Genomic DNA, 71,349 nt, shown 5'->3' on the forward strand with positions numbered 1-71,349 from the left:
GCCCCAAGCTGATGGAGCACGACCCTAGGCACCCCTAGGTCATCCTCCCACCCTATATATAGCTAGTTACCCCTTCAGGGTTTCTCGGGTTTTGTTAGATTAAAGTTTAGCCATTGCTACTTGCTTGCAGCGCGCGTGTCGGCTAGACCGTCCGTCTGCTTGTTCTTCAGAACCCCAACTTATCATTTGTATTAAATTCCTATTTGCAATATCAGATTGCTTTTATCTTGTTCTTGCTTGTTTCTTCGATTTGCTTGCAGGAATAGGGTTGATCTGCACCGGCAAGATCAACAACCCACGGAGAGGTGTATCGATCGCTAAGGCGCAACACAACGTCTCGTACGGTTGTAGTCAGATCGTCAACGTTTCTCCCAAATCGTAGTTATCACAACTCACCGAAAGATCGGGCCAACAACAGCCTTGAGTGTCGAGAGGAACTCAGGGTTCATCACCTTCGCTCCTCAAAGTTGTGCCTGTCGCCACCTCCTCCTCCTCCTCCTTCCACTTCATCCCACACTATGCGTGAATGGTGTGAGGACACTAGCCATCACGCTCGCCTGGGATAGCCTCTAGGCCACAGCCCACATCCTCGCACTCCTCGGCTTCTCCCTCTCCTGCACCTACACCTGTTGGGATGGCGATGGCTGCCCCTCCTTCTCTCCAATCGGGGGCGACCGGATTAATCGCCGCGCGCATGGGGGCGGCCAAATCTGCCACAGCGCGCGGGGCATGCCACTCGACGACTACAGTAGTAGTGGCAGCAGCGACCTCCTCTCTTTGTGTGATCAGGAGCTGCTCGATGCCTCGGCTCGAATTATTTTTTATTCATGGAACCTCAAAGGTGTTGGTTCCAAAACTGGAACCTTTGATTCCTCCTTGTTAGTGGAACCTACTAGGTGTCCGTTATGAAATCTTGCATCTATGTGTGGTTCTCAACCGGTACCTACTAAGGTTTTTGTAGTAGTGGTAGGATTAGAATGTTTCAATTGACATCAGCAAAATATACGTTATGAAATAAATAATTTAGTCGTCAAAACATTCAAAAAAAAACTTTGAAACACAATAAAAATATAATTCTAAAATTTTGCCCTAACACGTGAAATATAAATTTTAATAGTTAAAGCACATATATTTCTTTCATCAAAGTATAACCATCTTATTATAAAGGTTTAATTGTAAAGAATATAGTGGTTATTCATACCACAAATCAGGTAAGAAATCTTATTTAATTTCCCTTCATAAATATATGGATGAAAATGAAATTCCCAATGGGACTTTTCAGTTCGAAGACTTTTGATGTATGTTATCATTAGCTATCATTGTCAAAACTAAAGTCATAACGTACAATGCTTCAAGATACAGATAGTGTCAAGTTCTTTTGTTTGCTAGACAAAACAATAAGTAACTTTGAAATATGGCAAATTTTATTTTAGGACAACGTGAGTTTGCAATTTTAGCTGTAGACACCACAAGAGTAAAACTTTCAGTTGAAGACACTATGTAAATATGGTAATTAGCCATTAGACATCGCCCCCAATATTTTTATGTATTTGGCCTGACAAAACAAGAGAAGGCCTACATTTATACATGGAGAGACCGAAATGCCTACATGGTATTTGGCTATATGGAGTTGGATTGGTTGGAACATGGCCTGAGCCATCAGTCTTGAAGACCCACGGTGGCCAAGCACATCTGTCATCATACCGTGATGGTGGTGATAACATCAAGGTGACCACTTTCTCCATGGTGGCCACAAGGCGAAGGTGGTGTTGACCGTGATGGCCACGATGAGGCGTAGGTGGCCACAACCGCATGATGATGATATATTCTTCTTCGTTTTTTGCCTCACGTGGTATAGTGGGAGCCCGGAGTTCCTAGGTCAGCGATCTTCCTCTTGTGAAATGCCTGTTTTGCAAGGACGATTCCATGGTAGTGGGATCGGACAATATGTAAGCAATTTCCCCCAAGTTTCTAGGGCTTTCACTACATTTCAGCTTTAGGAATTTCAATTTGATTAAATGTGTGTTGTTGTTGTGTTTTGCAAACTGGTGCACAATGTAATTTTTTGATGTGGCACGAGGACTATGTTGTATAGATGGTGAAGAAAGGGTGGCTTCATGCTACAGTAGATTGCAATGCTTCATGCTACGTCTTGATGCTTGGAGTAGACTGGATCAATGGCAGCATGGTCGCACACTAAGTGCTTGATCAGCATTCCGCGACAGCTCGGACATAATGTGGTGAGGTAAAGCTTTAGAGTATTGATGTAGAAGTGAAGGGTGGATGATGGTGAACAGAGGCTAGGGTGCTATTTATAGGATGGCTGGCAAAGGGCAAATTGGCCTTGGCCATGGCCATGGCTGTCGGCATCTAGGAATGGAATTTCTGAATACCCGAAGCATAAACCGTCTAAGTCCCATGATTAGTAGATAGTACATGAGTCCACAACCTGATCATCACATCCATACATAATATGCATACAAATAGATAACATGGTTCACATAACATAGCGAGTGCATAAGTCATACAATATAAATAGGGTCGACCAGCCAAAAGAAAGAGTTTAAACGTAGCATAATAAGAATAGCAAAATATCATTTTGGTATACCCATCTACCAAACCAACCCAGAAACCGATAGGGAATCAACCTAGAAAGAACCATCCTCGAAACCTCCTACACGGTGCAAAGTACTCGTCCCTAAGCATTTCACTTCCAACATCAATGTCTAAAAAAAAACAATAAGAGGTGGGTCAATACATATGTATTGGCAAGTACTACCCAAACCATGTGAAGTATATGTCTATTGCAAGCTGAGATCAAAGGAGGTTATCTTTGTAGACTAAATTTTAGCATAAGCAATTTTTTATTCGCAATAGTAATAATTATATATTGCAACTAAATTTGTAAAGCAACAAGTAAACAATAATAGTAACATAAGCATCATAATAATATCATACTTGTGCACTCCATGGTAGCAAGTAACCATTTCATTCTCAGCTAACACCGGGCAAAATCAGCACTGAATTTACACCATACCAATTTCACATATCATTTCAAAAATCACCAACACTATACTTGTATCATTTCACCAAATCGCTCATGACCATGAGAACAGTTAATCAATTAGTTTAGAATCTGCAGAGTTTGTATAATGTATCCATATGACACAAAATAGTAATCATGCAAGCATGCCACGCGATACCGAAAGGTACCTGATTTAACACTTGAGATGTAGTTGTTACATTCCTCAAAGTCTAGCCTTGCATCAACAATGGTGAGTGAAAATTCACACTAAGGCATATGACCTAGCGTTGTTAGGTAGCGGCTCACACCTTAAACCTAACGCCATAGTGGCAACCCAATGGTTCTGCGTGCCGTATTGGACAAACTTAGACGCCCATGCCGTATCCTGACACATGGGGTAACTCCTTTGAGTTAAACTCAACACAATAGAATCATCATCAACACACATCATAACTCATATTACTTCAGCCTACCAAAATACAAGCCTAGTCAATAAGCAACTTAGTAAGCTAAGGTTACCCCAATAAATAACACATGTGGTTGCATGATACATCTTAGTTGGTGACACATAGTTTAGTCCTTAATCGACCCAGACGAACACTCCCCCTATGTCACGCCCTAAAAATCCCAAATTTATAAATTGTTGTTTAAATAGAATTATAAGAAATGATTTTAAAAGCCTAGAAGAAAAGATCTAATTTTAAGTAATAAATTCCAATATAAAAGTGGACTAGATAAAATTTTATTAAATACTTCTCTTGATTCTATAGTTCCTAGATTTTTCTGGGATTTATTTGAGCCAAGAAAGTATTTTTAATAAATGGAATTGCATTTCATGAATAATTTAAAAGGAAAAAGGTTTAAAAATCCTTCTTTTGGATTTGGGCCGAAAGCTAGCCCAAGTCTCTCTCTCCCCGGCCTGTGCGCGCCCGGCCCAAGCCGGCCCACCAAGCCAGTCCGCCCCTCTCTCCCTCCTCTCTCCCGCTGACAGGTGGGGCCCACCTATCAGGGTCGTCTTCCACCTCCCGCCGCCAGCCGCGCCCTAGCCGCGCGCAAGCTGCCGCCGCCCCTTCCAAATTCGGTCGCATCTTTCCCGATCCGATCAAATTGATAGAGGGAAAATGATCCCTTCGATCTCCTCTATCTTTTCCCCTATAGAAACTTTAGCTAATTTCGTTTGGAAATCGTCGGATTCGAGTTCGATTCAGATTCGATTTCTTCCCTCCAACCTTAAACCTTCCATCGCCTCCGCCAGACGCCGTGGGCCTAGCCGCAGCCCCTAGCCCCTATAAAAGGACCCCCGAGACCTCCGCTGTTCGTGCCACCTTCGCCTTAGCCCTCCACCGCCGGTAGAGCTCTAGCCGCGTTAGCCCGTGCGCCGCCGTCGCCGCAGCAAGTCCAGCCGTGTGCCCTCGCCGCTCTGGTTGTCGTCATCGCTTGGGGAGGTTGCTGTCGGGTTCGCCAAGTCGTCTCTGTCCTCGTCTTGTCCTCCGTTTCCGCCGAAGATCGCCGGAGCATCGCAGTCGCCGTCGACCCGAACGTCTTCGCCGCCTCGACCTCGCCGTCGTCGCCGTCTGTTGCCGTCTGTCGTCGTCAGAGCCCTCGGTGAGTTCGCCGCGTCGCCCTCTACCCGTAGGTGCTGTCCGTTTGCGCCGCTGCGCCGTCGTTCGCCAGCGAGCACGTGGTGCCGAGCCGCCGTCGGCAATGACGTCATCGTCGACGTCAGCGCCACGTCAGCCGTAGACCCGCAATAGATTAGATCGATCTCGGCCGTTCGTTTTGTTTAGATTAGATCTCAGCCGTTCGTTCCGTAGACCGTTTTCGTGCACCCGGTCCACCGTAAATCCGAGCCCGCTGACACAATAAATCATTTTTTCCTTTTCAAAAATAATTCTTTATAGCGTCATAATCCAATTAAAATCTATATAAATGATTTAATCCGGTTTAATCTTAAAAATTCATAACTAATTCATCTTAGCTCGGATTTAGTTGGTTCAAGTCTCTAAATTTTTCTAAAATTGAGATCTACATGTTAAAAATATCCACATGTGCTGTTTATGATTGTTTATGTACTGTTTTGGTGATTTTGGTCTTTTATGTTTAGATTCCGATGTTCCCGGAGAGTCCGATTTTGCAGGAGAAGACTTTGAAGAATTCCAAGGCCAGCAAGGCAAGTCACACATATCCCAAACAACCCTTTGAGCATGTTGATCCAGTTTAAAGCTATTGTTTCTATTCAACTATTGCATTTATTTTTGAATGTCACCGGGTGGGAACGACATATTGCCTTTGTTATAGCCCTTTGTTATTGATTTCCTATACTTTGTCACCTGGTTAATAATTGGATTAGCTAGAACATTATATGGTTTTAGCTAAAGTAATTAGGATGCTTAGCCATGCTTAGAGACGCTAGCTCATATGAATGGGATAATTAATGATTCACTATTACTTAATGATGGTTTAATGGTAGCTCATGATGGTTAATCATGATAAGATGCCAACTAAAACATGGTAATAGTGGGTTGTGAGCACATGGTTTTGATGGTCGTGCTCATGACAATTAAGGACCGGTTCACGATTTTCGGTTGTGAAACATTAACCGTGCCAACCACAAGCCAGCGTGGGCAACGGCTTTACCTTTTGTATAGTGTGGTTCATCGCGAGGCACCAGACTGAGAAGTGGCGAAGATAAGCCCACGGGGGTCGCTAGGGAGTCCATGCCTTGTTTTATAAGTGGGTGATTATGATACAGGAATGGTGCACTGATTTGAATTGTGCTATGCGGAGGGTATTGTCACAATCTCTATTCGGGTACTTGTTAAGTATCGCGACGCATGGTTGACATGATGTTAAGGTTGTGTCTTGTGGGTACAGTGGTACACCTCTGGCCATAGTAAAACTATTCGAATAGTCGTGCCTGCGGTTATGGGCGGGTCTAACAATGTCTTTTGTGATTAGTCTCACACCTCTTACCATAATAAATGATGCTATAATTGGTAATAACTTGTTTAGCTCCTGGTTTGGAATGGTATATTCCTGGTTTGGAAATAGAACTGGGCAGCCGGGAATGGTTGTTCAGAATGGTTGGGCCTATGCAACGGGTATGTTGTATAGCGTTGGATTAGTATTATTTAATTAAATACTTTACTATTTTTCTAAATTCTGAAGTATTTATTGAATGCCATTTATGCAAATGAGACTATATTATGCCATCCTTTGTTATCCCCTGCACTTGCATATTTGCTGCGTGGCTTGTTGAGTTTGTCATATACTCACCTTGCAATCATTCATCAGAGGAGGAGTTCTACAGTGATGCTGAAGGTGTGGAGGATTAGGCGTAGCCCTGGTCAAGCTGCTTGTGGGATGGAGTTGTCTGCGCTCTTTATTTTATTTTCCGCTGCTTAGATCTTTATTGTTTGAGAGGAACTATCTACCTCTGTAATGACTTTATATTCACCTATTAATTGGAATAATAATTGTACTCTATTATCAATTTGTTATTGTGTGCCTCGGCTGATTCCTGGACGAGGGTTTACACGCATGTAAGCGTTTGGAGTTTTGCATAGAAATTCCGGGCGTGACACCCTATCAATGTGCAACTATCACCTTATGCACATCACTTGCCACCCAATTCTAAAACCATCATTTTTAGTTTTTATTTTCACAAATAATAGAGGCAATACCCCTGTCCAATATTATCAAATGACTAATTTGAAAGAGTGAATATTGTGTCATTGATATCCATCAAAATTTCTAGGCATGGCTAAGCAATAGCTATATTAGTATCTCGAATATACTAAAATTGGTACTTGGACACTACTACAAGGCATCCTAGGTATATCAACAGGAATATGAACAATAATTCAAGGTGGATAATGTAACAAGTAGGAGTTGTTCTATCGGTACCCAATTTTTTCAACATCGCATACAAGTTATAGACAATATTGCATTACGAAAATATAGACATACAACATGATCGGAGGAGGAATTGAATAGGACTTGCCTTACTCAGTGAACTCATCACAAGTATCAGGTTCGTGCTCACACTCCTCCACGGCTGTAACTTTGTCGTTTATTCAAATTTAAATGAAACTCGAATGAACACCAAATATTAAAAATGCTCAAACATGCATGGTACTAGTACAGTAGATATAGGATGATTTTAGATAAATTTAGGTGAAAAAATCATTAGAATCTGATTTCATACGCCTTAGTTATAAAGCTTTCAAAGTTTAAAAATGCTGAAATTGCAAAGGTTACTATTCACTATTTGAAAATTCAGATTTAGCTGTAGATCTGCCCTATATTTGTCAAAAAATTTTTACTTAACCACACGAAGGAGAATATTATGAGGATCAATGGTAATTTGGTTCACTCAAATCAGGGTGAAAATGAATTCTCTATGATTTTTCAAAGCTTCAGCAAATTACATATATAATTCACAGAAATTGTTTTCTCAAATTTTTTAGTTATTTATTAAACATCTACTTCAATGCATTACAACTTCTTCAATTTGGTCTTTTTTTTTTATAAATGCTTTGAAGTGGTAAGTAGTGGCATATGTCTATTTTTTGTCAAATTGTAATGGCATTATAAATGCTTTGAATTATAAATGCTTTGAATGGTGTGCAGGCCTGGACTGGCAAGTGCCAACCTACCTGCTGCGACGCCAGGGCTTCTCTGTTCTGTACTCTCGCCGTCCCTAAAAAAATCTCAATTTAAGTTAGAACTAGAAAATGAGCGTGCCCGTTGGCATGGATCTTGTTTCTGTTGGCTCATGTTGACTTCATGATGATGTAGTTAACCAAAATCTCTTGTTATTGTCACACACCTTCACTCAAGGAACAACAATGATCGATTAATTGCACTTCCTCACGTTACTTCAACTTTCTCCATCGACCATGAGAGGGCACTAGACCATTCGGTCGATAAGTTTTCACATGACCATACCAGCCTATGAGGGCACTCGCAGTGCGCCATCAGAAATGGTGCGCCTGAGCTTGGGGCTGGGCTAGAGAACACCAAAAGCCACTTATCTACAATGTAAGTGACCTTACAAGTAGCTTATAGTGGGACCCACCATACCACTTTTTCCTTTTCACTTTCCCTCCCCCTCTCTCTCCCCTCTCTTCCTCTCCCCTCTCTCTCCCGAGCGGCGGGGCAACGGCGGGGCGACGGCGCCGAGCGGCCCAAGCGGCGGCGAGCCAAGCGACGATGGCGCCAGGCACCGGGCGGCGTGGCAGCGAGGCGGTGGCAGGGCGGAGCGGTGGTGGGACGGCCAGATCTGGCCGGACTTGGCCTCGGGCAGTGACGGTGACGGGCGGCACGAGGACGACAAGCTCGACGGTGGCGGGGACGATGGTGCCATCTCTCCACCAACCAGTGGGGCACGGCGCGGCAGGAGATTCTCGGCGCGCGAAAGGGGGCAGCCGTGGCCGGCGTCGTTCTCAAGCTCCTCGCCGTCGGCCTCAAGCTTCGGATGTGCCGAGCTTTCTTCCCTCCCTCTCTCCCTTCCCTGGTGACCTGACAAAGCTGCCAAATTTTGCTGAAGAACGTGTGTCTCACTTTGGTCACTTGGTCCTGGGTTGGTCACAGGAAATGCTGATGTGGCTGAGAATCTCCTACATGTAAGCTCGAGGCTGAATGACACGTAAGCCCACTGTGAATGGCCTGAGATGCGTTCACCACTTCACCAGACAAAGCGCCGCATGTGAATAATCCAAAATGTGGGCATACATATGCACGCTGATTCACAAAACAAACGTTGATGAATCTGGTGCCACACAAACAAAACTTCAGAGGATATTGCATCTACTAATAGACTAGCTTCGAGGCTTGGATATGCAGAAGATACTTGCCACGTCCAGAAATTTAGCCAATTTCCAAATTATTTTTTATGTAATAAATCCATGTCCAAGAATGAAGCCAGTGTACACAAAATGACAAATTAATATACAGATCCAAACGCAAATAAAGCATAAGTACTTATAGAAGAGGTGCTTAGTCGGTTAGTCCTCACACAGTAAAGAAAACAGCAGTAGAAAGGGACGATAATAGCGATTTTTAATTAAAAATCATTCCCTAAAAGGAATAATAAAATTTATTAAAATTCAAAAAGAAATTAGAAAACATTAAAATACATACAAGAAAAATTCGAATGTTACCCGGATTATTTTTCTTAAATTCCCCATGTTATAAAATGTCTCCCTAATTTTTACATGAATTTTAAGAACACCAGAAATAATTTTAATGCAACAAAAAATAATTTAAGATTTAATTAAAATAGAAAACCTAAAATAAATCCCCTCTCACCCGTTAGGCAAATCCAGCCCAAAGCCTCTCTCCCCTCCCTCTCTTTTTGGAAAAAGTACATCAAAGGTCCCTCAACTTTTCATCGAGTCACAAAATCGTCCCCAAACCGCAAAACCGGATACAACGCATCCCCTAACTTACAAAACCAGTGCAAACTAGGTCTCTCGGCGGTTTTTACCCTAGTTTTATCCGACGTGACAGCTGAGTCAGCGTGAGACCCACGTGGACCCCACATGTCAGATGCCACATCAGCAGGTTCTCTTCTCCCTCCTCTCCCTTCCTCCTCTCTCTCTCCTCTTCTCTTCTGGCAAGTCGGCAGGCGGCTAGGGCAGAGGCCGCTAGGGCGAGGCAGGAAAGGAGGAGGCGTGGGCTGCGATGCTAGAGAAGGCGAGGGCAGCGGCAGTGGCGAAAGCAAGAGCACAGTGCCACAGTACTGCGAGAATGCTAAGCCACACCTGACATGCAGAGACTAACACAACAACTGCCGAATCAAGCGCTCCCAACTATTGGGCGGCACCTTGCCACTTTTCGCTGCCGGCGATGCCGGACTTCAAGAACGGCGTGCCGCCTTGCGCGCCAAGCCCGGACATATGCCCGCTGCCGGCCAGCGACGTCGAGTACCTGAACTCGTAGCCGCCGTTGCCGCCAAGCCTCACGATGGGCTCCCCTTCATAGCTCCTTGACAGCATGTGGACGGTGGAGAACTGCTCTTGCCAGAAGCACGCCACCTTGCCACCGACGGAGGCAAGCGCCGCCGAGTGCCCGACGTTGATGAAGCTCTGCGTGCCATTCGGCACCGCGTTGCCAATGAACTCCGCCATCAAGTGTGGCCCGTTCGTCCCCGTCGATGCGGAAGCCGCCACCGCCACAGCCGCTACATGAACCAAGAACGACACAGCAACGACAAATGTAACCGATGTAGCTGAGTCAAGTGCATTCATACAAGGCGGCGGCATGATCGATGGAAGCTAAGCTAAGGTAAGCTAAGCCGTCGCTGCCCTCGCCTTCTCCAGCATCGCAGCCGCCACCATCGCCTCCACCTCTCCCGCCTCGCCCTGGCGGCCTCCTCCTCAGCCGTCGGCCGGCTTGCCAGAAGAGAAGAGAAGAGTGAGAGAGAGGAGGGAGAGGAGGGGGAAGAGAACCTGCAGATGTGGCACCTGACATGTGGGGCCCACGTGGGTCTCAAGCTGACCCAGCCGCCACGTCAGATAAAACAGGCATCAAAACCACCGAGGAACCTAGTTTGCACTGGTTTTGTAAGTTGGGGGATGCTTTGTGTCTAGTTTTATGGTTAGGGGACAATTTTGTAACTCGATAACAAGTTGAGGGACCTTTGATGTACTTGTTCCTCTCTTTTCCCTCCTTCTCCCTGGGCCGTCCCACCTCCTTCTCTCCCTCCCCCGGGCTGCCTCGGCCCGAGCCATCCTGCCCCTCCCGCCTGAGCCGCTTCCCTCGCGCGGCCCAGCGCCAGCCGCACCACCCACACACGCGCGACGCACGTGCGCTGACCGCGCGCCTCACGTGGGTCCCGCCTGTCAGACTCGTCTCCTTCCTCCTGCCGGCCTCCTCTCCTCACTCCCGTGAAAACCTGCCTGAGTCCTCCCCAAAATCCGCTCGATTCAAACAGATAATTCCAAAATTAATTGGAACGGCTGTGCCTCCATCACCCGGAACGGCTGTGCCTTTCCCGACCACCTTCCATGGCCGCCGGCCACCATTCTCGGTGCTGGCCCCACCTCTCCCGTGGCCGGCTCCCCTCCGGAGCCTATAAAATGGAACCCCCTCCTTCCCCTCTCTTGTTTTTGCCTCCTCCCGAGCTTCCCTGCGGCCACGCCACCTCTCCACGCGCTCGTCTTCTCTCTCCGCCGCCGAGCGCGCTCCAGCCGCCTCGGTCGTCACCAAGCCTCTCCGCTTTCTCTGCTGTGTTAGAAACAGCCAAGAGAATCCCAGCAGCCGGTTCCCGTCCGTCGAAGCCTGCCGGAAGCTCCCCATCGTCATCGCCCGCGCCGCCTCTTCCTCGGTCTCGCTAGCGCCGACTCCGGCCGCCCCTACCGCCTTGTCAGTGCGCCGGCTAGCTGCGCCACCACCTCCCCCGACATCACAACGCTTTCCTCTCCCCTGGCCTGCCCTCGGTTTCGCCCAGAGACCGCCACGTGCCTGGTCCATCCTCCTCACCTGAGCTTCTTCGATCGGCCCTTCCTCCTTGCCCGTGTGCCGATCGACCACACCATCACCACCCCTATCATCGCAGTGGCAAGGCCATCCCCAACCTCGCCTCCACATGGGACGAATCTTGCTAGCCATTGTCGTCGTCAACGTTCGTCCTCGCCCACGTCCCATCGGCCGGCCGTTTCTTCTCACCGGCTCGTCCCCCCGCTGTGCCGCCATCATCGTCAGCATCGCCGCAACACATTCCACCTTGGCCTCGCCTACGGCTAACATTGTCCTCCTCCAAGTCATTCCCGGTTGTCGTCCTTATCGTCGTGGCATCCCTCCGTCAAGCAAATCCCGTTCGTCGTCCTCGTTCCGTCAAGGGTGCTGCAGCCCCGTTGTCGTCTTCGTCCTTGGCTCCGCGTTGTGCCGGTCTCGTCTCACCTTCGTCCTAGGGTCGCCGCCCAGAGTCGTCTCCTCATCGTCGTCAGTCTACCCTGAGCCGCATCCGCTGTGCCCGTTCGTCGTCCTCGTTCTACGCCTCTTCCAATTGTGGTGAGGATCCCTCCTTCACTCACCCGTCCTCATCCCCTCGGTGTCACCCCCGTGCCCGTCATGCAGTTGTCGGTCCCGGTACTGGGGTACCAGTATCAGCAATCGTTTGCACAAGCTTCGCGTGCATGTGTGGTGACCGTGTCCGTGTGCCCGCTCGATAGCTGCGTGGTGTTCACGTGTGCAGCCCGCATAGTGTCTAGTGGGGTCCGTTTATCGGCTACTCGCTTCGGTTGACACGTGGTCCGCTTCCGTCGGCCAATGGACCGTCTCTGTGTAATCAGTCCACCATGGTCCTTTAGGTTGATATGTGGGGTCCATAGGTCAACAGTGCAACCTTTCCTTTCTTTTCTGGACTAGAGTTACACATGTTTTATAGTCACAAAACTTAATTACAATAGCCCGTAAATCTCCATATAATAGCATTAAACTTTGGATGATCATATCTTGGTCATACGAACTCCAAATCGATACCTGGGTACCATTATCGGCAATCATTCGCACAGCCTTCGCATGCACGTGTGATGACCGTGTTTGTGTGCCCGCTCGGTAGCCACGTGTTGTCCACGTGTGCAGCCCGTGTGGTGTCTAGTGGGTTCTGTTTATCGACCACTCGCTTCGGTTGACACACAGGGTCCGCTTCCGTTGGCCCGTGGACCGTCTCTGTGTACTCAGTCCACCGTGTTCCTTTAGATTGACATGTGGGGTCCACAGGTCAATAGCGCAACCTTCCTTTCTTTTCCGGGCTGGAGTTACACATGTTTTATAGTTACAAAACTTAATTAAGCTCCATATAACAGCATTAAACTTCGGATGATCATATCTTGGTCATACGAACTCCGAATCAATCCGTTCAAGTCTCTTAATTTTTGCTATAATCTAAAGAACCCTGTGCTTTTATTTTTATGTATTATTATTGCTTCTTTATAGGGTTTAGCTTTGCTTGGGTGCTTCACGTAGCTCCTGTCATTCTAGAGGTTCCGAAGCGCGGTTCGTGTTCGGAAGACCGTTCCCTCTAAGCAAGGCAAGTCGTATCATCTTTGAGCATATTGATTCCCAGTTTATAAAATTATTTTGATTTAAATTATTGCATTTTTCTTTATTAAATTCTTACAAATAATTGTTTTACTTATCCATGCCTATTATTCCTTGTTATGACCTTATTACTCGTTATTGTTAAGATTATCACTTTGACAATCCTAGGTAAATAAAACCCTACTAGTGAGAACTCTATAGATCGGCACTCACTAGTACTTGCTAGACTTTTGTTTAGCCCTGCTTAATTAGAAACCCTTAGATGTTTTACAGCATTAGACTTTGGGAGTTGTTTCACAAACATCATTGGATACATTGGACTGAGGTTTAATGACAAGCTCTGGACACACTCTTCCCCTTTCAAAACTCCCAAAATGGTTTAGGCTGGGCTCGAGGTGCGTGGCTTGGTTTTGATAGCCGTACCTTGGGTGCTATAAGGATTAAGCTCGAGCCTCTGTTGCAAAGCACTATCATACTAACCACATGTCTAAAATGGGTAAGGCTTAACTCGGTGCTCAGTCTAGTCATGAACAAAAGGACACGAATAGAGATGGCTAAAGTCGGGTGATGGATATCTCTGAGACAAATGAAGGTTATCGGGCGAGTATTTCGATAATCAAGGTGTCGTGGCATAGGACGGGCATCTCGGTGGCCACTCCTGAGGGATGTTCTGATGTTGTGGGGCTCAACCCTAACCTACCTGTCCCGGGATACCGGCCGTAGGCGGAGTTGCGTCGGTACTTTTGTTCACAACTAGGATGGGTGAAGGGTTATGCCACGTTTTTATGATGGGTTCCAATTGCAATAGAATGCAGAGTAAAGGTGTTTCTTCTGTGTAAAAGATGTACACATCTAATCAGAGTATAATCTATTCAAATAGTTGCGCCCTCGGCTATGGCCAAGGCTAGCAATGTACCCAAGTTAGTGGTTTCCCTCTTAAAACTTGGTTAATCAACTAAAAACCTGGAATGGTTGGCCTAGGTTGACTTGGGACGAGCTGGGGCCTGGCTATAAGGCTGCCAGTTCGGTCTAACTCATCGTAGGCCCTTGGGTTAAGGCAGGTTCGTGTGGGTTCACGGCCTTAATTAATAATCTTAATTACTCTTATGGTTAGATTTACAAATTTACCTTGGGCAACTAAGTGATTTAAAATATTGTTTTACTGCAAAACTCAACCATATAATAAAGATGTGTCTTTTGTATCATGGTTGTTGAAGTGTAGCGTTCGGGAAAAGTATTTTCGGGGCACGACACCTAGCAGGCTTTAGCTCCACTCCACAAGCAGAACTCAACTGGGTATAATCCTTGATCCTCTAACACCATCTTCAGAACAGAAACACTAAACTTTTGAAAGAGAGGAATTATAGCAAGGCTGAGTATAACCAGCGTACTCAGCAAACCACAAACCACACCAATAATGCATTCATGCAAGGGGAGACAAAAGGAGGTTTGTGACTATTTGCATAAAGGCGGTTGTAAACAGTTGTAGTTTAAAACAGTAAATTTCCACTGAATAAAGCTACACCACGTTGAACAGGCCCAACCAACCACCTGAACTATATCAGTTTTTTTTATGAGGAAACAGTAGGAGAGGCTTCTACTGTAAATTAGATTAAAGAATGTTAATTACAAGAGACTGTACAGGGGAAAGGGGAAGGAATCAAAATTACAAATTGCCAATCTATGTTTGCCAGGTTTGACGGTCTTGATCCTTTACTCTAAACAAAAGAAGAGTAAAATCATCCCCAAAAAGTAGTTTACAAAGATTGAAAGAAGGTGTGATATTGTTGAAAATCAGGTCATTCCTTCTTTTCCATGTGTTCCATAACGCGATAGCAAAAACTTCAATGAAGAACGGATGTCTAAAATTTTGCTTTGCTGTTACCACCATGTTCATGAATTCCAGTTTGTAGCCCACTGTATTCCGACGTAATTTCAGCATTGAACTGCCAAAGGACAATTAAAGAATAAGTGCAGCACATCTTCTGTATGAAAAGAGTTGCATATTACCCAATTAGTTCCTTATTTAGAGTGGAGATTCTTTCTTTGCAGAAGGTCTCGTGTTTGAACGGTCCATCAAGAGTATCCAATGGAAGACCTTGAGTTTCATTGTGCATTTGCTCTTCCAAGAGGGAAATGAGCGAAAAAGAGGGAATAAACCTTTTTTGTTTCGTAGCATACACTGTTCCAATCCATTGATCATGGAGATTTGTTATAGTTGTGTTTTAAGGAATGTAATGAGGATCTTGCCACTCAAGTGCTGCTTGTGGTGATAGGGGCAGATGGAATAATTCATTCAGATTGTGTGTATTGAGAAAGCCAAATCAAGCAGAAACACAATTTAGAAAAATCTAAACTTCGGATCAAATAATAATAAATATTGACATAAGAGTCCATGTAGAAATACAATTTATGGAAAATACAAAATTTGTATTAAAAACTAAAAAATAATTGATACTGAGACAAGAATCAGTGTATAAGTACAAATTTATATCTGAAGTTTAGTTTAAAAATATATAGTATTAAGGAAAAGAGTCCACATAGAAATACAATTTGGAAATATCTAAAATTGGAATTATAAAATAAATTCACTCTAATAAATAAAGTGGAGAAATAAGTTCATCTAATTCATATTTGAAACAAGTAATATTAAGGAAAAGAGTTCATGTATGAGGACAACTTAGAAATATTTTAAATCTAGGAAAATAATAAATAATATTGGGAGTAGAGTCTATATTTTTATTTATATTAATTGGAGGATTTACTAGGAGTGACACATTAATTCTAGAAGGTAAAAATACATAGAAGTTTTCATTTTAATTGAAAATTCTTTGAATTCACATGTTAATAAGAGAAGCAAAAATGGCTTGATTGTCTAAGTTGTATAAAATTACAACTAACTAACAGATGAGATTGGATCCTCCAACCCTAAACTAACGTGACAATGAAATGAAAAAGTGTTCATTTACTTATCTGAAACGGTTTATAAAATATTATGAACATAAGATACAATATATCATCTTTAGTAGGTACAAGGATATCACTACAGATAGTGAAAAGATGGCACTAATAATTTAAAACTTTATAAGATGGAGGGAAGAAGAATGACCTTTTCTATAGCATTTAACGATAATCATCCAGCTACCATGGTTTATAAGTATATTGTATTACTAAGGCAGTACTAGACAGTACTAGAGGATCCATCACGTTGCTTGATGGACATAAGACTTACCATAGATATCAGACATATAAAATCATATTGGTCAAGTTATGCAGCAGTTTAAAATCATATTGTTGTTTTTAGTATTATTTTAATAATAAAACATGAAAGTATATATGCTATTATAAATATATATATACAGCAATGCTAGCTGCGTAATCTACACCAACTACCATACTAGTTCCATAACAAAAGAGAAGAAAATGCTCAGCTGCAGTTGCTTTCAAATAAAAGGACACCATGGTATGAAAGGTGTCCAATTAGTAAAAGTGACATATACAACGCAGTTACAGTATGTTCCTATCACATTACCGAAGTGCACAGACAGTCGAAACAGTTACTTCATCTAAAAGTTATATCATCAAGACTCCAACCCAAATTCCCTTCCCCGAACCTGAAGACTGCGCCAATATCTACGTGACTACACAGCTAGTGGTAGCTGGTTTATCTAAATCAGCTACCACTTCATCTATAAAAGATACCATCCACCTATACTTCAAATACAATTTTCTCTTAAACTACTCATCCAATCTACGATCCGATTACACTGTTGTGTTCGTAATAATTAAATCTTTACAACAAGATCTCACATGATTATATTTTAATGAAAAATCACAAATTACTTTTATGATATGTCTAAATTATTTTTAGATTTCACTAAGTTACTTCTTAGACATACAAAAGTAAATTCAGTAAAGCTTAAAAGTAATTTACATATATTATAGAAGTAACTTATAACAAAAAGAAAAAGAAAGTAACTTTAATTAATACTTTTTTTCATTGAACAAATTATCATATATATAATTATCATATATATATAAGTTACTTTTAGATTTGATTAAAATACTTCCTATACATTTATAATGCTCTGAGGTGATTACTTTTATTATTGTTTTTAGTTAATTCTATAATTTGTGCTGATTAATTTAATTTTTAGATAGAGTCATGTTTTTATCTCTACAACGGATTTACTTCAAATGGCATGCCGAAGTTACCTTCTTTTTGTTCTAAGTTACTTCTATAATATATGTAAATTACTTTTAGGTTTTACTGAATTTACTTTTATATGTCTAAGAAGTAACTTAGTGAAATATAAAAGTAATTTAGACATATCATAAAAGTAATTTGTGATTTTTCATCAAAATATAATCATGTGAGATCTTGTTGTAAAGATTTAATTATTACGAACACAACGGTGTAATCGGATCATAGATCGGATGAGTAGTTTAAGAGAAAATTTCATAAGAAGAAAAAAAAAACACACAACCTAATAGAAAAACTACTTGCATGCATGTCTATACCGCTACTGGTACTTCTCAGGTAATTGTCTGCATCGCTCGTTAAGTCTAAATCGAGATGCCTCTCGAAATAGATTTTGCGCGCCAATATGTAGAGCACAATAAATTTTACATGGCATCCAAATATCAGGTACCGAAAGATCTTCTAAAGAGAAGGAGCAATTATTAATTTTCAAAGATTAAGTAGCCGTATGAGGTCATATAACATGTACAATTAAGAGATATTCCGAAATCAACATGTTGTGTTATTGTCTAGAACTACTCTCATCCATTTTAGAAGTCCGCATACTGTCATCTGTTTATATTATTAAGTTCAACAGGAAAATAAATTCTGTATACTTTCATGAATCATAGTAGAAAACAAAATACATTGGATCTTTAATCTCCTTTCCCTATCTGTATTTTTGTTTTAGTTATTTCTTTCTTCCATTCACAGATTAAAAAAATCTAAATTTTAGAAAAAAAATGAAAGAATGAAGAGGTTCAATAGTTTACGTTTTGGCGACTGATTCCTCCTTTTGATAATAACTTCCATGTACTAAAGCACTTCACAATTTTGTAAACCCCATCATCAGCTTCTTTACAGACGATTTTCACAACTTGAGGTGTTCAGATATTGCAGCTGATTTCACCAATGCATTATGTTTCTATCATACATTTAGCTTTCTGAAAAAGGGGAAATCAATTTCACTTTCAACCAATCATGTACAATAACTTTGACTGTGCACTAGTGCAGCAATTGTAAAAACGTATACCTTGGAATTTCGAAGAGTGAGCTTATTTAGAACTGGACATTGTTTGAGAATACAAGCTAGAGGCCACAAATCAGTGGCAACACACCACTCATTGGGTATCAAAGTCTTCAACTTGCTAAACAAAGGGCACCATCTTAAACCACTTCTGAAAATTCGCTAGCTAAAGTGCAGGCGAGAAGATCAACTATTTTTTTATGTGAATACAACAATTTGAATGTCAAGATAGTAGCAATGCATTAAAAAAGAGAGATTGTTAAAATGTCAAAATGATGAATATAGTTAAGGGAACAGAAATAAGGCGCAGCAAATAACATAAAGGAGATAAGATGTTAACGTAGGCTTACCATTTCAGGTCCAGCTACCAACTTCAAACTCTTAGCTTTTGATAATCCTCCCAGGAGCACACATTGGCACTATCATTGCCAGTCTCACCTAGCATACCATGACAACCATGACAGTTTTCATCCTCACAATAACCAGAGTAAGTATTACTACAACGATCATCACAATTCTGGTGAGGTGTAACAATTGCTGCAACTAATGATGGCATGCTTTCCAGAAAAGGTGTCCTGCCCTAGAAACCTTCAAGATGGAGTCCAACGAGGCTTGGTGCATAAATGTGAGTGTGGTGATACTCACTGAACTGGCAGAAGTAGAAGCAAAGATATTCTATTGATTGGAACACGATCTTCTTTACAGAATCAAAGCAGCAATGATCAGAGAAAGATAGCCATTTCAATGCAGGGCAGCTCGAGAAGTTAAGGAAACACTCCTTTAATTCTAGACTAGATAAATCTAGCTTCCTCAAGTGCCGTGAGACAAGAGGCATGCCATCTGTAAAATCAAAGGTGTTTTTGATTATTATTCTGGGATGAACAATTGGCATCGGAGATTATTGGTTTTGTTATTTGGAATTTATTCACGAAGTGGTTTTGGAGATGATTGGATTTACAGGTGAATCGCAGGTTTGTTAGTTTATGTGACCGGTCAGATCGGGCAGTGTGTGCCGGTCAGACCGGCGGTGATCGTGCCGTCGGACCGGCCAGCCCGTGGTCTGACCGGCCGACACTATATCGGTTTTGGTTTCGGGTTGTTTGTTTGGATATCTGAGTTTATTTCATGATTATGGCTTCTAGATGGATACTATACGTGTGTAATATTGTTGTTTGCTACTAATGAGTCAAGTTGGAGATAGCTTGGTCTTGGAATATGGTTTCTTTGTTTTTTTCATGTGTAGGTGACTTGATGCCTCGGGAGAGTATTTGCGGTGATGGACCGGGAGTCGGCTTGGGGATAAGACGACGTCCGTGGTGGTCAGAGATCATGCGGGATACTTATGCTAGAGTTGATGCATGTGGTTGATGGAGATTCCATATGGCATATGATGGAGGTATTGTGTGCGTATGGGATATGGAGTCGAATTTGGAAGGAGTCCAAATTTGGTACGATTGGTTATGTAGAGTTTCTTTCTTGTACTAGAGGGTTTCCTAAGGTGTTTAGAACTCCTAGTATGAGTTTGGTTCGTGGCTTTAGGCTGCCTACCTCATGTATAAATAGTGGGGGAGCGTGAGGCTTTCCGGTATCGCTTTAGAGAGCAATTGAGTTGAGTTTTGAGTTAGGGTTTCGAGTTTAGTCGAAATTTTTGTAAGGAGTGCTGTTGGTGCACTTTGTAAACACAGAGAGAATCAATAAAGTCATCATCTACTTTGAGAGTTCTTCAATTTGTGTTTCACCGGGTTTCGGCGGTCAGACCGGCGATCTACCGGCGGTCAGACCAGCGGCAAGCGGCGGTCAGACCGGCGGCGGCAGCAGGCGCGGCAGGCGACTTCGACGGTTCGACCGATCGATCTACTTCGGTCAGACCGACGCTCATCAGGCGGTCAGACCGGCTCAACACCTTCGGTCAGACCACGATCCATCGACTTCGAGGGTAACTTTTATTTCCGCTAAAAGTTTTTAGTTTTTGGGTGTACTAACCATTCACCCCCCTCTGGTTGGCTTAGTTCTTGTGATTCGATCCTACAAGTGGTATCATAGCCTTGTTTTCTTCTTTGGATTTTTATCGATATGGAATTTTTGCCATGGCTACTCCCGCTAGGTTTTCAACTAAGCCTCATGTTTTCGATGGAACGGATTTTTCTCATTGGTGTAGTAGAATGCAATCTTACATTATGGCTGAAGATTATGATATTTGGAGAAAAGTTTCTCATCCTTATGTGATTCCTGAAGAGATTAATACTGTTGCTTTAAAAACTAAGTTTGAACAAAATTGCAAAGCTCGCAATATTCTTTTGAGTGGGATTTCTCGTTCGGATTATGATCGTGTTGCTCATCTTCGAACTGCTCATGAAATTTGGAATGCTTTGAGTAACTTTCATCAAGAAACAAATAACATTAAAGAACTTCGTCGTGATATTTTCAAAAAGGAGTACATTAAATTTGAGATGAAACCTGGAGAAGCTTTGGATGACTATTTTTCTAGGTTTAATAAAATTTTGAATGATCTTAGATCTGTTGGTTCTTCTTATGATACTAATTATCCAAAATCTGAGATTTCTCGTCACTTTTTGAATGGTCTTGATATGTCTATTTGGGAGATGAAAGCTACATCTATTCAGGAGTCTGTTAACATGTCTACTTTGACTTTGGATTCACTTTATACAAAATTGAAAACACATGAGATGAATGTTCTTTCTTGAAAAGTTGATTCTAAGTCGAGTGCTTTGGTTTCGTCTTCTTCTTCTTCGGATGTTGATGCTTCTTCATTTAAGCCTTCTTTACTTACTGTTTTTAATGCCACATCCGATGATCAACTCGAACAGATCGAGGAGGAGGATTTGGCTTTGGTTGCTAACAGAATTGCTCGAGCTATGAATAATGCCAGGAACAGGAAAAGAGGTGGTCCAAATCGTTGCTTTGAATGTGGTTCAATTGATCATCTTCATTTGTATTGTCCTAAGTTTGGGAGAGGCAAAAGAGAAGACAAAGATGGTGAGAAGAACAACAACAACATGCCGAAGGGTTCATACCAAGGGAGGAAGATGGAGAATCTTAGGAAGGCTTTTCAACAAGTTTGCACCGCCTTCGAGCCACTAAGTGATGTAGATGGTGAAAGTGGAGATGATGATAAGGGAAAGAACATCTCCGATGTTTGCTTCATGGCGCGTGGTGAATCTGACACAGAGTGTGAAGATAATGAGGTAAGTGCTTTTGAGGAAGCTATTAATATTTTGAGTGAAAAAAATAAGAAGCGTGAGAAGATGTATAGAAAACAGGAATTTATCATTGAATCTCTTAAATCTGAAATTGCTAGATTAAAATCTCTTATTCCTAATGATGATGATTGTGATAATTGTGAGGTTTTAATGAATGAGATTTCAAAAATTAGAGATGTTAATGCTGCACATGATTTGAAAAATAGATCTTCTCTTGCTTGTAGTTTTGCTTTGCACACACGCACTTTGGATGAGTTGTTTTTAACTAAAAAGTTGTTGCAAAAATATCAAATTGCTTTTCATGCCAGTTTGATGTTTAACATGATTTCTGCTAAAAAGTTAAAACAACCTCATGATTTTTTGGATTGCTCAACATGTAATTTGAATAAGATGAAACTAAAAGATGCTTTAGGTCGTGTTGAGTTTATGGAAGATGTTGTGAAAAACAATGAAGTGCTTTCTTGCCCTAAATGTCATAAAAGCAAAGGTGTTATGGTAAATTATGAAAATTGTGCTAATTTGGAAAAAGAGGTTTCTTATTTAAAAAATTATTTGCTAAGATTTTCTGATGGTAAAAAGAACATCAACATGATTTTGGATCAATCAATGGTTAGCACACTTAACCGTGGTTAAGGTTTTAATCCTTATGCTCATAATTCTAGACATCCTCCTGTTGTGTTAGGTGCTGGTGCTAGAAGTGGTGAGATTTTGGTTAAACCTGATACTAACAAAACTGTGTTTAAATCTGCTGGTATCATGTCTACTATGAATGCATCTTCTTCAAAATCCAATGTTGTGCATGCAAAATCTCCTGTTGTTGCTCATGTTGCTAAATCTACTAGTGCTACCAATGTGTCTAATCATCGTGAAAAATATACTTGTTCTTTTTGTGGCCAAGATGGACATATTGTTGGTTTTTGTTTCAGATTAGCTCATAAACAGAAAAAGGAGCGAGAGATTGCTTTTGCAAAATCAAAGTGGCAAAAATCTGGTTTTCCCTCGAAGAAACCGGTCAGACCGCAGTGGGTCCTGCGGTCAGACCGTCGACCGGTCAGACCGGCTGAATAGCCTCGGTCAGACCGACCACCGGTCAGACAGGCGGTGAAGCTTCGGTCAGACCGGCCCCCGGTCAAACCGGGGGCACACCTACGGTCAGACCGGCCTCGGAGGAATTTTTCTGAAAATTCTAAAATTGATTTTGCACATGGATATATGTCTAATGGATCTTCTAGTCGTGTGTCTCAGTACTGGATTCCTAAATTTTTATTATCATCTAACCCCAGTACTGAGGCTTCGACTTCTGCTTGTGTGTAGGCTTTGGTGGCAAGGAAGGAGAACGTGTGGATCGTGGATTCCGGTTGTTCGCGCCACATGACTGGTGATAAAAATTGGTTCTCCTCACTCAAAAAGGCATTTAAGACTGAATCGATTATCTTTGGTGATGCTTCTACAAGTGCCGTTCTCGCTACAGGTTTGGTTAAGGTAAATGAAAATTTTGAATTGAAGAATGTAGCTTTGGTTGAGGAATTAAAGTACAATTTGCTTTCAGTTTCACAAATTGTTGATGAAAATTTTGAGGTTCACTTTAAGAAAACTGGAAGTAAAGTTTTTGATTCTTGTGGTGATTCTGTGTTGAATATTTCTTGCTATGGAAGAGTGTTTAAAGCTGATTTTGAAAATCTTGTTTCACCTATGATAACATGTTTAGTTGCTAAGTTTGATAAAGATGAGATGTTTTGGCATCGTAGACTTGGACATGTTGGTTTTGATCATCTCACTAGGTTAAGTGGTTTGGCTCTTGTTCGTGGTTTGACTAAACTTAAGAAAGATCTTGATTTGATTTGTACACCATGTCGTCATGCTAAGATGGTTGCTTCTTCACATGCTCCTATTATTTCTGTGATGACGGATGCACTAGGACAGCCATTACACATGGACACTATTGCTCCAGCTAGAGTGCAATCTGTTGGAGGAAAGTGGTATGTGTTGGTTATTGTTGACGATTTTTCTCGATATTCTTGGGTTTTCTTTATGGCAATTAAGGACGAAGCTTCTCAACACTTTCGTGGTTTGTTTCTTCAATTGGATCTTGAATTTCCTGGTTCTTTGAAAAGAATTCGAAGTGATAATGGTGGTGAGTTTAAAAATACTTCTTTTGAACAATTTTGCAACGAAAGAGGTCTTGAACATGAATTTTCTTCTCCTCGTGTTCCTCGACAAAATGGTGTTGTTGAAAGGAAAAATCATGTTTTGGTTGAGATGGCTAGAACGATGTTGGATGAATATAAAACTCCTAGAAAATTTTGGGCTAAGGCTATTAACGCTACTTGTTATATTTCAAATCGAGTTTTCTTGAAATCTAAACTTGGAAAAACTTCTTATGAACTTCGATTTGGACATCAACCCAAAGTTTCACATTTGCGTGTTTTTGGTTGCAAGTGCTTTGTCTTGAAATCTGGAAATTTGGAGAAGTTTGAGGCACGTTCTACCGATGGATTGTTTCTTGGTTACCCCTCACATACTCGTGGCTATCGTGTACTTATTTTGGAGACTAACAAAATCGTTGAGACTTGCGAAGTTTCTTTTGATGAGGCTAGTCCAAGTACTAGATCCGATATTGCAGGTACATTGTCACAGGTTCAGGGGGAGGATGGTCGTATTTTTGAAGACGAGAGCGACAACGACAACGACGACGACGAGGTCGGCTCGGCCGGTCAGACCGGGCGCCAGGCCGGTCAGACCGGCCAGGGTCGTCGGCTGAGGGTTCCGTTGATGCTGTTCGAGATGATCCTCCGGAGATTACAACTTCGACCAGTACTGATACAAAACGTGGATCAACTTCAGAAGTCGCTGCTCCTTTGCACATTCAACGACGACATCCGCCGGAACAAATTATTGGTAATATAGGTGAGCGGACTACAAGGTCTAAGGTAACGATTCATGATGTTTGTGCAAATTCTGCATTTTGATTCTTTTGAACCCAAAGATGTGTCACATGCATTAACTGATGAATCGTGGATTAACGCCATGTATGAAGAACTTGAAAATTTTGAGAGAAACAAAGTTTGGACTTTAGTTGAACCACCTTCTGGACATAATATTATTGGAACCAAGTGGGTTTTCAAAAATAAACAAAATGCGGATGGTTTGATTGTGAGAAATAAAGCTAGACTTGTTGCTCAAGGTTTTACTCAAGTTGAGGGTTTGGATTTTGATGAAACTTTTGCTCCTGTTGCTAGAATTGAGGCAATTAGACTTTTGTTGGCTTTTGCTGCTTCAAAAGGTTTTAAATTGTATCAAATGGATGTGAAAAGTGCTTTTCTAAATGGTTTTATATAGGAGGAAGTTTATGTCAAACAACCACCAGGTTTTGAAAATCCTGATTTTCCCAACCATGTTTTTAAATTGTCTAAAGCTTTATATGGTTTGAAACAAGCTCCTAGGGCATGGTATGATAGGCTTAAGAACTTTTTGCTTGCGAAAGGTTTTACAATGGGAAAGGTTGACAAAACGTTTTTTGTTCTTAAGCATGGTGATAATCAACTTTTCGTTCAGATTTATGTGGATGATATCATCTTTCGTTGTTCGACTCACGCTTTGGTTGTAGATTTTGCTAAGACTATGCGCAGGGAATTTGAGATGAGCATGATGGGTGAGTTATCGTACTTTTTGGGATTGCAAATTAAGCAAACACCTCAAGGTACTTTTGTGCATCAAACGAAGTATACGAAGGATCTTTTGAGACGGTTCAAGATGGAGAATTGCAAGCCAATTTCCACACTAATTGGTTCTACAGCTGTGTTGGATCCTGATGAAGATGGTGAAGCTATTGATCAAAAGGAGTATAGAAGTATGATTGGATCATTGTTGTATCTAACTGCTTCTAGGCCAGACATACAATTTGCTGTGTGTTTGTGTGCACGCTTTCAAGCTTCTCCTCGTGCTTCACATCGTCAAGCGGTCAAGCGAATAATGAGGTATTTGAATCATGCACTTGAGTTTGGAATTTGGTATTCTACTTCATCTTCTATATGCTTCAGTGGATATTCAAATGCTGATTTTGGAGGTTGTAGAATTGATAGGAAAATTACTAGTGGAACATGTCATTTCCTTGGTACATCATTGATTGCATGGTCTTCTAGGAAACAATCTAGTGTTGCTCAATCACCTGCTGAATCTGAATATGTTGCTGCTGCTAGCTGTTGTTCACAGATTCTTTGGCTTTTATCTACTTTGAAAGATTATGGTCTTACTTTTGAGAAAGTACCTTTCTTTTGTGATAATACAAGTGCTATTAACATTGCTAAGAATCCTGTTCAACACTCACGCACAAAGCACATTGATATTCGCTTTCACTTTTTGAGGGATCATGTTGAGAAGGGAGATGTTGAGTTGCAGTTTTTGAACACCAAGTTGCAAATTGCTGATATTTTCACTAAACCTTTGGATTCTAATCGTTTTGCTTTTCTTCATGGTGAATTGGGCATAATTCATCCTTTTGGCATGGTTTGAGGGGGAGTTTGTACCTCATAGTTTTATCAAGCAATAATATGACAATGAGAAAAAAATTGATAAATGAGAGCTTTGTTTATACATATGGTATTTTCTTGTGCATGCTAGCAATACTTTGAAGGTTTATTTGTCTATAGCATAGCTTGTATATATTCTAGTCTTTTCATGAGATTTAGATTTTGCTTTTAAGGGAGATGATGCATGACACTTAAATTCTATACGTAAATTAAAAAAATATGCAATGTTGATGCTAGCATATGGTTTGATTTATAAATGCTCTATATATATGCTTTATTGAACTGTTATTCCTCAAATAGCTTTAATTGCTCATTGTGAAAAGAGAATAAAAAATATAAAAAAATGAATACCGAATCCTTGGAAACAGTTTTGACGACAAGGACGTATTCGATGTGAGCAAAATAATAGGTGCCGAATCCCTAGAAACAGTCTTGACGACAGGGACATACCCGGAATAAAAGAGAAAAATATGAGAAAAAGGCTCAAGAAAAGAAAAAGTTAAAAAATTCTCTTGGTTATTTTGTGCTAAAGTTTATTTGAGAAAGAGTGATAAATGCAATAGGTATATGTGTTTAGTGTTTATTTTTCAACCTATGTGCTTGTTAAGATGTTGCATTATAAATCGTATAAAATCATGAATTTTGATTGTTGATTCAAACTTAATTGTAAAATCTTTAGTTCATGGTTATACTTTAATGCATGCTTGTTATATTATAGATGGGTTTATCTTCTTTTTATTGCAACACATGACTTGATATGCTATATGTGTGCTAAGCTCTTCAACATTAATGAACATAATTCTTATGCTTGATGAAATCATTGTCAAAAGGGGGAGAAGTAATATGAAATTTTTTGGATTTTTGGAGAAGCAGAGAGTTGTTGAGAGTTGTTGAGAAGAGCATGTTTTTGGTTCAATTGGGAATTTCTTTCTTTTAAAAAGGGGGAAAAGTTTTCTTTTGGATTTTCGAGCACGATGTGTACGTTTGTACGAAGTGTGCTTTTTACCACTTTTGTTTTTATTTTTCCAAACACCAAAACATTTTTAAGGGTTTGCCAAATGTGTTCATCAAGGGGGAGATTGTAAAATCAAAGGTGTTTTTGATTATTATTCTGTGATGAATAATTGGCATCGGAGATTATTGGTTTTGTTATTTGGAATTTATTCACGAAGTGGTTTTGGAGATGATTGGATTTACAGGTGAATCACAGGTTTGTTAGTTTATGTGACCGGTCAGACCGGGCAGTGTGTGCCGGTCAGACCGGCGGTGATCGTGCGGTCGGACCGGCCAGCCCGTGGTCTGACCGGCCGACACTGTGTCGGTTTCGGTTTCGGATTTGTTTGTTCGGATATCCGAGTTTATTTTATGATTATGGCTTCTAGATGGATACTATACATGTGTAATACTGTTGTTTGCTCCTAATGAGTCAAGTTGGCGATAGCTTGTCTCGGAATATGGTTTCTTTGTTTTTTTCATATGTAGGTGACTCGATGCCTCGGGAGAGTATTTGCGGTGATGGACCGGGAGTCGGCTTGGGGATAAGACGACGTCTGTGGTGGTCAGAGATCATGCGGGATACTTAGACTAGAGTTGATGCACGTGGTTGATGGAGATTCCATATGGCATACGATGGAGGTATTGTGTGCGTATGGGATGCGGAGTCGAATTTGGACCAAATTTGGTACAATTGGTTATGTAGATTTTCTTTCTTGTACTAGAGGGTTTCCTAATGTGTTTAGGACTCCTAGTATTTGTTTGGTTCGTGGCTTTAGGCTGCCTAGCTCATGTATAAATAGAGGGGGAGCGTGAGGCTTCCCGGTATCGCTTTAGAGAGCAATTGAGTTGAGTTTTGAGTTAGGGTCTCGAGTTTAGTCGAAATTTTTGTAAGGAGTGTTGTTGGTGTACTTTGTAAACACAGAGAGAATCAATAAAGTCGTCATCTACTTTAAGAGTTCTTCGATTTGTGTTTCACCGGGTTTCGGCGGTCTAACCGGCGATCTACCAGCGGTCAGACCGGCGGCATACGGTCGGTCAGACCGGCGGAGGCAGCAGGCGCGGCCGCGACTTCGACGGTTCGACCGATCGATCTACTTCGGTCAGACCGACGCTCATCAGGCAGTCAGACCGGCTCAACACCTTCGGTCAGACCGCGATCCATCGACTTCGAAGGTAACTTTTATTTCCGCTAAAAGTTTTCAGTTTTTGGGTATATCAACCATTCACCCTCCTCTGGTTGGCTTAGTTCTTGTGATTCGATTCTACACCATCATCCATTTCAATGTATGCTTGCATGAAGTTACTGATTCTGAGCACCCGAATTTGACACATTAGAGCGTACATGACCCACATCAGGACATATCGGAATGGACGACTATCTTCATCAGTTTCATTCTCTTCTCGACTTGAATTGAATACCAGAACAAACTTACGTAGAGGAGAGCTTCCATGGAATTGTACCCGATGGTTGAAAAACCTGTTGAACTCCTTGGAGCTCAGCTCTTCCATCGTTGCATATCGATGATGAGCAGGACGGACGTGGACTTCCAGAGGTTGCGCCAGCGCCTGGATAGGATGCAGGTCATCATGGCCTCATCCGCCGGCAGGTAGGACAGAATGTGATGGACGATCTCGTCCGGGAGGGCTTCGATTGCATCCTCCTCGCTGGCCTCAGACATTCTCTTTCTTTTCAAGCTCTTTCACCAAGCAGGCATTCCGTCGAGCGGGTGGCGGGAGGCGGGCACTGCATGCAAGAAACGAAGGGTCGGCTCCAGTCCGGGCTCACCAGGATCCTACGCTGATTGCTTTGTGACCGATTAGCAGCACGACGCCCACGGTAGGGAGGAGGCCAGTCACACGAGCGGGTGGGCGGGCGAGCGGTCAGGCTCCTGCGAGTGGCCTGCGAGTGCTTCGAATTCGCACTTCGCCGCGCCCCTTAGGCGGCGCGAAGCGAAGCTAGGGTCTTGTTTGGTTCTATGGGCTAAACATTAGCCCCTATCTTTTAGCTCTGAATTAGCCCTCAAGGATCCAAACAGGTGGGCTAATTTTTGGCTAAAGTGAATTAGCCCCCCTCAAAACATTAGCCCCTCCAAGGGGTGCTAATGGGGCTAATTTTGTGTGGGGGCCATGCTCTCTCTCTCCTTCTGTCTCCTCTCTTTCTACTCTCTCTCCACCTTTTAGCCTTGAATTAGCACATGGATCCAAACATACCACCCTAGGCTAATGTTTAGCCTAGCAATTCATGACTAAACATTAGCTCTCAAAATTAGCCCTGGGCTAATCTTCCAAACAGGGCCTAGGACGACAAACCTTGCGAGGCTCAGTGGAGGCGCATCGACGCTCACGCCACACTTACGGAGAGCGACGTGCGCGGGGGGCGGATATCGTCGGAGGAGGCTTCTCTGCTTTCTCTAGGCTGGATGGGGTTGGGTTACGCAGGCTGGAGAAAACTGATTCCAGGGATCCAAACATAAATGTATATGGACCGAAATTCCACGCCTGTTCGAAACAAGGCTGTCCGTGGGCCGAGGGGAATATCGGTCCCCCTTGGGCTGAAGTACTCTATGCCTGGCTGTGAAACATTATAATAAATTTGGGCAGAGATATGTACATATTTATAGTATTAGAATGTGTCACATTCAATATTATATTGGTGTTTTAGGGACGGAAGTAGTAAATGGCAAACTCCCCGGTCAAAAACAAAAAAAAAAACTTATATATGTATTTAGACTCATAGGTAGGAGTAGTTTTTTTTTTTCTCTGATACAAAGGTTCTATATCGGTTGACACATTTTACGGGAAATTTTACGAAATTTTAGTCTTCAAATCTACTTCACTTTTGTCTCTTGCTAGCAAGCTCTGTCGAGCCCTGAACTCTAACAAACCACGATTTAGCGTTTTGAAGTTGGGAGGTGGTGAAAAAGTTAGGGGGCAAGGCGGCTTTAGAGGGATGACCGTAGGCATTGATGGAGCTGTGAGATTGGAGGAGAGCATTGGCCAAGGTTAGCAACAGATGCCTTATGGTAGTGGCTAGGAGGTGGGAGAGTCATCCAAGAAAAGGAATAAGGCTGGTGGGGGCACCTCACCGCTGCTTGGAAGAAGGAAAAGAGGGATGAGTCTAGGCGGGTGGGTGATCTTGTTGGCCGTTATTGGTGGCTTCCGGCAATGGCGAGATTAAGGGGCGACTCCCTAAGGTGGGGAGGCAGTGACAGCGGCAATCGGATGTGAGTAAGGAAGAAGAGAGTAATGGGTTACAATTAAGGGGTATGGCTTGATCTTAAAAGCGATCTCAACTATCTAAAATTTATGTGATTTAAAGAGGGGGAATGTGTTAAGTGATATATGTGTAGTCCCTTTTTCTCTGACCTTTTGGGTATCTTTTTTTCGAACGACTTATATTTTCTCTATTAATCTATCACTTGTTTTTCAAATATTAGAACAGATCAACATCCAACACCTTAAATTTCCTTTTTTTTGTTAGGGATAAAACAAAGAGTGTTCTAACATAAAATAAAATATTATACTTTTGTGTATAGATCCTTGCGAATATAACACAAACAAAATAAGCATTCAAATACTCCAAGTTAATCAGGGAAAAAACAATGGAAGCTAGAAAGTGATGTGAATATATATCAAAGCTGGTCCTTTTTTTTTCGTTATTGAGCATGTTTAGGGTGTGTCCGCACCATCTAGTTCCCATCCTGAACCGTGTGCGCGGAAAACGGATCAGTCCATTAGCGTGTGATTAATTAAGTATTAGTTATTTTTTTCATAAATGGATCAATATGATTTTTTAAGCAACTTTCATATAGAAACTTTTTGCAAAAAACACACCGTTTGACAGTTTTAAAAGCATGCGCGTGGAATACGCTGGAGAGGGGTTGAAAAGTCTGGGTTCCGAAGAGACCCTTAGTTGACTAATAAATAACAGAAAATTGCATGACTAACAAATAGCAGAACTGGCTAAAATTTACTTAAGCTGAATCAGTAAACTTACTTATGGCCGGGGAACCAGACATTCCATAACATTCATGGAGCCTATTTTTCGTAGAGAATCTATTGAGCGATTCAACAAATATCCTTGACATCATCACACGCCTTGAAGTACAAAAATAAAATCTGATGACGCGGTCGTCACATTGGTGCTCCCCACCAATAGGATTCGATGCTTGCCGAATTCGGAAACGTTTTAATCTATTTCTGCCGCAGCAACATCCAGGATAAATATGCAAACACTATGTTGGCAGTACAGTACTGCAGGTAGTAGTACTAGTTTTGCCAGATATGGGCACAGAATTAATTCACTAGCTAGGAACATGCAAACATGTGTCTGACTTGCCATGTAACTGCTTTTAAGCGAGTATAATAGTGCGCTATAAGTCTATTATAAGCTTAGGAGGAGGAGAAAGATACTGAAAAATTAAAGGTGTTGGCTCTCAAGAGCTAGCTTATCACAAGCTCTAAGACAAATACATTAAATGCATAAGTGAGAGATAAAGAGAAGAGAAGAAAAATATAGCCAACCTTATAACTAATCTATTATATACGTTGATTTTAAGATGAGTTAATAGTAGGAAGTGAGCTATACTATTATCCTTGCTCTTATATGTACACGCCACACCTGTGATTAATTAGTATAAAGCCTAATTAATCCTACTAGAGAGTCTTGACACGAAAGCATCAACACTTCGGATTTTTTTTTAGCTCACTAAAATGGAGACGACGATGCAAGTGGATGAGAAAATTCAGCGTCGCTGTCATGAAATCATTGAGTAGTATTTGGGGATGATGATGCAAAGGCTTCACCAATCAGGTCTCTTAACTTAATTATCGAGTTAGCACGTTAATACCGGCGGTAGAAGAACAGTTAGCAGTTTAGCGCTCGATCCGGACGACAGGGCAAAGCAATGTCAACGGACGCAAATTGTTCTACTCAAATACGGCAAATTCGCCGAAGTGTAGTTGCCCTCTTCTGGATTTTCTGCGGCCGGGTGCTTCTGGCGGTCAGGCTGTGCAACTTACCTGAGTTTTTAGAAAGAGTGATTCAACAAAGGCTCAAGCTAGACTAAAGAATACTACCTGCTTTTAAAAGATGATGCCGTTAACTTTTTATCACATAATTAACTATTCATTTTATCAAAAAAATTCTGTAATTATAATTTATCTTGTTGTGAGTTATTTTATCACTTAAAATACTTTAAGCATGATTTATTAGAAATTTGAATATTTTTTTAATAAGACGAATAATCAAACGTGTTTAAAGTCAACGGTATTATCTATTAAAAAACGGAGAGAGTGTATTGATGTTAAGGAGGACCTTATTATCAATTTCTTAGTATCACTTATAAAGAGAGTTGTAAGTTTGTCCCTTTCCTTGCATATGATTCTAAATATCTTTTTATGAAACTAGTTTGGTAGGACATGTTAACTGCGTTAATTTGTTCCTTCAACTTAATATATGTGCTCTTATTCATGACAAGTCTCTCATAGGTGTTTAGGCCCGTTTAGATAATGGGAAAGGAAAATGATTTCCCACATACCAAGGGGTAACTTCGAATTCTACCCATCCATTTTTCTCTATGTTATTTTATTCTAATCCTTTGTTCATTTTCAATCTCAATCCCGTCCCACTATTCACATTATCCAAACGTACCCTTAGGAGTGGGGTGAAAAAGGCTGGTTAAAAAAAAAAAACCTCAGTTGAATACTATTTGCTCGATCCCAAAAACTTAGCTCACAAAAACATTAAACTGTGAGTCTACACGGTGCACAATAATTAATCATGCATGTGCACACTAAATCCGTGCTTTCTCTCTCTAGGTAAGGCCAAGAATATCAATATTTTTTCCATTATGTCATAGGTTTATATTTTTTGGACGGGGGAGTAATACTTTGTACAAATTGGATCTATAAAAATTATATATGAAGCACATTTGATATGGTACTGGAGTCATATGTGTGCAACTCTAGCAAACAAAATTCAGCAACATTCAGAACTAAGTGGTGTAGTGGTTAGAAATTAATTACTTTCACTGTAACAGTTCAGTGGTTAAGTGCGTGTTTGGTTGCCTGCACGACCCCTGGCTCACACACGCAGGGTGCACTGGAGCGATATTTGCTAGCCCGCCTTCAAAGCCTGGCTCCGCGTATGCAAATAAGCCTCCCTAGCTAGCCAGGCCTGAGAGAATGCCCGAATCAAGCTTCGCTCCTTGTCCGGGCTAAGCGCGTGCAGGTGCGGGGACTAGCGGGTGCGGTGGGGGGACGCGAGAGGGGTGGCGCATCCTGTCACCTCCCTTTGCCCCATTTGCTTGCGCGGAGCCTCTTGAGTTGCCGTCGTCTCCACTACCTCACGAGCATCATCATTGCCTCTCTGTCATTGCAAACCGCGAGAGGAGCTCCACCGCACTGTTGCCTCCATTTATCCACCATGCCTCGATGGATCTGGAGGCTCGAGGGGCACCACCGCCATCGCTATTGCCTTCCATCCCCTCCTCCTCGTCGCATTGTTTCCCTTTATCCCTTCCTCGTCATCACTCCCTTCTATGATGTCGCCCTCATCCCCTTCCTTGCCAGCACCATCCGCTCTCCCTCTAGTGGCCCAACAGCCGGATTCAACAGCCACTGGGATGGCGATGGAGGCAAGCGGCAAGGTGGATCCCGGCAGGAGGCGAGGGACGGTGAGCTTCACGAACAGGAAGATTCTTGGATTCCTGCTATCCCTTCTCCTCCCTCCCCCCCCCCCCCCTCTCTCTCTCTCTCTCACACACACACACACTGGCCCATTGTGGATAAATATGTTTGGCAAAGTTATTGTATACTGTGTATAGTGTCCACTTTTTTACTACTATGTGATAAGAATACATCTAATTGAATTATTGTATATAATGTGTAAATTAGATGCTTATATGAACCTTTTAAATTCTTTATAATTGAATAGTACTAGAATTGCAGGGGTAATCACACCATACAAAACAGGAGGTAACCAAATTTGGACTCACACAGTCAACCAAACAAAATCTCTTGCATACAACATTTGCCCATACAACCAACTAAACAACATATCTCACATCATCCAGGCCTAACTGATACAACTAACCAAACAACTTCATTTGCACCCATCTATGCAGGCTAGGATGACTCAGGATGGAACATACTGGCCAAACTAAAATGGTGCAAGAAACCAAACACACCCCAAGTAGGGAGTCTACATACATCAAAATTTCTATAGACGAACTTAGACACATGCTACTTGTCACTTAAACCACTTGAAAAATACAAAGGCTAGTCTTTAGGACAATTTACGATGCAAAATGGTCTTATGGTGTAGTTTCAAATGAGAGAGTACGCCATGTAGATTGTTTTTTTTCACGAATGCGCAAAAGGATTGCACATCAATATATTAGACGAAAAAAGTTTTAGTTACACAACGCAATCAACCAGACCGGCTTATGCCAGGGGAAGGGAGAAAAATCAAAATAAAAAGCTGAAGCTAGAGAAACTACAGTGGCTAAGCACTAACTCCAAGCAGAGGGAAGGGGCCTAGCCACGCTACACTCCCAACAAGTCCCCAAAAACGGCAACGCCAGCTAAAAACCATAGATGTAGATTGTAGTTACTATGCAACTAAAATGTAATAAGTTACCCTTGAGTACTTTTGTATTTTAGTTCTTGACTATTTTTGTGCATGTCCTTGTAATATTTCTTATTACCAAAATCTATTGCAACTTTTACATCACACTAGAGCCATAGCGAAAAACAAACTCACACATATATCCTTATCCCGCTAGTTGGCACACTTTTCACTTATTCGAATCACCTTTTTCTACCTTACCCCTCACACTTCTCTTTGTCCCTCCCAAAATCCCGATAATTGTGAAGAGAGACAACTCGAGACAGCATCTAGAGTGACTTCCCCTCTCGCGTCACTCTCCCCAGGGGCGGCTCAGGAGGCGACGACCCGGCCGCCCCTCTCCCCCCACCCCCACCCCCCTTCTCCACCTCACCGTCGCCCGAGTGGCCGCCGACGAAGCCGCGCGGCCGCAAGGACGGCGGCGGTGGGGAGCTCCTCGTCTCCTCGCGCTCGGGCGGCCTGGGGAGCCGCCTGGAGTGGCGAAGGCGGTGACCGCCAGATCCGTGCCGTTCCGGCCGGATCTGGCGGGATGGGCTGGCGGCGGGGAAGGCGTCTGCGGCGGGGTTGACGACGGCGGCGGGGACGGGCGACGGTGGCGGTCGAGGTGAGTTGCGCCGGGTGGTGTTGTGGGTGATGGCAGCGGGGATGGCGACGGCGTTAGGGTGGCGGTGGTGGAGGCCGCGGATCCGGCGGTGGCGCACCCGGATCCGGCGGCGGCGTGGCGGCCGGCGGTGGCCAGAGCACGCAGGCACCCCACGGCTGCCACTGGCGTCCTCCGGCGCCCCTCTAGGCGTCGGCCGGCGTTGGTGGAGAGGAAGACGACCGGATCTAGCTCCCTTGCTCAAATCCGGCGCGTCCTCTGGTGGGAAAGGGGTGGTTGGAGTCCGGTCGTTGTTCAGGTGGTGTGAATATCGCAGGTATCCTCGGTGTGCAGGTGACATTTGTAGGCTTCTGTCGTGGATGCTTTGGTTGATGGGTGCTCCAAGGCGAAAGTCTTGCTCCGCTCTCGGTGCTAGCAATGACGACGCCCTTGGGCGTCGTTCACCTTCTTGAAGGCGTTGCTACTGGAGCCCTCGTTCAACTCCACTTCAAGAGTTTTCTCCGGGTAAAAACCTAGATTCGTTAGGATCGGACGATGTCGCCGTTCTGTCGGCATAACCTTCTTGAAGGCTTCATTTTAGGAGTTTATCTCTTGTTGGACGGCTGTACTTAGGTTCAGTTTGTCAATGTCGGGGTTTTTGCCGGTTTTCCTTTAATTAACTGTGCTGTTGTAAGGTTTTTGGGTTCGGTTTCCCTTATAAACTAGATCAACTCTCTTCTTCTATAGTGAATTGCAGGAGCTCCCTGCCTGTCCCCTAGAAAAAAATCCCATTAATTGTCTCCTTCCTACATGTTGTGCCAAGATCGTTAATTACCTCGCCTTCTAACGGTTGTCGTCACACCTATCATGCCAAGCCACCAATAAATGAGGATATGGCATGGATGTGGTGTTGCCCATTCCTTATTGGCTCTAACCAGCCTAAGGCGTGGCCGCACACTCTTCCATAACCTTGACCATGGCTATCATCCACCGCACTCCCATTGTCAGCTAGTTTGTGTCTATAATGACTTTTTGGGTGGCTCAATCGAAATCGATGAGTGATGACGATAACTATGATTTGGTGAAGAAAATATTAACGATGTGAGTACAACTAAACCAGACATTGCATTATACCTTAGCGGCCAATATACCACTCTAATGTTTTATTGATCATGCTAGCACATATCAATCTTATTCTTATGTATCCAACTAGCTTGTTTTTGCGCGCACACACACACACATGCTGTTGTCAAGTGCAGAGGCCGCCTTCATCTAGATCTAGCGATGTAGTGTCGCCCTTGTCCAATGCTTTAGTCGTTGTTTTCTACATTACTCAACTCTATTTTCTTCTGTTTTATATTGTCCAAGGCAAAATCTAGCCATGGTGCAAGCATAGTGCCTTTTGCACTTTATTTCTCTATGGGCCGCCTCCATCCCTCAAGTTACCATATCTTCTATAAAGCTTGTAAAGGGATCGATGATTCCATAGCTTCTCTAATGGTGAGATTTAACTTTAAGGGTTGAAGGAAATTAAACGAAACAAATTAAAGATATAAGAAAAAGACTAAACGAACCTATTTAGTATATTCACAGTTGTTCTATTTACTTGGAGCGACTCCTTTTTTTCCTCTTCCCTCTAAGATTCACTTTTGATAGCATTTTAAATACTCTCATGAAACATGGGTTACCACTTGGACCACATAATCTCATGAAACATGTGTTATCAGTTGGACCACATAAAATTTGTCATCTTCTGTTCCTTTTTACTGACAACACTTCCCACATCCATGCAATCAAAGAGATAAACACTATCTCTTCATTTTTTGCCTAGTAAATCAATGAAGTCATTTGTACCTACATTAAAAGCTATACCCCCATTGATGACCTAACATGTGTACACTTCCAAAAGAAGACACATGCCACAGCAAACGTCCCGCTTTGCAGCCGCTAGAAAAGGGCCTGTGACAGAAGATCCAGGAGGTTGGTGGAATATCCCTCGCCTCACTTCATCTCTCCCCCCCTCTTCCTCTCTTCCTGCCTTCCGCTCCCTTCTCTCTCTTCCCTCTCAACTCCTCTCTCTCTCTCCTTCGTCGTCTCCTCCTCCCCCTCTGCTCCTCCCCCTCGTGGCGCCTCCGGCTTGCCGCGCGCGCCCGCCCGCCCGCCCGCGCCCACCGGCGCGAGCCGAGGGTACACGAGGAGTTCGGCCTTTCCGGTTTCCGGTTGTGTTGTGAGGAGTGGCGGCGGCGGCGGCGAGGCGGCGACGAGGCGACGCCATTGCGGGGTGTGGCGCACACCACACCCCCCTCATCGCCGCTGGACCGGTAAGCTCTCGGACCTGCTGGGATGGAGTGGGGGATTAGCAAAAAAGTTAAGGAAAGATACCAATATCTCATATTCCCAGGCATCTCTGCGTGTGATTGTGTCCGAGAAGAAAGAGGAAGTCGTCGTGCGTGCGTCCCCTCGGCGTCGACTGCTGGTGAGTTCGCCCGCCGCCTGCGCAGATTTCCTCCAATTTGCGTTAACCCCTTTGCTTGTTTCTCGTCTAGACATGGGTCTTCCTCTTAATATTCGTGTTAGCCTTAATAATACTAATAAGTTTGTTTGTTCCCCAAAAAGTTTGGGGGGTTTAATTGAACCCCCTATGCCCCATGTTAGATCCGCCCCTGATACGGTTTGCAAAGATGAGAAGTTATGTTTCCCTTATTTGGACCCTATTGATGTCATTCGTGGTGATAGTAGTACTAGGGTGGTTGACTGGTTGTGGTCCTGTTGTTTCTACTACAATTGTACTATATGACAAGGGATTTTTGTACATCATGAATTGTTGTAAATCAGCATTGACATCATTTTGATTCTTTTTTTCAGTATTGATGCGATGGAGCAGCGTGAGGATCATACCAAATCATCAGGTACTTTAATACCACTCTATAGGTGATGAAAATTTTGCTATACTCTAATCCATTTAATATTTATGATGTTGTACAGAACCTGCATTCATTCCATCCAAAAGGACTCATCAGATGAGAAACATATGGGCATGGGGAGGTCCTTCTTCAACTACAGTCAACGGATCAAGTGACGCGGTCTTGTTCTCCAGCTCGTTGCCATCAGTTCTGCAATTTGGAAAACGTATGGAAATTTTCTTTTCTGTTAAACTACGATCAATTCCCATACATGAGCTCACATCATGGTGTCTCATGCAGTGCCAGGTAAAGAAAGGGAGTACAATGCTCAACCAAAGGATGATATGTTTCCCATGATGAAGCAGCCAGGCACTAATGCTAGAGTGGCTGACCCCATGGATGATGTAGCACAGCATTTGATTGGAAATCTGTTACCAGATGATGAAGAGCTATTGGCTGGGGTAATTGAAGATTTTGATCATGTTAAACTGAGAACCCAAGTTGAGGAATCAGAAGAATATGATGTTTTCCGCAATAGTGGGGGTATGGAGCTGGATATTGACCCTCTGGAAAGCATCACCTTTGGTACAGCAAAGGCTAGCCTTGTCAATGGTACTGGAAGTAGCACTAATCAGTACAGCATCCAAAATGGTGCTGGAACAGTTACTGGTGAGCATCCTTATGGTGAGCACCCGTCCAGGACATTGTTCGTTCGGAACATTAATAGTAATGTTGAAGACTCAGAACTGCGCTCATTGTTTGAGGTATATTCGTAAGTCCATGGAGGCTTAATTCTGTTGCTTAATGTTCTGCATAGTATTTTCTGGTAAAATATTCTTGAAATCTAGTTATTTAACATACTTTGTGGCTTCATATTTCTCCTAGTAGAAAAAACTATCAGCACTCCACCAAGACAAGATGCTATCCTATGAGCTTTGATTGGATTCTAATATGCACATGCATTTCATGTCTTCACTGTTGTCCTTTTCTTTGGGCATGCCAACAGACTGCAAGCTGTTCATGTAGAGAAGCATGGTTACGCTACATGTTATGTTTACTTAACATTTTCCTGGTTATCCCTCTTATCATATGATAATAAACAACAGTTTTTATTGTATTAGTAATTTAAAACTCATTTAAGTTTATCCAAACAAACTAATACCTAAACTCATGCCTTAGTTCATTATCCTAAAAAGATTTTATTGAGCATATTTCTTTGATACTACTGTTATTACATGACCCAAGTAATACTGTGTTGAAATAGAATAACTCAGACGAATACACAGCTATAACTTGGGTGCTGATTAGTCTAAACTTTCAGAGATCATAACGTGGCTATTGGCATGTAGCATAGATGAACCTTTATTTTGTTGAATTTATATTACTCAAAACATGTCTGAAGTCAGTTGTTGTGTTATCTCACAATAAAATGTTGGTTGTGTCAAACAAACTAGCATGCAAAAACTTTTCACTCCACAATACTACAAAAGCATTATTAGTATTATTCTGTTCCGTTTATTGTTTGTTGCAGTTAAGCTTAGGGGTTTCTTCTTTTCTTTTTTTTATATACATAGAAATGCAGGTCTTTAATAGTAACCTTTAGGGCATGTTTGGAAATTGGGTTAGGGAAATGTTATCCCACCCTCCAAATATAACTTTTAATCTTAGCTATCCATTCATCTCACCTCATTTCATCCCAACCTTCCATTCATTTCCATTTCTCAATCCCACCCTTTATAACCCATTTATCCAAACGCACCGTTATAGTTTAGTCTAACATAGTAACATGTTTATATGATAACCATAGGCGCTGAAAATACCATTTAACAAACATTCCTTTTATAAAATATTCCATGGTAATAAGATCTCTCTTTAGTGAATTAAGGCGCTACATTATTGTATAATAACTGAGGATTACTGTCTTAAGAATGGAGAAAACAAAATAGAAAGTAGCAAGGTATTAGGGCACTTCCTCTGTTCTCAGTTCACATTTTGTTATTATAAATCATGGAACCAGTTTGTAATAGCTTGTTATAATCTGTCTCAATTGAATTTGCAATTTCTCATGTGTAGTAAACCTTCCACTTTTCATTTCATTAAGGTTATTATAACATGTACGTATATTTTATAGTAATTATTATTGCTTTGCTAAGCATACTTATTTTCAGCCATTTGGGGATATTCGGTCCATGTACACTGCAACGAAACACAGAGGATTCGTTATGATATCTTACTACGATATCCGTCATGCAAGAAATGCAAAGACTGCATTGCAAAGTAAACCATTAAGGAGGAGGAAACTTGACATTCACTATTCAATTCCCAAGGTCAATACTTTTGTCAGCTATTTTAATATATCCTATTCTCAATATCATTCTCTGTTGATTTATTTGATTTTTCTTCACAGGAGAATCCGTCAGATAAAGATATGAACCAAGGAACCCTGGTGATCTTTAATCTGGAACCAGCTGTTTCAAATGAGGAACTCCTTCAAATTTTTGGTGCATTTGGTGAAGTTAGGGAGGTAAAAAGTGTTACTCTGTACCTCCTAACTGATCCAATCATTGTGCACCGTATACTTAGGAACCCATATATCCTTCTAGAAAGCTTTGTTAAAATTAACTTCAACAGCATGTTTTACATAATTTTGTGCTTTACGCCTGGTGCAGATAAGAGAGACACCACATAAGCGACACCATAGATTTATTGAGTTCTATGATGTTAGGGCTGCAGAATCTGCCCTCCGTTCATTAAACAAGAGTGACATTGCTGGAAAACGGGTAAAGTTGGAACCTAGCCGTCCTGGTGGAGCTCGCCGAAGGTCTGTATTGCTGTACATCACATGTCTTTTGTGTTCGCTAAATAAGATTGTACCATAGCTGCTTCTGTGATTTGCTTGGTTGCATGCTGTCATAGTTTTTTTCGCTGAGATGTTGATTTTGTGACTTATTTTTGTTTGTTCAGTTATTGCTGAAATTCTAGATGATGTTTTAGTGTGCATTTAACTTTTTATTTAGCATTGAAAATTACTGCATGTGGGCTGGCTTAACATATGTACTTTGAATCCCCTAACTCCTGTTGTACATAGTTACTCACTCCATTGGAATTTGTTAGGTTAGGCATGTTGTACCTCAGCACAGAGTTTAAGAAGGGACATTAAATGACCAGATTACATGGTATTAGTGTTTATGCATGCATGCACCATAATTCGTAGTACAGAAAGTAATGGGTCAGGGTTGGAAAATCTACGGAACTTTTTCCATGTCTGCTGTGTGCCTTACAATTGTCAAACTAGAAGAGAAAAAAAATCAAACCATGCTGAACAAATTTTGATGGAGGGAGTATTCTCTATGGTCTGTTACTTGAATGGCCTTTCTGACATCAACATCTAGAACCGTCGGACTGAGAACTTCCTGTCACTTGTGTCCTAAGGAGCTTTGTTAATTTTTTATTTGCACTTCTGTTATGCATCATGTTATCTAGTATAATGCATGTTCCAAGTTCTGTGTCAATTTGTCTAGTGATGTTTCAAATGAAAATATTCTTGATTGGTTGTTGAGGGAAAAAAAATCCAATTGTGGATTCCTCTATTATCTGTTTTTGTTATGCATTTAACTTTCACTTGTTTGGTATTTTCCTTTACTGTATACAGAGTATTGCACATATTCTCATGGTTGTATTCTTGTTATGCAGTTTTATACAGCATTTTAATCACGAATTTGAGCAAGACGAAACAAAGCATAATTCATTTCAGATTGGTTCACCTTCTGCCAACTCTCCACCAAGTATTATAATATTTTATAGCCCTTAATCTACATCATTTATTTCCTTGTTCTCCTATGGTTATATTATTACATTTGTTTTAAGTGTTTCAATTTGTTCTCAGGTTTGTGGTCCCAACTTGGCAGCCCAACAGATGAAAATAAATTAAATGCACTCAATGAAACTGCATTTAATGGGGGAATGAGCCCTTTGGGCAGTAACCATCTTTCTGGGTTCTCTTCAGGATATCCTCCCATGAAATCACCCGTTGGGAAGAGCTCCTATTGGAATAACCGTGCTGACAACATATTCCATGGGTCACCAACTTTGCACAATTCACATTCGTTTCCAGAACATCATGGTGGAATTATAAGTGCCAGCCCGCTTGTGTCATCCGCAGCTTCGTCAGCCTCTACTGCATCTGGTTTTACTGCACTGACTGGAACATCATTTCTCTGGGGTAATAACAATAACTTAAGGGATCATGGCCAGCCTTCATCTATCCAATCTCAAGCTCTTAGCAACTCACTTTTTCCCAATAACCAGCCACAACGCCAGAGTAATCTGTATCAGAATCTGCGTGGTTCCTTTGGGGCATCCGAGCACTTCTCCCAGTTTAATGTTGGGTCTGCCCCATCTGTTTTCCCTTTTGAGAGTAATTTCGGCTATTTCTCTGATTCCCCAGACACATCTTACATGAGACAGGGAAAGTTTGGCGGCACAGGCCCCACACGTGTTAGTGGAAGCCTCATGACGAACTTTGGTGCCTATCCCCGCATTAATGTTGCTTCCATGCAAAACGGTAAGAAATATTAGCTTTTTTAATGATGAGCACTGATTTATGAGAATTCGTTTGTTTTTAAATCCTCCTTTTCAATAATATTTCAGGTTCAGTTGGTTTTGAAGGTCTGCTTGACCGTGGCCGAAATCAGACAGTTGGAAACTCTGGGTGTCAGGAAGATAGCAGAGTGCAATATCAATTAGATTTGGAGAAGATCATTGCTGGTAAAGACACCAGAACAACGTTGATGATAAAGAACATACCAAACAAGTATGATATTCTTGAATTAATTGGCGTAATGCTCTGTTATTACAGTGTCATGCGGTCTACTTTTGTTGCTCATATTTTACTAAATTTTAGGTATACATCAAATATGCTTTTGGAAGTAATTGATGAAACTCATGAAGGGACTTATGATTTCTTCTACTTGCCTATTGATTTCAAGGTATTTTTTGTATTTTCTGGATTATACACTTCTCTGTAATATTTTTGCCTACTGCTGATTGTTGAGCTTCAATTCTGCAGAATAAATGCAATGTTGGCTATGCCTTCATTAATATGGCATCTCCTGGTTATATTGTATCTTTCTTTAAGGTTATTTCTTAAGCTCAACCTCTTTTTACCTTGTGTGTGGCTTTCTTTGTATAAGGTTATTCCTGTTTTTATAGCTAATTATTGTTTCTTTTACATTTTAGTTTTCTTATGCTTTGAACTCTGATTTACCTTCACACCTATCTTTTGTAGCAATGTTATATATCTATTATTAGCTCTTTGCAAATATCCATCTTTGTATGGAAAATTGTAGTCAATAAGAAGCTTTTGATCGAAGTAAAAATTAGAGAATATGACTGAGGCAGAATTTACCACTTGATTTGGACTATAAGGATGTGAGCTAAATTTTATAGCTTTTGTATTACTGCTAAGAATGCTCAATATTCGCCTTGTTTTTAGCTACCACCACATGGATTATCTTATAGAAATTGATTACCCACTTAACTTTGTTGCTTACATTAGATTCCAAGCATAAGTGTTTACTTTCTTGCAGGCATTTGCTGGTCGGAAATGGGAAAAATTTAACAGTGAGAAAGTAGTCTCGTTGGCATATGCTCGAATACAGGGGAAAGCCGCACTTGTAAATCATTTCCAGAATTCAAGCTTGATGAATGAAGACAAGCGCTGCCGCCCTATGCTATTTGATCCCAAGCATACTGAAAACAACAATCAGGTAAAAGAGAAGTGTTTCAATCATTTCATTTTATTGTTGGTAGTGGCAGTTAGAAATTTTTAAGTTAGACATATTTCCTGCATAAAACAGTTTTCTATTCCATTTCCATCATTTAATACTAGGGTGTACACAATTAGTTTAGTTTATTCCATTTTTTAGCTCTTACTTAACCCTTACGTTCATAATACATAAAATACCATTTTACCTCTTATATCAAATATTGAAGTGCCTTAACAACCGATTGTGACAGTAGTTCTGGAGCAGTTTTACTAGAATGGTTAATGATGATACTGTCATTGTAAAGAATGATGCTGAACTAGGTAAAGGTAAATAACATTGATCCGGAAGGATCACTTGAAATATCTGAAGCTAAGTCTTAGATGAGCTGGATATGAACTGAGGCTGTCAATTGGATCACTCCATTAGATGCACGACAATCATTCTTAACTTTCAGATTAATTAGGTTTTATATTCACAGATTTTTCAGGCACATGGATAGTTTATAGCCACTGAAAAAGTACACTATTACTGGCTTAGTTTTCCTTTTTTCTGCTTCTACTTGGTCAGTATACTACCTAGCATTTTTCTATAAATAATATTATAGTTGTGCATTTCACTTGAGTTGTTAGGATTGTTTTCAGCGCAGTGAATTGAAAGCTCAATGAAATTTGAGAAATGGAAATTTGTTTAGCTATTTATGTGTTGCTGTTGGTAATGCTACAGTACACATTTCATTCTATGCACGTTCTTTTTATTCTTAACTATTTTTATTAACATGAGATAATCACTTTTCCATTTTTGTTTCTTTGCTGCTTACTAACAAGGTCTTGTTTACTTCCGTGTCCATCTTTGCGCAGATCCTGTTGAACGGAATATTTATCTCCATGGCCCAGCAAGATGCCACACAAGAAAGGCATGACCTCCCTGAAAACCCAAGGGAAGATAATTTCAGTTAAAAGATTCAAGTAATCGGCCTACCGGGAGGTTTTTCTGAAGGAGGCTAATTTATCTGCAGTAGACGCTGACTGTTGGATTGTGAAATGTACAAAACAGAGAGAACTTGATGCCGCATTTTGTTGGTTTGCATTGACGGTGATGCATGGATGCAGAAAGCTCCCAGATGATTAGGGGAGTAAAAGTGTTTCCCTTTTGTGTATAGTCTTAATGACAGTGGAAAGGTTAGATTTATGAAGAAAAAAGGTTAGGTTGAAGGCGACAAAAGGCTTTACTGTAGTTGTGAACAGAAAGGCAGAAAAGTCCTGCTTTCTGTGCAGTGCTGTAGTAATTCCCTCTTATCTTCCTATAACTCTAGATTTTGTTAATATGCAAGAAAAAAAAGGGGGAGGGCTCATATTATGCTTATCTTTTCGCTTATACTTATCAACTAAAATTTGAATTTTCAATTTTAAATTTGAAGCTGATTTGGGGTTTTCTTTATCAAAGTTTATTCTTTTAGATTGCTAAAAATATACTTATATAAAAGTTTTATTCACAAATTACTTTCTGTTTGTAAATGTCATTTGTCTTATTCCACAAATATTCTAATGGTTGTGCGTTCACCTGCTTGTCAGACGGCATACAAAAGCCTCGATTTGCATGGTCCAGCGAGCGGCTTAACGAGGACAACGTTTTGTTCACAAGTGGAAGTGACATTCGCTGGGATTTTTTTTAATATAATGGGTAAAACTAAACCTCTATATTAAATGTGGATATATGCAGCGAAACAATATCCACCCAACTAACCTTACAAAGTTTATTATTATTATTTTCTAGAGAAGGGTTTTTTTTATCTGACATCTATATCTAATTGCATATATAGTCTTTTTAAATTGGAACTTAGTCAATCTGAAATTCGCTCATACGAAGATTTGAACTCTATGAAGATTTGAACTCAAAACCTTGTGGTGCTACTCAGGTCACAGCACAACAACCATTAGCCTTAAATACAACCAAAGTAAAATAAACCTAGCCAAAAGAAAGAAAACAAAGTCAATCTCATCCTACAGTTCCAACAAAGATTTTAGAGTGATTTATGCAAACCATATCTACAATGATCAATTGTTTTCTATTAATGTTTACAAGGTTACCTAGAAGTATTTCTCCTTGGTGGTCTGATGTATACAAGTTGAGATCAAAAGGAAGCACATGGTTGGCACCTCCCTGGAAATCACCTCCAGGAAGCTCATGGTTGGCACCTTCCTGTAGATCACCTCCAACCTGATCATCCTCCTGATCAGCCACTGCTGCTTCTTCAGCCACTGCTTCATTGAGGTTAGGTATAGCATGTTCACCTCCATCATCTAATGCTATATTTAGATCTAAAGCCATGGATGTGTTTTTGCAGAGTTATGAAGGGATAAAGTGGGAGGGAAACTTGTGTTTTTGCAGAGTTATGAAGTGATAAAGTGGGAGGGAAACTTCTGATTTGAAACTTGTAGGATTTGTTGTGGTGGGGTGTGCTAAATTTGTATTACATCCCGCCAATGAAGTGGCGCTTAACTCTTCATTCAAATTATTTGGCACCTTGGCGCCCTGTGTCTGCCTGTGTGTTTGAGTATGGAGTACTACTATTTTATTAGTGTGTGGCAGTAGTAATATTTTATTTGTACCTAATGACTGGGTGTACTAGTACTGAGGGTAGTTTAGTCTTTTGCTCTTTGTCCTAAAACTACTTTGGGCTTCCAGGAATTCCTTCTTTCTGGGACGGAGGGAGTACGTAGAAAACGTACCAGCAGAATAACAGATCAATCATACTATTACTTTAAGTTATTTGGCTGATTGTTGACCGATGCCGTTAAAATTAAACTAGTTTAAAACCCAATCAAACTAAAAATCGAACCAAACAAATCCAACTTCCTTTTCTTCTCAAATTTCCCCTCCACTCTTCCCATTCGGCCAGCCATCGCAGTCCAATAGCCAGCCGGCCAGAAATGACATGCTCCTGCAAGAACGCACCAGGTGTAAATGGCATGCTCCTGCAATAACGCACCAGGTGTCTAGGACTCCAGATATAGTCATATATTACCACCGTCCTAAAATATAAGAATTTTTTTCTATGAATCTAGACAAACAGTTATCCAGATTTATAGCTAAAAATATTTATATTTTGGGACGAAAGGAGTAGACAGCTAACCTACTAGAGATCTAAACTCCTTCCCATCCGTATATATTTTAGGACAGCAACACCAACAAAAACAGGCCATCATGAAATCCATTCAGAATAGTAATAATCATTGAATAAAAGGACTAAAGGAGCCTCTCGTCTCCACACTGATGATCCATCCTAATGGAGAAGAAAGTGAGGATGCGGGTGGTATTGGTGGTGCTGGTGCCCGTGATGCTGGCGTCGAGCCTGCAGGAGGCCTACGCCGGCCGGAGCAGGTCGCCGGGCACCAGCGGGCTTTCCAAGGGCCTGAGCAGGTTGCCGGGCACCAGCGGGCTTTCTAAGGGCGTCATGGGCTGCAACACCCTCGGCAAATGCGACGCCGGCGACAAAACCGGCCTCGCCAAGGTCTTCAACTTCAACTTCGGCCACGGCTGAAACCAGCCACCGGTTTGGACTAATCAGGCTGACTCTGACGGAGAAGATTTGTAATCAGCGAATGGTTAATTAAATGTTAACTATATCACACTTAAAAATAGAATTTTTTTGAAATTTTTCAAAAGATTTTTTTTATATTTTTTTTTCAAAAATCACACCTAAAAATCATGTAGCCAAAAGGGCTCTTCAGAATGTAGCCAAAATAAATCTAGATTTATTATGCATTTATTAAAGTTTGGCAAAAAAAAATAAATGTATGCACATTTTTGGCAACTTTATAAAAAAAATGGTATGGTTTGAAATGACATTAATCTAAACATCCCAAAATATCAAAAATCCCAAAATATCAAAAGAACGTAAACATTGTTAATTTCGATAATGGAATTTAATTTAATCTAGCCTCTAAATACGATCACATGATACCGTTATATTTGCGGTGAATATTTTTCTGAGCTTGTGACCAGTAAACTCTTGGAACCAAAAACTTTTTGTTATTTATTACCACATAACTTTTGCTTGTCTCTGTTTGGTCGAGTGATACTTCTTATTCTCTATCGGTAACTTTTTTTTTTCCAATCCCTGTATTACAATACAACAACCAAAACACAAACCAACCCTCCAAGCATTATTAGCCACAGCCTCGATACCATAGCAACGAAGCATAGTGACTCAATACAGAAAGTACCATAAGAGATACTTCCTCCGTTTTACAGGTCATTCTAGCATTTCTCACGTTCATGAGAAATGCTAGAATGACTTACATTGTGAAACGGAGGGAGTACTACTTATCTTCTCCTAGGCACTAAACCTCTCTCTGTCGTGTGGAGCGTTGTAATCGATGTTAGGGCCTGCAGGGATGATCCCGTAGGGATTTATGGACGGATGGCTTCCATAGTAGTGCTTTCTTATGTGCTCCATGTTAACCGTGCTGCTGATGCCAGGAATCTGGTAGATGTCCTTGGTGTAATTGAACAGATTGGGGTATTCCCTGAGGAGCCTTTTGTTGCATTTGAAGTGGACAGCATAAACCTGCAAAAAAATTGCTTAGTCTGTATAAGGGGAAAATGACTTGTTATATGCATATTAGTACAAATCAATGGTTTATGTGTGATAATGATTACAATTTTTATTATTAGATATGTGATCTCATTTCAAGATAAGGTTGCAAAAGTAGAATGGTAGTATTAGTATAGATTAGCTTGAAACATCCCAAATAAACAATAAAGTGGGAAGTGACAATTGGAATGACAAAGGAGATCAGCAAGAAGTCGAAAAGTTCTCTGTTCAGAAAGCACATATGAGGTTCCCCATCACATGGATGCAGAAATGATGCATTGTTCTGAATCATGAAATGTTATAATGATAAAATATGATGGTTGCATTCTTGAAAAGCAAAGCGTAAAGCCTTCTCTCTGAAAATAAATATGATGGTCGGTACAATGTTCCTGTGTCCGGAATTTGGACATTTAGAGTATTTAAAAGAATATGATTAATAACAAACACGAGCAGCCCAAGTGAAAAGAAAAGGTGGTGTTTAGCAGATAACTGGCAAACTCATGTAAATAGTACTCCAATTACGGTATCACCACTTGGAAAAAGGGAAAGTTTTGGTTGCTGCAAGTATTATCCCCAAAGAGAACATGGGAGGGAAGACAGGAAAATGTTGACACGCACTCAAGTGAATTACTGTGTTTTTCAAAAAAAAAAAGTATATGGACATTATTTGACTGGTGATCACATATTGACACAAGTTAACATCAAGTCCTTGTTGGATTAAAAACAAATCATTGTTGGGTTAAGATTTAAGATTTACTATTAATTGAAAAAAATGTTTATACAAACTACAAACGGAACACAGAGTGGTCATCAATTAACCTCTAAAAGGGGTACAATGGTTTTCTGTTATTGTTTGACAAGTGTCCGCTAAATAATTAATGAGATTAATACTAATGTAGAGCAGTTCTGCAACTATAGAGTTGAATAAACTTCGATAGAGTATGTTCGGTATGTTGGAATAAGAATCTCAGTACTGATCTATGTTGCAGCCCTCAAGTAGTAATAGATAAAAAGAAAACTTGCATTGACTCAATTTGCATGTCCCCGTACAATCTTTACATAAACCAAATGCAAAAATATCCTGGAATAGACCTGCATATGAAATGTCCCCATTCTTTATAGGCATATCCGCATATAGCCAGCTCTAGAGACTACAAAGATGAAGCGCTATGTTCAACTTTATAGTTTTCAGAATAAAGCAGCAGATACTTTTGGACTCAATTAAGGGGAAGTACACTCTACGCAGCATGGTTCCTACTGCTCTTATTATCGTCCAGGATTTGAGATCATACTAATTGCTACCATCACAAGTAAGATATACAAAACCGAACAATAAAATTGGTAAGACTTCAGCACAGTCAAAACTAAATATATTGACATAGTTCAACCTACATATAATAGCATATACAAAACTAGCATGATGCCAAAATATATTGTAGTTCATGATAAGACACTCGGATGTTTTTTATCTTCCATGAAGAGATCCATACCTCATCAAATCTTATAAGAGTTACAAACAAGCGAACATCAGCCTCTGTCAACTGGTTGCCACATATATAACGTTGCCTGCTTAGAATTTCCTCACATTTGTCCAGAGCCTCATATAATCTCGTGACAGCCTATGTGGAAGAAAAGGACATGTCAACAACAGGAACCATCCTATTTGACCAAATCCATTTCAAAGAAACCACAAACCAATTTACCTCATCATATGGCCCCTGTTTCTTGGCAAAGCCACATTTGTACACGCCGTTGTTTATCGCATCGTATACCAACTCATTGATCTCATTGACGGAGGTTTGCAAATGAGCAGGATAGAGATCCAGGTCAGGATTCTTTGCGATCTCGTTGAACTCAGTGTTGAGCATTCGGATGATCTCTGAGCTCTCATTGTTCACCACAGTCTTGAGCTGCTTGTCCCACAGAACCTGAAAGGCAACACAACAAAATGACAAAGATCAATCCAATTGTTCATAGGAAATGTGAAGAGGAAATTCTTGAATCCGATCCCCAGGTTCAGAGCTCAGGCGACTCACCGGAACAGTTGGTTTCCCGATGTAATTTGGGCTGGCAATCTCATATAGCTCCCTGATGGTCTTGGCTCCGTTGAAAGGATCCGGGTCTGCGCCGGGCTCTTCGTCTCCGGTGGCCGGAAAAACCCACCCAAGATGGTCGTCCGTCTCCCTGGTCCTCTCAAAGATGGGCTTCACAGACTACACACAGAAGAAGAGTCAATGAATTTCTTCTTCTTCTTCTTGTTCCCCATGGGATGAGAAAGCGAAATCGAGAATGGATGGATTTGCTGCTTACGGTGAAGCCGATGGCGTGGTCGAGGCCCTTGAGCTTGAGGTAGGCGAGGCAGCGTGACGCCCAGGGGCACGCGTAGGAGACGTAGAGGTGGTACCTCCCCGGCACGGCGGGGAACCGGGCGGAGCTGTCCCTGGAGATAGAGCTCCGGAAGGTGGACGGCGACCGGTCGAAGGCGCCGGCGTCGGTGACCTCGTCGAGCGCCGACCGAGCCATCTGCGCCCAACACCCACAGAGACCACTCTCCAGAGCACTGATCAGATCACGGATCCATCATCCAAGAAACATACTATCGCGAGAGCTTTGCCAGTGAGGAGTGAAGCGTCTAACCTTGACGGTGGTGGAGTTGCTGCCGGTGGCGGTGGAGAGCGTCCGGGCGGCGGCGGCGGCGGAGAGGCGGCAGGGGAAGACAAGGGGCGACGAGTGGTGGGGAAGACGAGTGAGCATCCGACCGGGAGAGATCCTGGGATTCGAGTATACGGAGGATTAGTACTACTCCATATTGGAGCAGTAACTACTAGTGAACTTTGTGCGGGAAAGCGGGCAGGTGGTCACGGGGGATGGTAGTTCCAAACTGGTAGTTGCTGTTGCTGCTTGATGGATGTGGCCGGGTTTTATGGGCAGGTGCGGTGGCGGGTGGTGGGTTGCCTGGAAGGAAGTTCCAGTAGTGACGTAATGGCGGCGGCAGCCGAGCGGCGGCTTTGGGATGGTGTGGTTGGACGATGACGAAGCAACCCAACTTCACCGGAGAGGAGAGGGGCGGCGGCGGCTGGGGTCTGGGGATGGAGGCTGCGTCTGACCAGAGACTGGCCACGTCAACAGATCACCTGTTAGAATTAGAATCCCCCTTCGTTTGACAGGTTGACTTGTCCGAGAAGACACCCAATTAAAAGCATCTTTCTCATCCTTAAAGAGATATTATGGGGTGTCATAACGTACGAGATACCAATCTAATCTAATCATTGATTTAATGGGGGTAGGATCGTCTAATGAAAATGAGGTGCCCGGGCTAATGATCCGTTCCTCGCCGTTGCATCTAAGCTTCCCCGGCGCCGCCGTATCAAGCCTGTTCTCCCGCCGCGGCGCCATCGCATCGACCCCGGCGCGGCTGCCGCCGCAACGAGGCCGCCGCGGCCGCCGGCGCATCGAGGCCGCCGCGGGCGCCGCCGCATTCAGCCCGCCGCCCTCTCATCGAGGCCGCTGTGCCTGCCGCCATCTTGAGCCGGCTATTGGCTAGATGCTTATTGCTTAATGGAATATAACAGTAATTAATCGATCCAATAACCATAGTAAGCAAGAGTAACAACGAAGTTTTTTTCCACCAAAAATCAACACCAGTATATTTGTACCACGAAAGAAATAGGTGGGTGAGCTATTGAGCTTCGCTGAAATTAAAGGACGGGAAGTCAGCTGTGCAACTGGCAGCATCTTCTAGCCCAGTAGCCCATGAGCGCAGCTGGGGGGCATCACCGAGCTTCTGACCACCACCGCCGAGAGCTTCGCCGGACCCCTGATCTTTGCCTCTTGAGATTTCATTAAGATCCTAACTGCCGCTGGCAAGAGCATCACCCTGATATAAGCGCCACCGTCGAGAGCCTGGCTGGAGCTCCTAGCGCCGCCTTGGGCATCGCCGATCTCCTGACGGCGCCGTGCCGCCTGGGGCTTTGACGATGCAAAAACGAGAGGCGAGAGCATCATGGAAGAGGATAAACGCGAAAGTACATATTTACTCTTTCAATTTACTCCTGCACGCGGAAGGAGGAGCGGTACCCCCGTGCAAAGTAGCGGTACCGCTCATGCTCGACCGTTTGATCTTGCTCATCGAACGACCACGATTTGGTACCGGCCACTATCAAGGACAGTAAAAATCCTCCCCAATTAACGTATAACGTATAATTAGGGCCCTTTTGAATCGCATGACTGAGAAAACATAGGAATAGGAAAAACGTAGGATTTTGATGGGAATGTAAGTGTAAAATAGAGGATTACAAAAACGAAGGAAAATCACAGGAATGACCGTTTGATTGAACCATAGGAAAAATGCAGAAATTGAATGAGAGAGATAGACTTAAAGGAAAGTTACCAAGAGGTTGAAGTTCTTGATAAATTTCCTCCAAAATCTGATTGTCCATTCCATAGGAATTTCAAAGGATTGGATAGGATTCAATCCTTTGTTTCAAAGGGCTTCTTAGGAAATTTTTCAATAAGATTGAAATCCTCCAAAATTCCTATGTTTTTCCTCCAAATCAAAGGACACTTGTCTGAGAGGAACTATTAGAAATTTACAAAAATGATTTGTCTGAATTTTTATTGAAACTTCTATCTATGCTCTTCTAAACTACCCTAATGGTGATTGTGAGTGGTAAATCTGCTACCACCTACTATTTACAATCGTGTGAATCTTCAAGTAGTGAGGTTGGTAGACTTATATCCCTTTCCCAAACCCAAGCCAAAACGTTTGTTTTAAAGTGAGGTACAAAATAAGAGCAATTATGATCTGAAGATTATTTTTCAATGGGTTTTCATTTTAATTTTCGAGGCTTTAAAGTGTATGGTGTGTGTTCTCTTTTTTAAGTTCTTTTTTAACGCACGGATATACCCCTAAGTATATAAATATATTTAAAAAACATATCGTTCAACGGTTAGAAAAATGCGTCCGTAATAATCTGCTGGTACTAATTGAATCCTTGTTTTTGAACGACTCGCATAAGGCGGTGCGAAGTTTTATTGATAGAGCAAGAGAAAAATTACAAGATTACAACCCTGGAAGATCGTAGCCAGGAAAAATAAAAAATATACCACCACCCACACATCAGCAGCGCCAACACACCGAACAGGAGAAGATTAGCACTGGACCGGCCGCCGCTAAACGTGACCGACCGCCGCTAGACCAACAAAGAAATACGGCCGAGATCGTCCAAAACCCAATCCTTACAATCAACAGAGAGCCTCGCTCTATCCAAGTCTCCAGGAATTAGGGAGAGAGGGTGAGAGAGAAGAATGGAACTCCTCTCCCCTCTAGGCCCTCTAACCTGGCCAACTTGTAGAGACTAGGACGCCGCCACAAGAGGATAAAATCAAAAGTGAGCTTGCACCAATTGGTTGGTAGGTTTCGGCTAGGGGATGCCTAAACGACGTCACCAAAGAGAAAAATGACGGAAGACACCACCGCCATCGTCCGTCAAGGTCTCAGAGAACCGAGACTGGGCTTTCGTCCAGCATCCACACATGAGGGATGAAACAGCATGACAACGCCCTCAGGAGGGGAATCACGCTTCGAGCGTCATCGTTGTTGGCCCGGCTGAGGCCGGGCTGAGTTTTCACCATCCGCTCACCACCTGCGAGTCCACGTCTGATGCCCCGATGCTCCACCACCGTCCAACCTCTCCCGACATGTGGGACCACTGCACCGGCGCCCCCTGCCGGCCAGCCTTCGTGCACTGTAGACCGCACCGCACCCACCAGCATCTCCTCCTCCGCCGCCGCCGGCTGCGCCTCCTCGCGCCGTGTCGGCCTCCGCTGCCACCGGCCGCGCCTCTACGCACCAAGCTGGCCTCCGAGCACTCCTCTCGCCGCTGTCGTGCCGGCCAAATACGGTCATCTTCCACACCTCCCCAGCTAGCCGCCCGTGGCCATCCGTGCCTTGCCGTCACCCATTTCCAGTCGTCAACACCGCGTCCACACCCACCCCCGCTCTCCCCTTTCTCCGCCGCCCGACACCTTCCCAGCCCCCACATGCAGCCACCAACAACCATCAGCCACCGTCGCCAACCGCCGCCGCAGCGGGCCGATGTCGCGTTCATAGCCGCGACCACCGCCGCCGCAAACCGCCCGGCCAGATCTGGCCATGCCCGCCACTTGCCGCCGCAGCCATGGTCGCCATCGCGGTGCTCGCCGCCGCGACCTCCTTGTCCCGCCGCCAAGCGTCCATGCCGCTGCCGCCAAACCGTGTCCACACCGTCGTCTCCTTCGCCCCGACACCAGGCGGCTGCCTTGAGTCCGGCCCCGCCGCCAACTCCACGCCGCCGAGGCCACCGCCGACGCCGCCATCTCACCGACCTGGTTCTTTGCCGCCCGGAACAACAGATCCGGCCATGGGGGAACAGGATCCATGCATCCTGGCGCCAGATCTGGACACCGCCATCGGCTCTTCCTCTACGTCGGCGCCTGGCCCTGAGCTCTGTCTTGCTGGCACCCCGACCGCCTTGACCGCGAGCGAGGGAGAGAGAGCCCCGCTGCCGCCATGCTTGTAGCTGCCTGGCTTTGCCGGTGGCGGCTCGGGCAGCGGCGAGGCGGGGGAGGGGAGGAGAGGGGCGGGGGGCGGCGCAGCTTGTTTCGCCATCCTCGTCGCCCCCGGGGCAGAGCGACCGGGCGTGAGCTTCACTAAGGGTGTGTTTAGTTCACGCCAGAATTAGAAGTTTGGTTGAAATTGGAACGATGTGAAGGAAAAGTTGAAAGTTTGTGTGTGTAGAAAAGTTTTGATGTGATGGAAAAGTTGAAAGTTTGAAGAAAAAGTTTGTAACTAAACTCGGCCTAAACAGCACTGGTTGAATCCTAGAATATGGCTCCATTGACACTTGCCATATGAAAGCAAGTGGATCCCGTCATGTTAACCAAATCTTTTGTGAGGATGGTTTCACCGGAGTATTAGTCCTGGATTTTTCACATTTTGGTCCTTTTGAAAAACTTATTTCGCAAGTAGATCCCTAGAAAAACTTATCCCAAAAATGGTCCTTTTTGGGGCGCCAGAGTGGCTGGCGCCGTCGTTCAACAGGACGGCGCCAGCCTCTTTGGCGCCGTCCCACCGCCGACGTGGCGGGGCGATGCTGAGGTGGCTAGGGGGAGTGCGCCAGAGTGGCTGGCGCCCCCCCCCCCCCCCGAAATTTTTTATTTTTGTTTTATTTGTTTGATATTTTTTTCACGCTTAGGGACACACAAGAACCAACCATAGAAAAATTGAACTCAAATGGACGTAATATGTGACATGTAGAATTTTTCCTCTCCTCTCCTCTCTCCGAACTAGTGCAGAGGAGAGAGATGTGCAACTTTTTTATTTTTATTTTATTTTTTTGATATTTTTTTCACACTTAGGAACTCACAGGAACCAACCACGTAAAAAATAAACTCAAACGGACGAAATATGTGGCATGTGGAGGTTTTAATATCGCCGAACCCGGCAAAGCGGGGAGAATCGGATGTAACTTTTTCTGTAGATGTCCGTTCATATATTATTTGCCTGATTCCGAGTCCGTATGAGAAAGTTACGCCTATTTTGATAGATGGCATATTTTGTCCGTTTCGGTAGAGTTTTGGAAAATTCTACATGTCACATATTTTGTCCGTTTGAGTTTATTTTTTATACGGTTGGTTCCTATGTTCTCCTAAGTGTGAAAAAAATATCAAAAAAATGAAATAAAAATAAAAAAATTGCATCTCTATGTACTGTTTAACTTATATATGTCATTTCATGTGGTTATATTTTGAATTAGATTAAGTAATTTATATAGTGGTAGAGTACATTATATTTAACATGCTGATCAAAGGGTTTTACTAAAGAAGTTATGGTCTAATTTGAGTGAAGGTGCAAAGTAGACTAAGTGGTATGCTAGATATTTTCAGACTTAGCTAAGTGGTAGTTCGAGTTTAAATTTTTTTTGTGGTTGGTTGTATCGTGATCCTGAGTGTGAAAAAACATCCGAAAAAATAAAATAAAAATAACACCGTTGCAACTCTATACAGAGAAACATGAATGGAGGCGGCGGCGCCAGCCATGCTGGCGCCCTCCTCCCTGGGGCGGCGCCAGCAGGGCGGGCGCCCTCCTCCTGCCACGTCGGTTCGCGTGCGCCACGGTGGCAGGAGGACGGCGCCAGAGTGGCTGGCGCCGTCCGCGCCAGCCACTCTGGCGCCCCAAAAAGGACTATTTCTGGGATAAGTTTTTTCAGGGGTCTATTTGCGAAATAAGTTTTTTAAAAGGATCAAAATGTGAAAAATCCAGAGTATTAGTCATCGTGAATATTTTTCTTGGTTTTCGGATTTTGCCAGATAGAATTTGTATTTAAAAAAATCCTACAATTAAAATTGATTATAGGCTGGTAACTGATTACTGGTGGAAGGAGCTTTAAATTTAATTCTCGTTCTAAAATTTATATTTTGGGTTTCGGTCATAGCCTCCCAGCCAATAATCAACCCATAACCGGTCCTTGACTCCAGACCAAACAAGGTACTCCCTCCGTTTTATATTATAGGTCATTTTTACTTTAGTCAAAGTAAAGCTGTTTTAAGTTTGATTAAATTTGTAGAAAAAAGTAGTTGCATTTTCATACCAAGAAAAATATATTAAATTATAGAATTAATGAAACTAATTTAGTGTTACACATATTACTATATTTGTCTATAAATTTAATCAAATTTGAAGTAATTTGACTTTAACCGAAGTCTAAATGACTTATAATTTGAAATAAAGGGAAAACTAGTGATTACCGTGGTGTTGAATTCAAATTTGAAAGCAATGGAGAAAAAAAATAAAAAAGAATCATATAATTGGAACTCTGTAATGCTATTTGGTGAAAAAAAAACTTTATGAAATATACAAAGTAACCAAATCAATATTGAAACTAAAAACAGAAAAATAAAAAATGTGCTAAGCCCATCGAGAGTAAGATGTGACTCCTACCTTATTTCAATTTTCAAAATATAGTAAAAGGTCATGCAAAGTTTTCTGTATAATTCATTTTCTTTTGCATTTTGCGGATTCCTTCTACACTTCTCTAAATTCAGGTATATAAAAGAAATTGAACAAAACTCAAGGGCATAGATAGATCAGGAAAATTTTCAACGACGTACAAGGAATTGTCTCAATTTTTAAACATGAATTCCATTCAGTTTTTCACGGTTACCATGTGATAGCCGCGTTAACGTGGAGTGCCAGTAACCTCAACCCCTACCCCTACATACAGTAAGGTAAACCCTGCTCCAAACTGATTACCGGCAAGTTATTTGTCGTTTCTTAAAACTGTGATCCCCGGGTTTGAATTCTGAAACATAGAAAAATGAAATAACTCGGATCAAATGGCCAGGGGAAACAGACATCGGTGAGCAGATTTTAGAGGATAGTTCTCAATCTATGGCAAGAAAAGCGAAATAAACAACCTTTATTGTGTCATTCAAAAACAGCTATTTCACCAGCCCAGCTACATGAAGCAATCACATTGGGAATTACTGGGTGGTATGCAACGTCAGTACATGGTTCTTTAAATGCCTGTATTTTACTCAAAAGTCTCGACGATTTATAATCGTAAAAATAGATACAACCATCGGATGAACCAGATGTAAGTTCCTTCCCGCTAAATGAAAAATTGCACTTTATCGGGAAACCCCACACTCCATGTCCTTCATACCGCATATACTTGTTTAGCTTGAATGGTGACTTTGCTGAAAAGATTGCAATGTAGTTACCGTTGGATTGAGCAACAAAAGAAGCTTCAAATGGGTGATATCTTACACAAGGACAGGTATATGCTTCTGTATAAACCTGCCATACAGAATGCCATTTGTGTCAAGCTTCAGTGCATTCAGTGTTTACACTTCTGTATAAACCTTTTTTAATATTTGTTAGTTCGAAATATTATTCTCTAATTCAAAGTTGTCAATATTGAAAAGTGCTTTCTAATCAACACGACAGCATACCTTCTTGATTTCAAGTAATAAATTATTAGTATGCAGAGCAAATAGCATATTAGCATGATTATCATAACTGTAAGTTGACAAATTCATCATAAACATTAGCCCATAAAGTATTACGGAGTAGTACACATTTCCATACCAGTGAGACACGCATACCAACATATCAGGCATCTATAAGAATTTGGGGAACAAAATGGAACTGGTTTTGTTATGGAATGAATATGAAGCAACATCAAGCAAGGCACCATGGCATATTAAAACTATAAAAAAGGGTATTGAACAAAATTCAACATGCTCCACCTTCATATGCACAGATAAAGTCATACTTCCTCGCTAGTGTACATCTTGAACTTCTATATTTGAAGCTATAGCTATCATAACAGAGTAATTCAAGTGAAGCTTACATGAGCAATCAGAGACATGCATGATTAGCAAGTAATCAAATTGCTTACTAAATTAAGGATAAATATCTCTTCTGTTTTTCAAACTGCTGAAGTATGCATACATATGAATAAGAATGGGAAAAGATCCTCAGTGAAAAGAAGATAATTTGCTATGTACAAATAGTTATCAATATAAATTAGTAACCTATTACCTGGTTAGATAAAGGAACTTGTCGCAGGGTATCCCATATAATTATAGAATTCTCACTAACATTACTTCTGGATGTGTCTGTTGAACAGATAAACTGTTTCCCATCAGAACTGAATTCAATGTCAAGGATGGTGCCAAGATTTCTTTGATATTCTTTAGTCACCAAACCACTCCGAATATCCCATAGTCTAAGAGAACCCTTGGACCCACCAGACAGGAACAGGTTGGAGTTACTTGGATTGAACTTGATGACCTCCACAGCCTGATCCTCCTTGAACACCTTAATTTCTTTCCCTTCCTCAACATCAACTAACCGTAAGGAGCAATCAAATCCGCCAGAAAGCAAAGAGAGCCCATTAAGGGACCACCTCACATCCTTCACAGCAGCGGTATGAAATTTGAAAACACGAGCAGTAGTATTTCCTTTATTCCATACATTAAATACATGAATTGTATGGTCCATTCCAGCAGAAGCGAGAAGATGTGCTGTAAATGTTCTTCCTTGTGAGTTTTTACTGACTTAATATTCTAATAATTTATTAAAAATACTATGCATAATCATATTGCGTATTCCGTATGTAAAGGAGTCTTCATCTAAAAAACTAGGTGATACCCCGCGCTTTGTTGCGGGATTCATGGATAAGTATATGTTAAATATTGTCGAAATGATAAAAGTTGAAATGTTGAGAAAATAATGTGAGGAAGATGATTTGACACATACTTGTCGATCTCTATAATATAATATTGTAGATGATGTGTCATTCTTGCATGGGATTTAAAATAGGCTAAATAGTAATTGCTAGTGAGTGAAGATGTGGCATGCTTGCATGGGATTTTAAATGGGCTAGAATAGTAATTGCTAGTGGGTGATGATGTGGCATGCTTGCATGTTGAGATTTAGCTTCTAATAATTGTTAGTGGGTACCAACTATATACAAAGTGTAGATGAAGTAATATTTCTTTTGTTAGCATACACAATTTATGGAGATGAAAGTTGCCTTCAACTCATCCCATGGATGGTGCATCTCTTTTAGATGTAATCATTAGGAGTGAACACCTTAATATAAAACAACAGACATACAAAGGAAAAAAGTATTACTATAGCTATCACCTTAAGCAACACGAAACTAATATTTACTTCTGATATATGTATAACACCTCTAAAAAAATCTGTATAACAAGAGTATTTGTGTAACAATCAGCAATCTACACATACACATCATTCGAGTCTAACAAGGCAGGAGGGCAAGGGAAGATGGAGCTGACACGAAGGCTACACCATGCACAGACCAGCGAGACAGTAGACAATGCTAGCACCCTATAAACATCTACTCCTCCCACTCACTACATTTTGGGAGAGCGCATGAAAAAAAGACCAAACTATATGACCACTACCCCAGCTTAATTGGAGGTTCTATAGCAAGCTTGACCTACATAGATAATTGATCAGAAGTCCCTTGGGACTCCAGAAACCAGGAGACCACATCACTAGAGATGGATCACCATCTGTAGGTTATGGAGTGCACAATTGTTAAGATTTGTATTTGTTATTAGAAAAGATAATAAGTACATTGTCCCTATCTTCTCTTTGTTTACTTTGTATACTTTGTCCAACAGTGAACATCCTACAAATATAAGAAAACAATTATCCATGAATTTACCTATCTATCATGTGGTTAACTGGCAGTTATGACTGAGCCAAGGTTTCATCTCATCTCAAAAAAAATATTGATTGGAACCAAGACCATGCATCCAAATGATACATATACACGTGCTTGGAAGTTATGTGTAATTTACAATTTCTTAAATGTCACTTGTGCTAAATACCTACTAAGCTGCACATTATTTAAAACATTCAGAAGCTGTACAAAATCAAACACGAAGAGCATGTGGGGTTAACAATTAACAGTGTCAATGTATATAGGTTTTCAAAACATTCATATCTCTCCAGTTAAAAAAGCAAACGTTTTTAAGCTGTGAAATGGTTTAGTCCTCTCAGACCAACAGTATTACCAAAGAGAAAAGAAATACAAAAGCATCCTAACTGACACAAGAGTTTGATTAGTTTTTGTGCACATCTACTACTTTAAGACCAGATACACTATTAAAAACATCAACATTGACCCCAGAAAGTTTGTCAAGCAAGTTGGAAAGTTCATACTCATGTTTCAAAGAAGAAAATATTGGTGTTTTCTTAGATATAGAAATTACTTTGGTGGTAAAATTATAGACATTATTCACCATAACCATACCATTAACTTTGCAAAAGTCAATACCATGGCATGAAGTGCACATGCATTATTAGTGGTTATCACTTATCACAAAAGTTATGAAATGTTTTTATATTAAATTGTCCGGACCTCAAAAGTTAAAACATCTTATTGTCCCAGAAGCCAGAATGAAAGATTCCAACATTTTTCCAACATATTCTAATGCAGAAGTCCTAGAACTGAGAGATGTCTTAAGTGTATATTTACTTTTGATAAATATAAGTAAAACTGAGACGTGAAACTGTAAAATAATAAATACTGACCATGACTTTGTGACCAATCTACACAATTGACTGCTTTGGTGTGACCCGTCAAAGAGACTGAGAGCTTCAAAGGCATCCTCCTGGTTGATCCAGGTTTTGTTTGGCATCGTAAAGAATGAAAAATATCAGCTCGCAAATTTGAATCAGAGATAGATCCAACAACTGGAACAAAATGTACAGAACACATGAGCAAGTCATACAAAAACCTTTCAAGGGAAAAAAATAAATTATACGTGTTTAACTTCTTAAAGCCCTAAACCCATCATCAATGATAATAGATCAACTGCAGTATTAAGTATAAAATAGGACTTTGGTTTATGGCAGAATTTCAATTGGCATTTGCCCAAAATGTCACCACAGGTATCTACATTATGGTTTCAGGTTAAGCCTTCTTAGAAATCGAGATAAACAAGATCAACTGCATTTAAGATCTCTTATATTGTTTTAAGTCAGTTTGCCTTGAGATTGATGACACAATAATCTCCTGAAAAACTCAGTTGAACATATGGTGAACCCCTGTTACCAATCTATGCAGCTAATCACGCCCAATCCAAAATTGGCATTCAGATGATGGACTTTTACTACAACAGATCAGTTCATGGGCAAGAACACAAGAGGGGTGAAAGGGTAGCTTATCGTATTGTATCCTTTGCAATCATGGGCCAAAGATCCTCACCAGGAGAACCAAACTGAGCTGCCGCCGATGGAGGAAGCGGTGACGAGGAATCCACGGGAGAGCTCGACGCGGCCATTAGGGCCCGCTCCCTTTTGGAGACGTACCTGCCGCTAGCGGTGCTAGCAGGCGGCGGCGCGGCGCGTGGCCTGGCCGGTTGAGGGATGGGGTATGGAGGAGGTGGTGGGAGGTATGGTGGAGGCTCCCACCGCGGCCGCTTCGGTGGAGGTCCAGCGGCGGAGGCGTAGCCCGTCGCGGCCCAGCCTGGAGTAGGGGTGGCCTCGGCGCCGTCGTCGTCGTCGTCGGAGGTGGCACCGTAGGCCGCGGAGAGAAGATCCATCGGCGACTAGGGTTTCAGTGCGAAGACACGGCGAGCGGCCCACGCGTGTGTTTGGGCGCGGGGAGGTGGAAGGAGAGGCGCGTGCGCGGTGCGGAGAGGGGATGGCGAGGGCGAAGCGAGGCGAAATGGAAGGAGGCGACAGGGTGGGTGGGGGATATGGAGGAGGAGCGGATGGGGGAGGGGAGAGCCGACGACCGCGATGCGGGGGAACCGGCGGTGGCGCTGTAGGCAGCAGCAGCATCTTACGGCGGCGGGGAAGGGAGAAGGCGACGGAGAGGCCGAGAGGGGGGAGATTCAAGGATGTTTTGTTTTTTTTTACTAGAAAAATGTTTGTAAAATTCAACGGAGTTGCTAGAAATATGGTGTCATATGCTACAGTCGATTTTTTTAGCCACTTATATAGTAGTTGCACCTCATTTACATCCCACTTACATATGTAATTAGTATGTAATTTTCGAATTTACATATATATATAATTTTAGTACTTACATATGTAATTTTGAGACTTACATTATAAATACACTAAAATTACATATGTACTTTAGGAACTTACAACGTAAATATATGTCGACTATTTTTTGATAAAAAATATGGCGCCATAAATATAGCTACACCCAAATTCAATATGTGAATTAGCTTAGATATATTTTTTTTAAAAAAAATCATGAGCTGTAATTAGAGTCCGATCATCTCAAGTTAGAATGCAATTTTTTTATTTAGATTTCTTATACGACTCCTTCTGTATTTTAAAAACGAACGAATTTAAAACCCAACTTAAATACGGATATGTATTTTTAAAAGTTAACGAACTTAGAAACGACTCATACACGAATGACGTACCAAATACCGGCAAAAATATTTTTCAATTTTTATAATAGTAGAGATTACTAGAAAAAGATGCTCGTGCATTGTAACGGGTGAAGGCTATTTTAATATTATTATTATTATACAGTTTAGTTATGGTAAAATTCATTGTGAGGATTCGCTTTGATATATATTTTTATAGAAAATCATGGGCTGCAATTAGAAGTCCGATCGTTTCAAGTTAGCATGTGAGTTTTTTTAAGAGATTTCTTATACAACTCCTTATATATTTTCAAAAGCAAACGAACTTAAAAACCGACTCAAATACAGACGAAACTAACTCATACACGGATGACGTACCAAAGTACTGGCAAAAACATTTTCAATTTTTATAATAGTAGAGATTACTAGAAAAAGATGCTCGTGCATTGCAACGGGTGAAAGCTATTTTAATCTTATTATTGTTATACAGTTTAGTTATGATGAAATTCATTGTGAGGATTCGCTTTGATATATATTTTTGTTGAAAATCATGGGCTGCAATTAGAAGTCCGATCATTTCAAGTTAGCATGCGAGTTTTTTTTAATAGATTTCTTATACAACTCCTGTATTTCCAAAAGCAAACGAACTTAAAAACTGACTCAAATACGGACGAAACTAACTCATACATGGATGACGTACCAAAGTACTGGCAAAAACATCTTCAATTTTTATATTAGTAGAGATTTCTTATACAACTCCTTCTGTGTTTCCAAAAGCAAACGAACTTAAAAACCGACTCAAATACGGACGAAACTAACTCATACACGGATGACGTACCAAAGTACTGGCAAAAACATCTTCAATTTTTATAATATTAGGGATTACTAGAAAAAGATACCCGTGCATTGCAACGGGTGAAAGCTATTTTAATCTTATTATTGTTATACAGTTTAGTTATGGTAAAATTCATTGTGAGGATTCACTTTGATATATATTTTTGTAGAAAATCATGGGATACAATTAGAAGTCCGATCGTTTCAAGTAGCATGCGAGTTTTTTTAACAGATTTCTTATACAACTCCTTCTGTATTTCCAAAAGCAAACGAACTTAAAAACCGACTCAAATACGGACGAAACTAACTCATACACAGATGACGTACCAAAGTACCGGCAAAAACATCTTCAATTTATAATAGTAGAGATTTGGAAAAAGCCCAAATACCACCTAAACTTTGGATGAAAGTCCATCTAGAACCCTAAACTTTAAATCCGGACTTCTAACCCCCCCCCCCCCGAACTTTGTAAAATCATTCGTATTACCCCCTAAGGTGGTTTTTGATGGTGGTTTTGCATATTTTGGAAGCTTAAACGAACAACTTTAAATAATTAATATAACATATTTGCATATCATCGGTTGTAAGTCATCAATTTATACTTATATAATGATACTATTTTATTATTATGTTGGTACGTGTTTATAAGTGAGATCTAATAAGTGGTAAAAAGAAAGATTTAAGTGGAGATTTTAATATATACTAGTAATCATGCACGTGCAATGCACGTTCTTCCCATCATAACATGTTTCGACTAAACTTTACAATTTATCAGCATGAGCCCTTAAAAATATTGGTGTTTCATCTTGAGAAATAAAGTAACACTTCAATGTGTAAAAATACCCACTATTATACACTGGAATCCATGTAGCTAAGAAATAAATCTATTTAAACAGAAGTGACACAAGCATCATTTCTATTTTCATGCAAACATAAATGAACAAACAACCAATTCGTGCACATAGGAATCCATGTAGAATATTAATTGAGAAAACACACTCACTCTTACAATCTAATTTGAAGAGGGGGTATATATTATAAATCCACACTCACATTATTATCCTTTCATCACAACAACACCATATAGATACACCCCCAAGTGTTGCACATAATTTTGTTAAAACTTGAGTGCCCCGGGCCATACCTAGAGGACCACCTCAACAAATCCACGATGGATTTAGCCATGCAGAATCGATCATCCAAAAACAAATTCCTAATACATGAATAAAGATAGGTCACAAGTTTTAGCTGAGAAAAATATCACACATATACAATTGTACAAATAACAAGTTATATCTGCAATCTACCAACTGACCTGTAAAGGCACCTCAACTCTAATGCTAACATATTTGTTTCCATTTGGCAGTGGAACTGATCATCTGCACAGTCAGAAGAAAAAGAACATAACAGTAGATTTGTCAGGATCGATGGACGTGCAAAAATTCACCATATAAATGTTTAATGGGTGAATTAACAATGAAAACTTTGATGTCAAGTCACAACTCTAGGATCCCACTTACATAACAACCAAGATTTTTCAAGAAATTTATTTTTGGTTCAATCTACAGTTTCTGTTTAACCAATCATGAGGCAAGTATGCTAAAATTTTAGTGGTTTTTCCTAACAATATTGCCTATAAACTATAGTTACTTCATTAATCCTGAACCTATTTCGATAAAAGAAAACCTAGAAAATCCACTTTGCAGTTTGCACCACGTCGAGCATTCTCATTCTCATTGAAACAAAATAATAGATATTTTTGTGTCAGTCCACCAATCATATAGATCATCTCTTCCAAAACAAATTTGTGAACTATGGGAATCTGTCCATACATATTTTAGATCATTAAAGCATCTGATAGTACGTCACATTGTATTTCTAATTCTGTAAGCAAGATATTTGCACGCAGGATGTTTTTTTTAGAGAAAAGGTCGAAGAATGACCCTGCTTATATAGAAAACAAATTTGTCTTGCTGGGGATTCCAGCTTACATCAATGTGCATACATCGACCAAAAGAGGCCCCTCCGGCCCAGAGAAACAACCAATTTTTAGACAGCAGGGACAACACAAGACCCATAAGTGAAGATACAGTAGGCGCAGCGATTCAAAAAGCTTTCCAAAACACCTCCACAAAGTAACACACAGCAAAAAAAAAACTATAACTAACCCACCCCAGTTCTGATATTTCGCAGTCCAGCACAGCATTCCTTCAGTCTTCTTGTTAGCAACTCCAGTTCATCAGTCTCCACACCTTTGAAAAGTGGTTTTCACTACTTGTCTTTGCACTCAGGATGTTGATAAAATACAAATTAATTAGCCTCATTTTATTGGTAAAGGGATGATTCGAGTACTATTGCAACTGCCTCCTAGCATCCTTTCCATGTTGTTTTCCTGGCCCTTTAACTCATTTTCACTTCTAGAAAATTATAATTGGTACCCTTTATATTTAGTCTAAATCAAGACTAATTACCTCATCTAAAAGAAGCCAAAGCATGTGTAGGCACCAATTGTTCATAACTTACTTTCCAACTTCCGTAAATCCTAATTAAAAAAAAAAGTGATCATGATATACCGGTAATCACATGACCAGTAGCAGACAACGTGGTATGTTCAATTTATAAAAGAGCGTATGCTATATTATGTGTATTTCTCACGTATCAACCCAACGAATTCATTGTACACTAATCTAGTAATTCAGGTTCAGATGAAAGATCAATATATTGGCTATTCACTTAATAAAATAGCATCAATGTGAATACCTGGTATAGGTACATACCAAGAAAATGTTCAGGTTCCCTCTGCTGTTCCAATTTCTTACAGATTTTTCTACAAAATTAAAAGAAACTGCAGTATTTAGCACCAAACACAGCCAATGATTATGCATTAAGGAAAAACTACATAATTTACAAATCTAACCTGAAGTAATTAATGTAAATCTTCATTGGTCATGAGAGCAACATCATATTTCAAATAGCAAACACCATGTTCAAAACTATTATACAGAAATATATTGGTAATTGGTGCAGCCCACTAATGTTAGGGTGATTTTTAAAAAAATTACCTCAGCACAATTAGAAGAAGGATCGATGTAGACTATTGCAGGGTTTACGCAAATACATGGGGTGCTTGACTGCTCGATCCAGCGGTTGTGGCATGGCGGTTGTGGGTAGGACAATGGCATTGATGTTGTCTCGGTAGCGACCGGGGCGCAGTACAACGGAGTACTTGAATCTGTTAAAATAGCTCTTCAATTTGGTGCTAATATAAACAGACTCATCAAAATTCCCCAAATCTACCTCTTGAAATGTTGATGCTTTCCCTTCCTTTTCAATCCATCTTCCCAATTCCCAAATCCATAAATCAGGTATTACAATTTGCAAATCACAAATAAGTATATGAGAAGAGAAAACAGGATCCCAAGCCCAGCTAACAAATACTAGCCGACTGCTGCGGTCCTGTTTGCTGCTTACCAGGGAGGCAGCTGATTGCTCCTCGGTGCCCACCCACGTGCTGGCTTGCTGCCCGCACAACGCAGCTGCATTGTGCTCCTATGGCGCCGCTGCCTTGGCCTCTGGTAGTCAAGCCTCGGCCCACCACCACCGCCACCGCCTTTCGGAATGCATGCCACCCATGCCCGATCACCAGCGCCGCCTCCCTCAATCTCACACGCTCACGGCGGTAGTGGCGGCTAGGGACGACCTTGGCTCCGGCGGGGACAGCGATGGAGGGCGGCGGCGACTGGGGACGACCTCGGCTACGACGGGGGGCAGCGGTGGAGTGCGGTGGCGGCGGTGGCTACGGCCGGGGGCGACCACGGCTCGGTCTCTAGTGGGGGTAGCTGTGGAGTGCGGCAACAGCGGCGATAGCCAGGGGAGACCTCGGTTCTGTCTCCGGCGGGGCAGCGATGGAGTGCGGCGGCGGAAGCACGGCTAGGGACGACCTAGGCTTCGACAGGAGTAGTGGAGGAATGCGGCAGCAATGGGGACACGCAAGGAGGAGCGAGGAGTGCGGAGGCGGAGTCTTCGCGCAGGCTAAAATCACGGTGGATGGATAGGGTGAAATCACGGTCGCTGTGGGGAGGGTGAAATCGCCGGTGAACGGTGCGGATTAGGGATTAGGCGATGCAGATGCGGATGAATAGTAGGGATTGATCCGGGTGATTTGGCCTGTAGGATTGGAGGGGGACAACTCCTCCTTTTTATATTAGTATAGATATAGATATAGCAGTATAGATGTATAGATGTCCAATGTGTATGTCACATCTAAGAATCGAAGTCAAAGATATAAAACTCCATAAAAATCTCTACTAAACATTTCAATCCACCTAGGTATCAGCTAATATTTCTGAGGTATCATTCCGTCAGAACGAGGTATCAGTCGATACCTATCAGGTATCAAAAAAAATACCTCCGAGATATTATTCCGTCCGAACGGGATGGTATCCCGTAGCATTTTTCCTTAGTAAAAGACGTTGTAAATTAAGCGGGGATTAGAAACGCGAGCTGATCGGTCGGCCCACTGTTCTGACTGGGTCTAGTTTAAAAATAGCAGTCCGACATGCAATGTTACCCGCACTAAAATCCCGGTTACCATAGTCCATAGTACGAATTAAGCATTGAAGCAACTACCTGACCAGTGGAGCCCGGGCCAAATCCTCGTCCGTCCGCCCCTCTCCTGGCGGCGATACATCATGCCCTCGCGGTCGCCGCCGTCGACGCCTTCGCGGGTGCAGGCGCTGTACGACCTCTGCAAGCGCACCTTCCCGCCCCCGTCCTCCTCCTCCTCTCCACCGCCCGACCACGCCATCCGCGCCGTCTCCTCTCTCCTGGGTACACCGCCTCCCGCCGCGCGTCCACTCTCATCTCATCGTCCTGTCTGTCTCTTGTTAATTATGTTCAGAACTCCACGTTGCCAGCACCAATGCCCAGTTGGTTACTTTACTCCATTCGTTGCAATATCTCTTGTACGCCGATTAATACGGTGAGAAATGATGTGTTTTGTGTTCAGACACCATCACTCCTGCGGATGTTGGACTCGGAGATGATGATGTCGATGAATCAAACATCCTGAAGGACTCACTCTCAGCAGTGACGCCGCCCTTCATGTATCTGCATGTCTACAACTGCGATGCCTTCTCTGTAGGTTCAAGTTCAACATGGATATCTCTTCCTGTAGCACTTTTGCGACCGAAACCTCTGCTAATTACTCAGCAAATGGTGGTGTTTCATGTGTGTCCTGTAGATTGGAATCTTCTGCTTACCAACTTCAGTCACCATTCCTCTCCATGATCATCCGGGAATGACTGTGTTGACCAAATTACTGTATGGCTCGATGCACGTTAAATCGTATGATTGGGTGGAGCCTGCTGTTCTAGCAAGTAACAGTAACAGCAAGCCAGGTTGTTTTCTGTACTCTGTTTCAATATGTGTTTTTTTTATTTTGTTTATCTATTATCAGCTATTAATATATACTAATTGTGGGCATGGATTTATTAGTTCCCATGGAGTAATCAGTTTCTTGTCTCTGAGAATATATAGAAGTGTAAAACATTTATACTTGCATTGTTTTCAAGAGTACCAAGTTAGAGCATCTCCAACAACCTCTCCAAATCGAACTCTCCAAACACGCATATAGCCAACTCTCCATCTAATTTAGCTAGTCAAACTAGATACTCACTTCAACAGACTCTCTATTAATCCTCTCCGAAATAAAATCGGACCCACGTGTCAGCCTCACCTCCCTCTTCTTCCTCTCTCTCTCCCCCTTCCTCTCTCTTTACTTCTTTTTCCCCTTTCTTCCCGTCGAGGCGGCCGAAGCATGGCGCAGCGGTGAGGCGGCACGGGGAGGCGGGAGGCGGTGCGGGGAGGCTGCAGGCGTGGGGCGGCGGGAGGCGGCACGGGGAGGCGGAAGGCAGCGACGGCGACAACGGTTTGGGGAGCAGGGATGGCGATGGCGGCTGCGCTGGGAGGAGGGAGGCAGCGGGAGGCGGCGCGGGGAGGCGGCAGGCGCGGGGCGGCAGGAGTCGGCGTGGGGAGGCGGAAGGCGGCGACGGCAATGACGGCGGCGCTGGGAGGAGGGAGGCGGCGCAGGGAGGCGGTAGGCGCGGGGCGGCGGGAGTCGGCGTAGGGAGGCGGAAGGCGGCGACGGAGACAACGGTTTGGGGGGGCGGCAGGGATGGCGATGGCGGCGGTGCTAGGAGGCGGGAGGCGTGGGGAGGCGGCGACGGCGACAACGATTTGGGGGGCGCGGCGGCGGAGCTCGGGGCGGGGATGCGATGGCGGCGGCGCTGGGAGGCGGGAGGCGGCGACGGCGACAATGGTTTGAGGGGCGCGGCGGCGGAGCTCGGGGCGGGGATGGCGATGGTGGCGACGGCTCGCGATGACGACCTCGACGACGACCCCGACGACGACGACGGCGCCCCGACGACCTTGCGAGGAGTACAGTTGCTGCGGGCCGGTTTGGCGAGGCGTTTTGGCTGGCCAAATCTAGCCAGCCAGCCAGCGATTTTGGCCCGGTTGGCCAGTCTATTGGACCTCGTTTTTGTGGTTGAATGGCTAAAATTTGGCTTAGAGAGGCTGGTAGAGAGGCTGTTGGAGATGCTCTTAATGAACAATTTGTGTTTCTAACACAGTAGTGTTGCTACTACCCAACCCGGCCTATTGGTTGCTCAGTGTTGTTTAGGCTATCTTCGTTTGGGGTTGGGAATCCTTCCACTGGCTCGCAAAAATATAACACCGGATTAGCACTTGATTAATGAAGTATTACTCCGTTTAATATTTTTTTTCTAAAAGACTTGAAAAATAAATTAATATGATTTTTTAAACTTGAAAAATAAATTAATACAATTTTTAAATCACTTTTCTATAGAAATTATTTTAAAAATACACTGTTTAGTAGTTTGAAAAGCGTGTGCGTGAAAAAAGAGAAAATAAAAATTGAAAAATGTTGAACATACCCTTACACATCGTTTTAGATTGGCTTTCAAGATTTTTTATGGATTGTAATGCTTCTTTTTTTTCCTCCTGATTTGTA

At 42.1% G+C, this 71,349-nt stretch overlaps 4 protein-coding genes and 1 pseudogene across 6 annotated transcripts in view; 2 read left to right on the forward strand and 3 right to left on the reverse strand.

Moving 5' to 3' along the window:
* Positions 1-9,840: 9,840 nt before the first annotated feature.
* On the reverse strand, positions 9,841-33,517 carry LOC107279983 (F-box/FBD/LRR-repeat protein At5g22700-like; annotated as a pseudogene).
* Positions 33,518-37,281: 3,764 nt separating this feature from the next.
* On the forward strand, positions 37,282-45,411 carry LOC4329159 (protein MEI2-like 5). 2 transcript variants are annotated; one of them, XM_015769982.3, is made up of 16 exons: positions 37,282-37,619; positions 37,700-37,774; positions 38,164-38,207; positions 38,284-38,427; positions 38,502-38,965; positions 40,370-40,528; positions 40,609-40,725; positions 40,871-41,022; positions 41,895-41,986; positions 42,088-42,423; positions 42,649-42,765; positions 42,852-43,014; positions 43,105-43,189; positions 43,270-43,338; positions 43,790-43,969; positions 44,827-45,331. In XM_015769982.3, the coding sequence occupies exons 3-16, from the start codon at positions 38,174-38,176 to the stop codon at positions 44,923-44,925; spliced, it is 2,211 nt and encodes a 736-aa protein (XP_015625468.1). In that variant the 5' UTR covers positions 37,282-37,619; positions 37,700-37,774; positions 38,164-38,173; the 3' UTR covers positions 44,926-45,331. The 2 variants fall into 2 exon arrangements, with proteins under 2 accessions (XP_015625468.1, NP_001403509.1); NM_001416580.1 differs by having other exon boundaries at positions 42,088-42,765; positions 44,827-45,411.
* Positions 45,412-47,981: 2,570 nt separating this feature from the next.
* LOC4329160 (uncharacterized) lies at positions 47,982-51,459 on the reverse strand. Of its 2 annotated transcripts, none has more exons than XM_015769985.3 (6): positions 51,204-51,459; positions 50,877-51,089; positions 50,603-50,779; positions 50,270-50,494; positions 50,057-50,185; positions 47,982-48,539 (listed from the first exon to the last, which is right to left on the reverse strand). In XM_015769985.3, exons 1-6 carry the CDS (start codon positions 51,318-51,320, stop codon positions 48,306-48,308), a joined length of 1,095 nt encoding a protein of 364 aa, XP_015625471.1. In that variant the 5' UTR covers positions 51,321-51,459; the 3' UTR covers positions 47,982-48,305. The 2 variants fall into 2 exon arrangements, with proteins under 2 accessions (XP_015625471.1, XP_015625469.2); XM_015769983.3 differs by having other exon boundaries at positions 50,877-51,126; positions 51,204-51,326.
* A 6,538-nt stretch (positions 51,460-57,997) lies between these two features.
* Positions 57,998-62,964, reverse strand: LOC4329163 (uncharacterized). Its single transcript, XM_015767515.3, has 4 exons — positions 62,360-62,964; positions 61,684-61,845; positions 59,152-59,636; positions 57,998-58,404 (listed from the first exon to the last, which is right to left on the reverse strand). Exons 1-4 carry the CDS (start codon positions 62,694-62,696, stop codon positions 58,033-58,035), a joined length of 1,356 nt encoding a protein of 451 aa, XP_015623001.1. The 5' UTR covers positions 62,697-62,964; the 3' UTR covers positions 57,998-58,032.
* A 5,952-nt stretch (positions 62,965-68,916) lies between these two features.
* LOC107276257 (plant cysteine oxidase 3) overlaps positions 68,917-71,349 on the forward strand; it is a 5,053-nt gene continuing 2,620 nt past the window's right edge. The window contains exons 1-3 of the mRNA XM_015769517.3: positions 68,917-69,146; positions 69,325-69,455; positions 69,559-69,715. Of these exons, the coding sequence (XP_015625003.1) occupies positions 69,008-69,146; positions 69,325-69,455; positions 69,559-69,715 (427 nt within the window). The 5' untranslated portion in view covers positions 68,917-69,007. The remainder of the gene's footprint in view (positions 69,147-69,324; positions 69,456-69,558; positions 69,716-71,349) is intronic.

The sequence above is a fragment of the Oryza sativa genome, chromosome 2, assembly GCF_034140825.1.
Source record: "Oryza sativa Japonica Group chromosome 2, ASM3414082v1".
In the NCBI taxonomy this organism is placed as follows: domain Eukaryota; kingdom Viridiplantae; phylum Streptophyta; class Magnoliopsida; order Poales; family Poaceae; genus Oryza; species Oryza sativa.

What these genes read in the sequence shown, in the direction of transcription:
- LOC4329159 (NM_001416580.1), top strand. Translation starts at nt 38,174, where the DNA reads ATGGAGCAGCGTGAGGATCATACCAAATCATCAG. An exon ending in ATAAAGAACATACCAAACAA is followed by an intron (nt 43,015 to 43,104) that starts GTATGATATTCT and finishes ACTAAATTTTAG; the next exon opens with GTATACATCAAATATGCTTT. An exon ending in ACTTGCCTATTGATTTCAAG is followed by an intron (nt 43,190 to 43,269) that starts GTATTTTTTGTA and finishes TCAATTCTGCAG; the next exon opens with AATAAATGCAATGTTGGCTA.
- LOC4329160 (XM_015769985.3), bottom strand. Translation starts at nt 51,320, where the DNA reads ATGCTCACTCGTCTTCCCCACCACTCGTCGCCCCTTGTCTTCCCCTGC. An exon ending in AACAGGGGCCATATGATGAG is followed by an intron (nt 50,186 to 50,269) that starts GTAAATTGGTTT and finishes TCTTCCACATAG; the next exon opens with GCTGTCACGAGATTATATGA. An exon ending in CTCTTATAAGATTTGATGAG is followed by an intron (nt 48,540 to 50,056) that starts GTATGGATCTCT and finishes ATTTTTTTGCAG; the next exon opens with GTTTATGCTGTCCACTTCAA.
- LOC4329163 (XM_015767515.3), bottom strand. Translation starts at nt 62,696, where the DNA reads ATGGATCTTCTCTCCGCGGCCTACGGTGCCACCTCCGACGACGACGAC. An exon ending in AGCTCAGTTTGGTTCTCCTG is followed by an intron (nt 61,846 to 62,359) that starts GTGAGGATCTTT and finishes ATTTTGTTCCAG; the next exon opens with TTGTTGGATCTATCTCTGAT. An exon ending in AGATTGGTCACAAAGTCATG is followed by an intron (nt 59,637 to 61,683) that starts GTCAGTATTTAT and finishes GAACATTTACAG; the next exon opens with CACATCTTCTCGCTTCTGCT.